Consider the following 72,089-nt stretch of genomic DNA (forward strand, 5'->3'; position numbering starts at 1 on the left):
CAAAAACGATTGAAACTCTGAATTTTGTTTTTAGAAACGTGTTAAGCGATATTTAGATAAAGGAACCAAGAAACATGGGGTAAAAACAGTGGGAGAGGCCACACTTTTATATCAATCCAGGAATATTTCCATCCGTATAGCGTCCGTTAGCGTGGCTCAATCGCTCCTGGAGGGAACGTTTGCGTGTTGTAATTGACTGTACGGAGATGGACTATGGAACACGCTCTTGTAGAGTCGGTTCAAAAGAAATGAGTTTGAAGCCTTTTTTTAAGCTCCACGCAGTGTGATATGGACACACATCACGTAAAGGAAGAGCTTTGTACATTTTGCGATATATGATTTTTTTTTGTTGTGGGGTTGAGTGGGTTAAGGGGTTCCTGCTGGCTCTACAAAAAACAGCTTGCGTACTATTAGGGATAATTTTCAAATGAACAAAAGGACAAAGGATAATTTATGGGTGGAGAAGGGATCTGTGTAAAGAAAAATGTAGAATTAGGAAAGTAAGACTGTTGTTGCGTGTGCTCTTTCTTCCTTTCTGATCATTAAGTTAAATGGCGTTGATGAGTTAACTTCTCCCTCTGAAGTAAGCATTCTCGCTTATCTTTTGTGGAAATTGTTTTAAGAATGAATAATTTAGTAAACATATATGAATTTACATATAATTATAATATATTCCCTATAATTGTTTTATTTTAAATGTAGAGGTTTATCCTCTTTATATATCAGCAAAAATTCAAGTTCTGCTTCCTAAATCATTTCACGGGAACCACTGTTTTAGAGGGAGATGTTAACACTCTCTGCGACCTATTAATTCATGAAAAAATAAAAAGTACAACCGTTTTTCCTTTTCTAATAGCCAAACTTTTTTTTTCCTTACAGATATCCCTTCTTTAGTGATAGTAACATATTTGTCACACAGTAACCAGTTAATTTAGCATTTTTTTTTTTTTGAAGAAAATAAGGGTAGTATTGGTTCTAAATATGAGACCAATAATCTGTCCCGTCCCTATTCTCGGTCCTTGAAAAAGTCCCACATCTTAAAATGCCCCAGAAGACATTATTTTTGGAAAGTAACAAATAAACGAATATAAATGACTGAATAAACTGGGAAAAACGCATTAATAGAAACAATTTTGTTAAATAATTATGAATACTTATCCTTTTAAGTTAAAATAGATATTTACAATGCGCCATCCCATTTTGATATTTTCTGGAGTTTTTGCTATTTTTTTATTTCGATAAAACGAAATATTTCATGGAATCCGTCCCAATGATAATTTCGGAGGAAAGGAGAAAACCAATACCTTTATAGCATACTCGTAAATAACTATGTGTGTTAGCATATATATCTTTAAGTAAATTATTGTTTTATAATTAATTGGTCAAAGGTATCCAAGGGCTTAGAGCTGTAGATGTAATCCTAGCTAGCAACAATCCTTTTAACTATTAATATTAATGCTCAATATGAAGAAAAGGTTATGAATTATTACATATATACATATATACCTATATATTTTTTGGCTAGTAACCTTTCTTATGAAATTTACTAAAAAAAGTAGGCATTAAATACAGAATAAAAACTTATTTATTTAATATATCCTAATATGTATAGTAGTGATGTGACGGTTCTCTAATAAATCCCGATACAATTTCAATATAAATTATCGATCCTGATTCTTTAATATTTTAAATAATAGTTAAAAAATACAACTTTCGTATACATTCCTAAGAATTAAAGTTGATAAAATCAATTAATACTGTAAAAGAAGGAAAAGTTTGTGATTTGAGATACGGTATGGGATATTCTTATGTTTTTACTTCTTTGATAGGTATATTATTGTAAATAAGAATAGATTCTCGTGAATTTATTCAATATTAATAATAATATTGTAATTAGACAAGCAAAATTTTTATAAAGGCTGAAGAATATTATCATTACTCTCCTCATGAAATGAATCATCATTATAATCCCCACTATTCAATTTTCAATCATTTTTTACCCTTTAGTTTTTAATTAAAGTTATTTTATTTAATTTTGAATATTATCATTTCAAAAACTTGTTGTTTAGTTTTGCGCTTAAATCCTTGACCGAAATATAAAACAATCAAAATGATGCTCTTGATCACATTCAACGTCAGAATTTCTAGCTAACATAGGTCTTCCACTGTTAGTTTTAAAATATTATAATTAGTGAAAATATTCTCTTGGATTTTTTTGTTGAAGATATAATTTTTTTAATTTATGAAAATATTGAATTAAAAAACGTACACACAAAGAAAAATAAGCACTATACTGAATTTTTAAGAATTCGATGCTTTGTAACTACTACGGTATTCTGGAACGAAGCAAATATACTTATGAATACACCTTTGACCAATGAGAGTATTCAACAAAAATCTTACGTTTTAACTATATACCTAGATATTTAGAATTAAATAATTGTAAATCGTAGTAAATTAATCAATTATCCAATTGATCCAATTTTCCAAGGCTAAATAATTAAAACAAAATATAAATTTAAACATAAATCAATGAAGCACATTAGTGTCTTAGATATGAGTTGTTTGTTTGTGATGTGCATCAATGACATTTAAGGACTCAAAGCAATGAAAGAATTTTCTAAGAATATTAAAAGACGCAATAGTGTAGACATTGGAGGGAGTTTCAATGGAAAAAATGCAATTAAAGTATTTGTTCTTCACTGTACATTTCATTCCAGTATTACTTGTCTTGATTAAACATATCTTCAGTTATTATCGAAGTATACAACGATTCCATACAAGATATAGAGGGAGGGATGTGTTTTTGAACCAATGGGTGATGAAGTAACAGATTTGGACATTAAAGGGCATATGCACAATGACTGATAATTTGATGACTAATGTTTATCACAAGAACTGTTTTCACAAAAAAGTCCTAAATTATTTTATTTCTTCCTTCTTCACCCAATGAAGTTGTTTGTATGTAGGAGGTTTTGAGCATTTCTCATTCTCTCTTACTGTGATATTATTGATAAAATAAATTACCTTCCTTTATTTAATCTAAATAATATTTTCATTAAATAAAGGAAGGCTTTCCAAGGCAAATTCTCCCAGGGTGAGTAATCCCACAGCTAACTTTCAAAAGACAATTTGGCAAAGAGACATCCCTTTAAAAATACTCATTTCCCTAAAATAACAATACCTGAACCAAGGTTAATAGAAATACAAGGTTATACCATAGCGTACTTATGACTGATGTTTGACTTCCACCACGCTTTTAATAGTGACGTCATAGTATATAAGTAGTTGCGTGTTTTGTTTACATTTTCCATCGATTAAAAAGGAAACATCTACATACATTCTTGATTTTATAATTTGACAAAGTCTTCATTTTATTAAAAGACATTCAAACCCATTGATGATCTTCCAAGTCGTAGTGAAGAATATGAAGCTAAGTTTCAGTTTCTACAGAGGATCACTTTGCCATAGTGGACACAAGAAGAAAACTTCCCTCACAATAGCATTAGAGTTTTGTTAAAGAATAACTCTTTTACTTCGAAAAAAATGTTGGCCATCCAATTTCCGAGGAATTGCTTGACAATGTTTTTAAACTTAGATAGAACACAGGCACTCACATTTCGAAAGTTTATTGTTTAAAATTAAATAATGAGCCTAAAGAAATATATATAATTTCCGTCTCTATTTTATAACTAATGAAATGAGCAGTTTTTTGCACGTTACTTTGCTATTTTTCTTTTTATGCTACTTTTGTTTACAATATTAATATACATTAGTCTAATTAATGTACGAGTGCAAATACATTTTTTTATAACTTCCTATTCTTCCTTATGATACTTTTCCATAATTATGCTGATGAGTTGATCCATCACATTTCGGTTCGGTATCAAAAAAATTCCCATGAAACTTAATTTTTTTGCAAATTCCAAAAAAGATTCCCATGGTTGAGACAGCCCCCCTCTTGACAATGTTTTAAGCCATAGACTTGGAGGAACTTGGATGTTGGAAGTATTACACCCCAGAGTGAGAAATTTTTGATGTAACGATTTGACCATATATTCAGTAACATAAATAAATCCTTCATCTTCACAGATTTTAGTAAGATGTAAATCATTAGATGGTTGTTCTATTGTATTTTGATCATTATTTATATCTTCCTCAATCTCATTTTTAATGATTTGAGGATAAATTGTATCATCAAAGTCTTGATAAAATTCTATGTTATCTTCTGAATCTGCTTCGCTCAAAATAGAACCTAAAGGAGATGCAGGATTAGTATATAGGTGTACATTAATGCATTGGTGGTACTACAACCTGTAATCTGTTGAAACATAAAAGCAAAACATTGGTCTCCTTGAGATCTGACGGGAGCATTCTCAACAACCATTTTTTCTGAGCCACTTATTACGAGTATCCGAAATTGATCCATAGCCTCTACTGCATTAGGATGAGAGTGGGTTCGTCCAATATATCTTATTCTTGAAAAAAAGTTATGGCCTTTTGGTAGGGCTTCAAAGTAGATGACTTAGGCAACACCACTTCACCATTTTTATTTCTCTTAATTTGCTTCATTGTTCCAATCACATTTATCATGCTTTGGATTTTAATGATATATATTCCGATTGAAGGATTTTCACTTTTTCGTGTAAATCTTCACTCTGATTCCTTAGTTACTCGAGTTCTAGAATGAATTGATCTTTTCTGGTATTAGAATCCCTACTAATTTGTATAATCTGGGATACACATACTATATTAAATTCGTTAACCTTTTCTAACACAAGTGTTTGAGTTGATTTTACGTTGGTTTGAGATGATTTGTCTAATGTTTCCAAATATATTTCATTAGAATCTTCTTCAAAATGGTCCACTATCTTAATTCATTTCGTTTTCCTTGGAGCTTGCTCAAATCCTTCTCCAGGTATGAGGCCTCTGGGAAGGATAGCATCTTTTTTCAACTTTCTTTTTATAATTCACCTTTTAAATCACTTTTATAAGCATTTCCTCAAAATGAGTATCACAAATTCTAGAGTATTTTGCTAAGGGTTCCTTTCAACAACAAACACTTTCCCATTTTTTCCTGCTTGAGGGATTCTTTGGAAAATGATGATAAATGATGTTGTCAGGAGAATCACAAAATGGCAACTGCACAGTTTCATTGTGTTAATACATTATACTTTTTCGGAATGGCGAATAGGTATTATGATCGTAATAATAATAATCAACTAGTAATAATATATATATATATTGTAAAATGTAAATAAGATATAATATCATACTCAAAGGATACCAAACTTCTCTCTCTTGGCCCACAACATAGTCCCAGCTCTTAATTTTGGCCTTTTGTGAATATGTATTTCACAACCCTTTCTATTCTTTATGACGTCAAAATCTCTCTCTCTTTCCCCGCAGTCCGTGCGATACATCAAATTAAAAATTATAGCAAGCCCGATTAAATGATAATCTAACCTTGTATTTCTATTTACCTTGATCTGCACCAAACCCACTTTTGTTCACCCTTAGAGTGTGTTTCAAGTTTTTTTTCTCAGTTTTCGAGCATTTTTGTATCATAATTTTTTTTATTACAATATTTATAAAATTATAAGACTCAATTAACAAATTCACATGGTCGTTTTTTATATCTAGAGGGGTATATTACTTTTCCATAACTTAGAAAAGTAATAAATACTTTAATGCCAGTAATAAATAGTAATATATAAGAATCGGAAGTGCTAATGAAAGATTATTTTCCCGATGCCAATGTATGACCTAAAAACCGTGCAAGACTATGAGCAGTGTTATTTATTGTCTACCCTGATTTCATCATTATTTAGTTCTTAAAAAGAGTATCATGGATGATTTGTTGGGAAATTATGATTAGCGTTTTAAATCGTTAGCTTTTTTGTTATTTTATCAAAACTTCAACTGACAATGAATATGGTAATCCTAACCATTTGAAGAATGTTTGGGAGAAGAACAGCTTATCTATCATAATGTATAATTAGATAAGTTACAAACAACTCTTTACAGGGGTGTCTGCAGTGGGGTGGTCTGGAAGAGCTGTAGCTTCCCTTCCCCCCAAATTAAGGAATTTGGGCTTTTTACTAGATTTATATTTGTGAGGAAGAAAAATTTTCTGCGAAAAAAAGGTAAACATTTATTTTTCAAAATATTTAATATTATAAGTTTTTTTGAACATTTGTAGATTTTAGAAACTTTTTTCCAAACCATTTTCATGGGGTCACGTAAGGCCTTCAAAAAAGTTTAACTCCTTTTCTTTGTTTGTCCCGTTTGACATCCAATAATTCACTATTTGACATAATTTTAAGAAAAAAAACCCGTTTTCATTGCGATAAAACTTGGGTGTGTAGGCCCTCAAAATGACCAACATCTACAATACTGACGTCACGTTAAAACGCTCTATTTATGAGAAAGATATTTGAAGTTCACTTTCTTGACTGATATCAACTGACTTTTTGATATATTTAAAATATATTCAGCCAAATGTTTTATTTTTTACTAAATGCAACTGCATTTTTGTACAAAGGCTGAAACCCAGATTTATTATTGTTATTAAAGTCGTAGGCCATGAAAATGACAATTAAAACATTCAACCTCTACAGGTTTCGCCTTTCAACCCTTTTTATATAAAAAAAATAGTTTTTAAGGTATAGCTACAATTCAGTACCATATTTCCACATGAAAGAAGTACATTGGGGAAAATCAAAATAAATAACAAATTGATACAAACATTCAGCATTTGAAAAATGATTTAATTATTACTTTATCTTGATAACAATTAATAAAAAAATGTTTATAACCATTAAAAATAGAGTAAAATTAAGGACCTAACTTAGAAGCAAATATCTTTTTTTTTTCAAGTGCTTTATACACTAGATGAAGCTATAGAATAGACCTTACATTTGGATTTTAAAAAAATGCCATAAAAAAGGTTGATTTTGATTGATTTTTGGACCATTTAATTTTTTATATTTATTAAGGAATTTTCATAAAATAAGCTCGTTAGGTTGCGTTGAATATAGGTTATAATTATATTCAAGAAAAAAAAAATATTGGAACTCTTCCTGAGTTTTTAAGTAATATAATATAAAGTATCAAAAAGAAATTTAGATGTAAGAGGCTTAAACATGTATATTGATGCTTCATATTCAAAATAACTGATTAAATCATAGATATAAACGATAGCATATTTTATTAAATTTACACTGCATAATATATATAATACTTGAATATATATACAATTGTATTTTGATGATAAATTCAATATACTTTACCCAATGAGATTGATCATTTTGTATTAATTATATATATATTACATATATGTCCATGCATCGCCCATTTTCTAATCAATCATAGTTAATGAACGAAATTGAGGTTCTGCAAATTTGCATTTAGTTTTGTAGAATATATCAGAAAAAAGTCATACGAACGACATATATTAATTAATTAGTTGAGAATTAATTGATTGAATAACCCAAAACAAATCCTTATTGCAAATAATAATTTATCATGTTGTTGAATATATTTAATTTTAAGAATATTGGGGTGTTTATTTATCACTTGTTTGGTTAAGAGGGGCACTTTGATTATGTTTATCATTTAGTTCCTGCCCCCCTTTAGTGCTGGGGTTGTACATTAACATTTTCTATGTATTTCACTGTCTATTGTAATTTATGTTAGTGATGACCTATTTAACTCAAATTAATTCTTATCCCTTCTGCTAAATAAAAAATAGTCAGCTAGTTGTAGATAATTACAGATGGGATTTGTGTAAGGGCGTTAGGAGATTGCTGGAGCGGGAAATATAGTTATTATTGAATTAATAACTTTGTAAATATCTGCTGCCTGTTTTATGATTTTGGGGAAGAAAATGAATTACTGCGATAAAGAGTAGATCCTTTTCCATTGAAAATAGCATTTTTACAGGGGAAAATAAGGAATTTCTATTCATATATATTTATTTTAAAATCAATTTACACCAATAATAGATTATAATTGTTCTTTAAGAGCAGTGTTTCTCTACCTGTAGGTTACAACCCAACTGGAGTTGCCTAATCTCTTCAAAAAAGTTGTTGTAAAATATCATTGTGTTGTATTCTTGTGTTAATATTAATATTATCTAATTATTATAATCAAATAATCAAAATTTGTTTTGTAAAATCTCAGATTGCCCCTGATGAATCGAGAGATAAGTATTAGGAAATAAAATATATTTAGTAATTTTTAAATTATGGATCTACTTTTATTGGTTGAAGCCGGAAATTGAATTATGTCAGCCAAATCAATGAACCCTAACAAAATAAAACTTTATTTTGACTCTAAACATCCAGACATTGCAGGCACGTATGTCCAGTATTTAAGGAACAAAGCTGATGGTGTAAAAAACGAACAGCTTGATTTTGGCGGCAAATACCAACAGCAAAATATGGCAGCCATTGAAGCTTTATATTTCTGGGGTTTTATAATCATCAAGGCTAAGAAACTTCACATCATTGCACAGGAGTTACTGCTGCCAGCAACTAAAGACGTTGTTCGAGTTATGCTTGAAACTGGCTATTCTAACAAATGAAGTATAATATCCGTATCTAATATCACTATTTAGCTCCAAAAATGCAGTAATGGAGGATCAGCTAATTTTGTTTCCTTGGGGTCACTGCAACATGGTGCATAACATCAAGGGTCACAGCACAAGAAAGGTTGGGAACCACTGTTTTAGAGGGAGATGTTAACACTCTCTGCGACCTATTAATTCATGAAAAAAATAAAAAGTACAACCATTTTTTTTCTTTACAGGTATCCCTTCTTTAGTGGTAGTAACATATTTGTCACACAGTAACCAGTTAATTTAGGATTTTTTTTTTTGAAGAAAATAAGGGTAGTATTGGTTCTAAATATGAGACCAAAAATCTGTCCCGTCCCTATTCTCGGTCCTTGAAAAAGTCCCACATCTTAAAGTGTCCCCAGAAGACATTATTTTTGGAAAGTAACATTCAAATGAATATAAATGACTGAATAAACTGGGAAAACAACATTCATAGAAACGATTTTGATGGATATTTACAATGCTCCATCTAATTTGGATATTTTCTGGAGTTTTTGCTAATTTTTTTATTTCGACAAAACTAATTGTTATTGGGATAACAAAAAAAAAAGTAGTTTTCCTTGATATTAAGAAGAGAAAAAGATAAATTTCCCCTCTTTCTTTTTTCCTTTCCTTTCCTTCCGTATTATCATGTTTCTTCTGGACGTTAGATAGAGACACTTAGGGATTAAATCCGGTTAATACATTTATTTTCCTATAATCCTTTTTGTTTGTATAAGTATGGATATGTTTTTTAAATTATATAATGTAGAACTTTATATAAGTTACTTCATGTTATAAGTTTATTTATGAGTTCGAACAAAATATGTATTAACACGTTGAAACTTAAATCTGTTATTAAAAATGTTTTTTTGGAATATATTGAAAAAAAATGATGGTAGATAAGTATACTTACCTGGTTATGAGGTAAACCATGATCAATAAGGCGGTTCCTCAGGTGTGAGGGCCTTCCATTGCACTTAGGTGGCTTAAACTCCTCCATTATCCTAAATGTGGATAATTGGATATCATATTTTCTGTTAGTGGAGATCTGCGTGCACCCTAATCCCCTAATAATAAATTTGTAGTAATTAATTATAATTAGTTATATCAGGGTTCAATAGATTCATTAATTTGTAGTTGGTATGTAACCAGTCTGGTTAGTATCAAGCCCGCTTAACTATTTAATCAAGGCCCTGTTCATATGAGCGGGTTGTCTAAACACGTCAGTATTCTAACTAGTTCAAAGATTAAATATCTACCTAAATATTTTTTTTTTGCTAATGGCGCTCATGAGTAGTTTATGGATGTTTAAATGAATACACTCTTATTTTAAAGTATTTAAATAATTCTAAATGGATAAATTTTTGATAAATAACAAAGGATATAAAAAACACAAACAGAAGAAGAGAAGTCTGTGAAGGAAATGTAATATGAACAGTCCATGCCTTGAAGGAATATTAAAGTGACATGGCACATATGTCTCCTTGGTTAAAGGTGCTACTTCCCAATGAAGTAGATAAAATATTTTGTTCTGAGAGTAGGAAATGTGATACTGTTTTCCAAAATTATAAGATGGAAAACCATGAGTCTCATGGTGCAAGTAAAACAAGATAACAAACAGATAAGTTGCTAGCTAAAACATCTGCTTTAGGTTCCTTCTAAAGTAGAATAATCTCCTGAATATCATAATGAAACTGTTTTTAATTGGATGACATTATTGTTTAAAACAGCCCTTATAGGGCATACAACGAGTTTAAGTGCCTTTTTGATATTGATATAGCCAAAGGGTTTGATTTTGTGTCTAAGCTATTAGATTCATAAGCGGTATTAGTCTAAAAATGATCTATATTTGTGGTATTCTCGGGCTGGTAAAAAGATGACTAACCCCGCTAACTAGTGTCTAATTTAACTTTAATAATATCGATCCCTGTTTATCATAGATCTTGGTAGCTGTCACTTGATCCAGAGACACATCCAATTAAATGGATATACTGAATTTCTTTTAGTGATTTGTTTGCTATTTTATCACTTTAAAATGTCTCAAATAAAAATGAGCAATGAAGTGAAAGCACTACAAAGAACAGCTGACTCAAATATGTTTTTGCATGATCATTACACCAGGAAGTTCACTTAATTCATTCACTGAAAATTATGAGGATGGTTTGAAAAGTTTCTGACCAAACAAAGATACAAGGACATTTTTTTTGTTCAACATAGTCTCCTGCTAACCTAGACATTTCTTCCAACGATGTTTCCATCTCTGCAAACCATCCAAACAATCTTTATTTGACGAAAATATTTGTATTCCACTGTTTGGACTGTAATTTTGTTTGGGGCGTATAATAGTGCATCCAAGTTTCATCAACAGTAATTATTGTGTCTAAACTTCATCAACTGTGCAATACACGATTTTGTCCTTTTTTCATAAAAACGCTCATATCAACTCACTCAAACGACTGTTACATAAAAGCCGAATGTCCAAAATGCCTGAAACTTTGGTGAATAACTGTCAACGGATGGAAGATAGATGTAAGTAGCTTTCATCTATAAGTGCTGCCATATTCACTTTACGATTGGAAACTTTTCACACCAGCCTCGTATGTTTTCAAAAATGTAACATAAATGAAAATATTTTTGTGTTCATTCTTCCATACTAATTTTATTTGCATCGTACGGAAATCAAAGAAAAATCACCGATTAGGACAATTATAATAATTGGTAAAGATTACTGTTCATCATCAATGATGTAAAAATGAGAGGGAAAGTTCAGGACATTCATTTTATTATTGCAAATACATTACTCAAGTAAGGACTGTGATTAATTCATTGATCTAGAATGTGAACGGGGTGAAAGCAAAAAAAATCCTATTAGCTGGTGGCCACCAATCCAAGGCCAAGGATGGATTTAAGATTGAAGTAATAATATCGAAGGTGATCTTTATAACGTGTGCAAGGTCTTCCAGATCATCTATGCCTGCCCTAGAGGTCTGGAAGAATTAGTGAAGATACACATTAGAACTTTTGACGAAAGATGAGCAAAGGTTGGTTTGGAATTGTGACGGAATAATAATGTGTATAAGTATCTTTTGTTTAGAACTGTCTCAAGATCCTTTCTGGACATGCAAGTTCTTTTTTCTGTTTTTCCTCGTTTTTTTTCTCTATTATCTTATTCTTTGATGAGTAGTAGTAATGATTTAATTATTGTAAGTGATATGTAAATAATAATTTAATGGAGTTTTAAGATAGGTAGTGGTTGCGTATATATATGTATATGTGGATGGTTATTGTAATGAAAGGAATGATATTGTTTAAAAAAAAATCAATGAGAACACTTTTGTTAATATTAGCTTCCTATTAATGATTTAGGAAGAGGAGAAATCTTCTTTATTGCATGGAGAATATTATATAATTATATTAATGCAGTATTTAAGTGTTTTAAATTTTTATTATGCATTTTTAATCAAATTTACGACACAGATGGGTAAAGGAATAATTATAATAATAACTTTTCCATTAAAGCAGCTGTTTCGGTCTTTTGGCCATCATTAGGTACCCAATTTCAGAATTTTAAAAGAACAATTTGATCAATTTTTCCATTAGTGATCCTAGAAACGTTTTTACATTCCTTGTATCACTCAACCTTTTATCCAAAAAGAAACAGAAAAAAGGCCTGAAATCTTCTGGTAGTTGACCAAATAGATCAAACATCTCCCAGACTATCAATGTCTGATTGTTTCTTCACAATTTTTAATATGGATTATTTTTTGTGAATGATGGCCAAAAATTCTTCATAGAAATACAACAAGGGGTTAGCAAGAAATTGTATTCCTGTCATTTTGGAAACAGTGCATAAGTATATAAAAACTTAATACTTATTTATCAAAAAATATAAATTATGAAATACCCATAAGTTATAAAGCAAGACGAGGTAATCCACAGCGGACAACAAAACAGTTAGGGTATTTTTTATTAGCAAAGTAACGCTTACAGTAGCAGTTTAATAAGAATATTCTGAGCATGAATAATTTTTTTACAGACATGAAACACTGTTTACCCCAGTTAGATAAAACAGAACAAAAATTCTTTAATTCTAAAGTTGACCCAGACTGGCGAGAAGCGTGGGACCTAAAGAAAAAAGTGAATACTTGGTGACGGGATCTAACAGAAGGGAAATCTTGAGAATACATGACCGTTCAATCATACAAAACCAGCACAGACCTCGAGTAACTGTGTGATATTTGTATTATATGTATACTTATATCATATGAATATTTATGTAATATAATAGTGGCATAACTCATAATAATGACGTCATGACATTTACAAGGTGTAAGTATTTATAAAAAAAGTCACTCTGTTATGACTTATGATACACCAACTAGATGGGATAGGTCAGATAAAGTTGGAGGGCATGATCAATACAGGATAATGTTATATGTTTCTTGACGCTTAACTAAAAGGAACAAGGTTTTATTGGAATAAACTTGAGGATCCATTATAGAAATCTGGAGATTATAATAAGCAAATAAATTTTTAATCACTAAGTGATCGAACAAATAGCGTTACAACGATGATACCACAAGGGTCACCTTAAATTGAAGAAAAATAGTTTTATGAACCTGATACTGTAATATACTTAAGCCAGGGTGAATGGATGTGATATTTTTTGTAAAAGATGCTCCTCTTGTAGAATTTGTTTTTCTAATTACCCCTGCCAACAAATTTAAACAGGGGTTATGTTTTTGCTTCAATTTGTTCGTGACTTACCAGGATTACGGCAAAAGTTACGGATTGATTTTGATAAAATTTGGTAAAAAGAGTATATTTGGTCATAGTAAGAGACCATTAAAAATTCAAGGTAATAGAAAATGTAAAAACATGTATAATCGACCATAACCTTAGAACAAATTGAGGTACGTAACTCAATTTGATTTTAGGGGGAGGTTTTGCGCACTACCGAGTGTACATTCCAGTTATATATTTTATTATTTCTAAGTAAGTTGATTATTTAAATAATGGCGATTAATAAATAAGTATAAATCTTCTACCATACAATTATCTTGAAATATAATAGTTTGCTCAAGAGTACTATCCAATTTTGAGAAAATGTAATTTAAAAAACTACCTTTTTGGAAAGAAACAATACCTCATTTTTTAATTTGTTATTAAGACGAACCAAATTTTTTATAAAAAAAGTATTAGCTATGTTTTTACGGAGGATAGTTATTTGATCTGTCTGTACGTTCATAAAAAAATATTGGGAGATCTTATGTCAGAATGGGAGGAGTTGCAGTATATAATATTTATTAAATTATTTTTTGTCAACGGGTCTATCCGTAAATCCATTTCAGGCAAGTTATATTTCTTCCACGAATTATTTCCAAATGAGAACATCAAAGATAAATAGTTTGATCCTGTAGGGAAAAGAAAATGTAGGAAGAGAGTTGTTGAAATAGGGTAAATATGGGATATAATATCAATAAAGAACGACTGCAGAGGGTCATTTTATAAATGATCAGTTCAGTAGCAAAAAATCACTACATAAGTTGCTATTTAATTTCCATATTTTATTCGTTATCTTGGAACTTTAAAAATTTAATTGCGTAACTTCCAGTAATTTCTACATAAAAAATAAGTTGGAAATTTTTATTGTTTTTATTTTTTGTGTTTCTATATTAACCGGTCACATGTGCACTCTAAGATATGAAAACATCACACTCTTCATATATATATATTAAAAATAAGATAAAATTGTTTGTCAATATTTTGGACCCTTAAATATGTAATTTTATTCACAAAAGACATAATATTCATCCATTTAAATGTAGCCCTCAAATTTCCTTAAGGAGTTCAATAAGTAAAATATAGTTGCACAATCCAGGCGTCCCAATTTTTTAAAATAATTTCATTCTTTGACTTTTTTGTAGATGACAAGGTCTGTCGAAAATTTGTCCATAAGATCTAATCCACTTATTCAAAACTAAAACGAAATGAGTTTTACATATAAGGTAAGTGATATTTATGCTATTCAAAGTATTACTGAATCAGACCATTAAAAAATAAAGATATATAATGAAGTGCATTTAAATAGCTATTAATGAAGCAATGTTTGTCTGTTTGTCTATCGATATCTCATTTTTGACTGTGCGCTTAATATCATATAAATGCGTCACAATTTTCTCAAATAAATGATTCTAGGACACTTTGCCGAAAGCCACATTGCAGAATGCCAATTTAGGGACGTCTGCAGGGCGTGGGGGAGGTTGGAGGGGATGGATCCCCACAAATTCGGGAATGTTTGCTTTTTATTAGAAATTATTTGGGCCAGGATGAATTTTTTTTACTTAAAATAGAAGTGTATAATTATTTTTTGAAAGATTTATGTGAAAAAAAGGTCAATCGGGGAAATTATGTAGTAGAGCAAAAAAATAAAATTTTTAATAACTTTATTCATTAAGATTTAACATTTGAAATATTTTTCCAAAAATTTATTTTTTTGTTAACAGATGTAGAATTTGGAGTTTTTTTTGGAAAAAATTTAATATTGGAGATTTTTTGTGAATATCTGATAATTTTTGATATTTATTTTTGCAAAAAATTTAAAATTTAAATTAATATTTTTGGATTTTTTATTCAGAAAACTCGAAAAACGAAGCCCCCTCTTCCCCAAAAAAAAAAAAAAAGAAAGAAATCCAACGGACTCCCCTGCACTTTACGTAACGGGCAGTTTACCAAAAGATTGACCACTTCACTTTATTGTGACTTTGCCAAAAAAAAGTAATAATTATATTTTATGATGATATATGTTACAATACTATCCGTACATCCTACTGCAATTTTAAAAGATAAATATTTTATTATTTGCCGCGAATTACAGTGATTAAGTGTTCATTAATGACTCTCAAGATGTGTTTTTCATTGAATGATAAACTTACACTTTACTAGGAGTACAAGTCCTATGAAAAATATTCACCCAAGAAATACAAATATCGATAGCGGACAACAAAATTCATTGTTAACAAAATATATATATTTTAACAAAGTAACGTCGTCATGTATAGAGTGGTATTCATGATTTTTGTTGAAAAGGTTCTAATAGTGGTTCGAGCCAATTGTTGAAACATCTTCATAATAAAATTAATCACACAAATACAAAATTTATAAACACTTAATCATTGCAATTCTTGGCTAATTATTAACAGTTTATCTTATAAAATCGGAGTATCAGAATTTCATAGTCTTGCTGCATGAATCATCATCAAATATTATTTCGACATACTGGTTATTTGGCAATGCGTCCATTGGGTAAAATGACACACTAACAAATAACAATGTAGCAACGAGCGTGGGTAGTTTAAGCTCAGCGCTTCATATCGGAAAAAAGAAAAGAAAATGGATCTATATTACTGTAGTTTGTCTGTAATGATATTTTTAAGTAATATGATATCGTAGAATTCGATACAAAACTGTGGTAAATGTTGAGTCAGTCTCCTAAGAAGTTATAAAAATCTCAGAAGAAATTTGATCGAAAAATCTCCTAGGGACAGGAGTGTCAAGAAACACAGAACATTTGATGAGTTTTAATTATAAACATATCGGAGACTCAATGAAATATTTGCATTTTTTCAAATTGATAATCGACCCATCATTTAAGAATCCAGTCGATACAACACTAATTCAAAGTTCCAATATCTTACCCCATTTCACCCCATACATTGTTGGACACGCTCCATGCGTCAAATTTATGTCTATTTCACCATCAGAAAAAAGGTTAAACCAAAACACAGAGGATCCCTTCCTAGGATAGGCAACTTTTCCTATGTCAGTGAAGGCAGTTCCTCCGCCATCCACATTGCTCAGCTAGAAAGAGGGAAACAATTGTATATTATTAGCATAAAATGTAAACCACGTGAGATATATTACATAGAGCATCAATGTGGCTATTCTGTTACCAACGTAATCATTGTTGGAATTCAGGAACTAGGGATAAGAGCATTGAATATGTATCATTTGAAAATAGTTATCAATTATATGCTTACAGCTTGGTGCGTATTAAAAGTGTCCATATGTGGAAGATACACTCCCCCTGGGGAATATAATCCAATCTGTAATAGGAATCTAGTTAATAACATAATTAATTATAAATGAATAATTTATAAACAAAAAATTGATAACTTGAATATGTAAAATATTAATTAAGAAATGTAGTAATTTGATCGAATAATTAATTTTCTGATCAAAATATAACAAAAATTCTAAATCATTTCAATTCTACATATCTCTATTTATGAAAATGACGTTTATTTTGGGTATTTTAAAAAAAAAATATCAAAAATTAACATGGTAACCCTGACAATTTGAGGAATGTATTGAAAGAGACTATCAGCTACAATCAGCTGTGATGAAAGAGGAGGGGTGAAGGAAATAAACAAGGACATTGTCAAGAATTACTCTGATGCCAATCTTCAAATTTACTTTGAGTCCGACAAAGACTGGGCAACAAATCCTCGAGGTTACTTTGCGACTTTTATGAGTCCACACTAATGTTCGATCAGGTTTTGAATATAATTGAATCTATATAGGAAAGGAAGTTCATTACTCAGGAATTAGATAACGACAACTGCTAAGGAAAAGAAAATGCATTCCTCAGACTACCAATTCCAGAACAACGGGCCAGCTAAAAAATACAGACAAATTTACATCACTCGTTATCTCACTAGGATAAAATTGATTTTTAGTCTTTCCTTCCTGTTTATAAAAGAAAAATATTGTGAGATAGAATAAAGGTAAATTCTGTGAGGGATAAAGTTTTTTTCTAATATTTATATCTCTATTGGTTCTAATAATAAGAAAGCTCCCATAAGTAAATAAAAACGTTTATGAACTGCTGTTGATGACATCAATTGATATTTCTAATGAGCAAAGATACCGTTCTCTTTTCAAATTGAAACCGATATAATCTTGTTTCTTAGTCTGAGAATGATTAAATAATAATGGTAAATGGCTTCATGGTTTCAAATAGGTTTGATGGGCATATGGTCTGAGATCGAGTATCAAATGATGTATTCACATTACGATTAATACAAGGATGCACTGTAATGCTTTTGAATGGGTGTCTTATACTCTCAGTGAATATATAAAGTGAGAAGTTTTACTTGAGGGCGCCCTCATTTGTATGATTCCATGGGATTTTTTAAATGTTTTTTTTTTTTTTTGGTTTTTTTAATATTTTGGCACGTCAGATGCATAAAGTCTAAGCTCAAAAGCTAATTTCATAGCAACAGCAAATGATGCAACGAAGTAATTTGTATTTTTCAACCGAAATTCGACTTCTTCTTAGTGCTTAAAATTCGAGATCTTGTGAGGGTTTGATTGGATAGAAGGAGCCCTTGTGACATTTTTGTACAAGAAGCAGTCCCTATATTGTCAGATTTTCAAATTCGTATCAAAAAAAATAATGGTATAACAGTGCCCTCTTTAAATATATGTTTATACTTATTTGCGGACATCTCCAACTTGTCCAAACCTCAAATAGGTTAAATATTATATTGCAACTTTAAATTACTCACAATATATGAAAATTTTATTTGTCAATAACTTTTCAACAAAAAATATATGGCAATGTGGAAATTATTTATATTCCAAGTGTTTAGTAATATATATACTACCTGATAATTCTCTGATTCCACCGTAAGAAAATCCTTGATTGATGCTGAAATACTCAGTTGTGTAACTGTTGCAAAATATTTCGATATTTTCTGTAGATTTGGATATTCTTCATCGTCTAACCATGCACTGGATTGAGTTCTATCGTAGCTGTTCTAAATATAAAAATGTCAGTATTATATAGTTTTCAGCTTATTACTTATTTTGCAGTTACTTACTATGGTCCCTTCATGTTCGTCCGTTACATGTGCTCTGTCTATCTGTGAACAAAATTTATTGTCTGTCAGCTTTATGTATTATATACATATACAACCCTGCCCCAAAGCTTTACCACAAGTGGTGAAACGAGGACCACGTGATCAATATTTGTACAAAGTAGTGATCTTAGCGACTCTTTTTTTCTCACTAGGGACGAGGAGTACTTGAATATCCCTCTACAGCTAACTATCCAATCTACATGAATTCACTCTTTTCATAGGAGCATGAGTCTTATTTACTGATATTCACTTGTTAATAAAGTAGGAAAGAACTCCCTAGATGATAATATTATTTTATAAAAAATATCATGTACGTATTTTTCCTCAAATAGAGAGCGCTTTCAAAATTATTCTGATCATGCGCCATTTTTTAACACGCTACAGACTGTCAGACCACAAACTTGAGGATACTATATATATAGTTTGCCCATGCTCAATTGATTTAACTGGGTGAGTTCTGCATGGTAAGAAAAAATTGCAGACGCCATGAGGAGAAACGACAGAAAAAGATAAAGTGGTGTCATAAGACCGTAATCGCCGTAGTTCAGAGGGTCTGGGTACCCTCAATTGTTTTTTACAAAGTAATATTTATCTACTTATTAATGGTCAGTACAATCAACCCTAATAAATAACTTTGATTTCAGCAATATGTCATCTATGTTACTATAATAAGCGACATCTTGAGTGGGGAAAAATATACCGAGAAAACAAAGAATCTATACAAGCTAACAGGCACGTTTTGTCACTATGTTTTAAAACTTTACTCTGCCCTTACTTTCTGTATACTCAGTTCCTTAAGCTTGTCAATCCAAGAGAATGGAACAACATCATGGATTTGAACTAATATTGGGCTCTCACTAAGAACCTCAATTTTGGCTGGTTGTAATAATAAAAATGGGTTGGAGAAGTGTTTGATATAGCATCTTTGAGATCTCAAATATGATGTTTTTTTGGCCCATTTCTAAAAGGATGAAGGAATTTAGAGAAATAATATCTTTGGGAAAAGTTTTTATTATAAAAATCAGGATATTTACTGGTACTTCACCCCGGCAAATCGGGAAAAAATCTCTGGTCCAAAGAGAGCTTTGATTTGAAAATTTATTGAAATGTTCTTTTTCCAAATTCCTCATTTCTTTGGAGGTTATATTCCTATTTCCATTGAACTTTTGAACAAAAAATTCTTCATTGGGATACATCAATTGCCAACTTTGGCCAGCCCATGGTTTTTGAAAGTGTTTATCATGCTATGAGAGTAATTAATTTCGATTGAAGTATGTGAAAGCAATCCTATTTTAACGCCTTACTTTGTCCTGGATTTCTAAAAGAAGCATTTTGATTTCCTCAATAAATTTTTTTTGCAAATTATCTTCAACACTTAGCCTATAAAGAGCAGCAATTCAATGGAAGTGAAGGGTGAACAAATTAAAATTATAAAACCTTATAGTACCCTCCAGCCATGTTATGGTCAAAGCATATTCAATACCAAGACCAATAATTGTTCTATCTGATCCGTAATACAAGATCTTAACGATTTCATAGAGCTCTTCAGCTGAAAGTCTTGCATTTGTCTGTCGAGTTCCGAGTCTGCCCATTGCCATATCATAAGGATCTAGCTCATAAACCCGCTGAATCCTTATCAATGCAAATGTAACTCCAACCAAATCATCTTGTGATATATCATTGATTCGGGGAGAAATTATAAAATCCTTTGTTGCTTGAGGAGGACCAGGATCCTAAAAATAGATAAACATGCAATAAAGGATTTTTTATGCAACACTACATAGATATTTCTAGAGAGGGAACATCTGTTATTTTTATTTCGAATCATGAATCATAAAAATGAAAAAAAAAAAAAAATGTAGGGAGGAACTCACATCTTTCATTTCATTAAGCTCTTTTGCAATGCTGGGTAAAAGTATGAAAAGTCGATAAAAGAGAGAAAATATATGCAGTGGATTAGCAACTAGTTTCTCAATTCCAAAAGCTTCTTCTTCGTTTTTCTCCTGACTCTGAGTTCCAATCAAACTCTCGAGCGTATTCTTTTTTAAATACCTGCATATATTAATGGTTCATCAATGATGAAAGGATGATAAATTATTATAAATAAATAGGATCAAATTCACATAGAGAAGGAAAAGGGTGAAACACGCACTTATTCAATAAATTAAGATAGATGGGGTTGTCCTGTGATGCTACACTAAGGGTTTGGAGAAATAATTTTTCCTCTTTCACAATTTTGGAAATAAAAATTGGATTCGTGAAGAGGTCCAATGGTTGTATCCGTCGTATCAACAGAAACATATGCACAATAATGAAGAACCTCATGTTTAAGAATCGATGAACATTCAACTGATGATGTTAATAAACCTTTATTATTTTTCATGTAAATTTATTCAAGTGTTTCTATAAAAGCAATGCCTATGTAAATACTGTATCAGATTGGAGCTATAAGGATAAATATGCTATAATTGGCTAGTAATGCACGATTTATAAAGCAAATAAGCTACTTTGTAGGGGTTTGTATCAACACAGCTTTATTTAAATGAATTGCTAGCAAGATAGTAGAACAAGGGCTCTCAACAGGTCGCCCGCAGATCAAATCCGGCCTGTGGATGCATTTTCTACGACCTACATGCTCTTTTTCCTCCAAAGCAAAGTTCATCTTTTGTACATTGTTAATCTAAGGAATAACAATGTAGGTACATTAACGAAATTTCATAGGCGTTTCACATTTAGCATTGAGCGTGTATACAGGGTGTACTGTATATTGTGCTGCCCGATGTATATCAAATGAACATTTTTTTATATAAGAAATATCAATGTAGTCATAATAATTAATGAAATATCGAAGGCATTTTTTGTATCGACCTTGAGTAGTTAAGGATAAACCAAGTAACACTCCAGAGACGTAAGTACTTGTGTCACATTGTCATAACGTCATATTTTTTTTTTCTCAAGCTGTTATTATTATTTTTTATTCTTGAGGAGAGAACATATATATGTATTTATCAACTTCCATTGAATGTTTTCATGAAAAACGTTAAGTAACATTAAGGATTTCTTGGGATCTTCTATATTTTTAAGCAAAGTTTGTCTATTCGATGATGTATAATAACTTTATATACAAAAATATGTATTAAAACGAACGATAAATAAAATTACAATATCTTTCCATCTGTAAAAAAATTGCCTTTTAGTCTGGAGTAGGCCTAATTAAAGAGGTAAACTGAGCTATATTAGTGAGTATGGAGGAATTACCTTTTATGAAACTATTTTTTTGTGAGAATATCCATGCCATAGTTTACATGTTATTAAAGTGTCATTTTCCTTCTTGGTTCATCATGTTTCCCTTGTATTGGAGAAGGAACCAAATTTGATGAATGGATTACTTTATATAAATTAATTAAGAAATTCATGTCTTACCTATAGTAAAATTGATTTAATTTCCCATTTCCGATTGATTTAATGTATTAAAAATAGTGTTTCTGATTTATTCTGAATATGAATATATGTTTATTGGTTATTTTTGAAGAATTTATTATCAAGGAGGTTTCGTTTTCTCCTGTACATATACAAATCTATTAACAAAAAAATAATTTCTCTGTAAAAAATTAAATTATTAAATTTTTTGGAAAACAAATTTCAAAAATTAAAATTTCAAATATTCAATTTAAAAAAAAAATGTAATCTTTCTAGTAAACATAATAAATTCCTTAATTGTGAGTAGGCTACATCCCATCTTGCTCACCTCCTGCAGACGCCTCTGGAAATACCTAATAAAGGGATTTGTGGGCTCTAAAAAAAACAACACATACACTATTATCAATAATAAAAATGAGAATATATTTAAAATTTCCTAAAGTATATAAATAAATACTTAAATTTAGCAGCATTTAATATTTAATAATATGATCTTGAAATTTGAAAAATAAATCAATCTGGGAAATGAGACACCCTAATTCATATATCACATACTCAGAAATAGATATCCAAGTGTTTAATGTTGTAGATGTAATCCTAGTAACAATCATTTTAACTATGACTACTAATACTCAATATGAAGAAAATGATATGGAATACACTGGGGAAAATGAATTTCCCGTTTTCTTACTAATCGTACTTTCAAAGCTCGAATTTGTATTTTGTATTTCACGAAGAATGACGAGATGAAAATTCATACTTTGACTCGTAGATTAAAAGCTCGAAAATCGATGTGTAAAGACTCGAAACTTCAAAGTCAAAAGATTAATTTTTCAATGAAAGATGAGAGCCGACTCGTATTGAATCGCCATTTCCCTTTTTATTATATTATTACATTTTAGTAAATTAGTTATTAATTATGCCTGAATCATAGTTGGGGACAACTCCTCCTTAGAGTTCGAATTGCACTTACGTCACATAAGTGAATTCGAGTTGAGACTCAAGTGATAACCCTCGCAATTTGATTAGGATATGTCATTATATTGCAATTTTAGCCTCAACTCCAATTTGAAACATTTAAAGACTTGCAACTCGACTAGGACTCGATTAGTTCAAAGACTTGATACTTGACTCATACTCGAAAAAAAAAATGTTTCGTTAACAGCTCTGAGTTTGTATTTTTTTTCAAAGCTTATAAAACCTAAATTACCATTGCTAATGGATCGTAATTATTGCATTATTTGGGGATTCTATCCTCTTGCCCACCATGAAGAACTGTAGACCCTTGGTTCAAACCAATACGAACCAAATTAGTCACATAATTGGGTATATATCGGACGCCTTGTCCTAAATCTTAAGGTAGGTTCCGAATGAAAGACAAAATACCTTAAATACAACAATCTTTGATTAATGACTCTTATTAAATATGAGCCAGTGACGTCATCATGAATGTATCTGTTATCTTGCAGCTAATATAAGGTGTACTAAAAATAAATACCTCAATTTTAATCGATTTTTTTTTCATTAAAGTCTATCTCTATGGTAATCAAAATAGTGATTACATAACCGTCGGAATTGACAATTTCTATTATTTTATCCGATGTTCGATAATTAAAATATAAGACATTATTCCAATAGGGACGGAATCGGTTTTAATACAACATTTCACAAAATTATATTCTACATAATTCTTTACTATGGGACGTAGATGTTTTCATTGTATCTCGCAACCTTTCATCTTCTAAAAATAAAACCGAAAAGAAGCTCAAAATAAGTTGATAGGTATCCAATTCTTTCCAACTATGACAGAACTCTTTTTAATCTACATGCAATCAACGTTCAGAACACTAATAAGCACGGCCTGCTTTTTAAATAAAAACAGATTTCCCTATTTTCGGCTGTTTTAATTAATTTTCATGAACATTGTAAGCTCAAAATAGGCAGTATATCGAAATTTGATTTTTACATTAATTTATATCAAAATAGGATCATTGTGTAGAATTCGTGCCGTTTCATCCTCAGTCATTGATAAGATTATCAATTCATTACAGATAATACATAATTAATAATTATACTTATAAAATATAAATATGAGTTGGTAAAAAGAAAAGTTCAAACGACTTGTATCGAATAAAAATACAATATAGGATATTAATATTATATATAATTCATTTTAAAAATTGTAGATAAATAATATGCCAGTCATAGTCTAGCAGTTGGTATTACTGACTTATTTGGTCAACTACCAGATGATTTTGGGCCTTTTTTCTGTTTCTTTTTGGAGTTATAATAGTTTGGTATGTTGAAAACATAGATGGCACTTCACATATTTTTATTTTTTTAAATGTTTATTTAATAATATAGTAATTTATTACCATAATTATATAAATTTAGAAATGTCAATATGTTAATAAAGTATTTTTAAAAAGATTATTTTATGAAGTATAATTTTATTTTAATCCAATTTATAAATTTAATTATAATTTTATCTAGTCTTTTAAAATGTTTATGATGGATTTGGGAGATCATTCTGACTATGAAATTCATGAATCAAATAATTTTGCTTCTTAAATTGAATAAGATTCCTGAGTATGCTCCGAACTTTGGTCCCAGGAATCCTCTCAAGTTCACGTTTTCCCAAATGATAAAATTTTAAGCCTGCATAATATAATATTTTGAAGTAGATTTAATTTGTGTAAATATATGGTTCGAGACAGGAGATGCATCAAACGGATGATCATTATTAGATTGAAAGGCCTAATTATTTTTTAGGCCCTTTATTTTTTACGATGAATTTACTAATACTAATATATAAAATAAATAAATAACATGTTTCCTATTATTTGGGTCAACTATCTTTTTTCTCTCGTCTAATGGCGCGACGTCAAAGTATTTCCCTTGCTATTGGTCAGTATTATCACTCTAGGTAGTGTATCTCGATGGTTTTCCCACAAAATTTTAAACCAATGGCACTTTGGCCCCTATGGTTTTGGCGACACTTGCTCCTACATAAAAAAAAAGATCTAAAGATAAATTTCATTTTTCCTCTTCTTCCAAATTATCAGGTTTCTCTTGGACGTTAAATGGAGACACAGTGGCAGGAAAAAATGACAACGGAAAAATGTCAAGGAAAAAATGGAAGCGGAAAAAATGGCAAGATAAAAATAAAGAAAAGTGTCTAAATGGAAAAAATGGCAAGATTCTTTTAAACCGATATCATATTTATCACCAATATTATATATGTATAATAAGAGAAAAGAACATTAAACAAACACGACAGCGGTTCCAATGGAAGGAGCGCTAATCACTTAATTCTCTGTTATTAATTACAATATCATTAGACATGATAGACTATTCATATTGGACAAGATTCCCCACCCAAGGAAGGAGTCGATTCTTCTCTTTTGAGGCTTAGATTTGGTTTCTTCTTCAGATAAAGTTTCAATCTGCCATCACTCCCGTAGAAATTGAAATTCAAGCATCTCCTGTTGAGGAGAAACTATTTTTCTACTAATTCTTAGAGAACATGAAAGTATTTCTGTCTTTAATTAATGAAGATCGATCTAAGCATATAGAAAAGCACTTCTAGATTAAAAATGGGTCACTGCATTTATCCAATTGTTTGTGTGCATTATGTGTGATATGTTTCAACATTAAAATAATAACTAATATATCAAATTCATGCTGTCATAATCATAAGTAAACATATTTATTTTATCACAAATTGATAGATGTAACTTTTTATGATTTTTTTTATTGATTTTTTCCCATGGAATAAGATCTAAATTACTGGAAAGTTACGCATTTTTTAAACATCCATAAGCCGAAAATAACGATTGAAATTACTAATTTGATTAAATATATTTTATCCATAAAACTAACTTTTTAAGTGCCTTTGGAAAAATATTATTGTATTTATGATCAAAACAAGTAGAATAATACTCCCCATGATCAAAAGGAATAAAAAAGATTGTATTTCTCTGTCATTGAAAGGTAAACTTGAGTTAAATAGAGAACAGTTTCACAAGTGGCAAACTTTTAAAATACAATTTAGTTAAGAGAAATATAAGGCACCTGAAATCTTTGAGTGACTGAAATCTTCCCATAGAGTTGGCTCTAACTATAAGTACCTAAATTAACCAAATTAGTTAATTACATAATTATCGAATAGATTTTTTAGAGTCGTTTCTGTCGTCATAAAATATGTATTTACATTTATTCAATAAATAAATTAATTGATGGAATTAACCATTGACAAAGGAATTTACATTAATATTTGTTTTACAAGTTAATGAAGTTGGAGCTGAATTTTCATTCTAAATTGAAACGAATGAATATATAAAGTTATAATATTCATATTCTTTGATAAATATTACCGAAAACCATTATTATTTATGACAAACGTAGTTACATATTCAAATGTCATTGTACCATACTAGAAAAATACACTTAAAAATTCGTTGAAAGAGCCTATAAGTCACTTTTTATTCTTCTCATACTTTTATTTACTTGATGTAGTGTACTGCAAACACTACCAACAAACGGAAGTAACGGACCGGAGCAAAGGCAATAATAAGACCTTTAGATTGGGGGTACAATCATACACTTAATATGTATATTTTGTAAGGGATTAATACTAAAAGGATGTACATAGACATAACTAATAAAATGTATAAATACGTAAACTCTACTTAATAAAAAGGTACATTACTACCTATTTAAAACAAATCCCTACGTCATGAGATAAAAGTAAATAAAATGCAATAAATAACACTTGATACATTGGAAGTATGCATCCACAGTCCTAGATAAGCAACTTCGAGAATTTGAGTCCTTTAGATAATTACGTAATACAGCCTATTTTGTTCTCTTTGGACAAGAAAGAAGGTTTATGAAGAGACGAAGACCATCGTTTCATTGCGATTTCAGATTGCTTCAACTGTACTGAGCTTTACAGTTTTCTTTGCACTCTCCAACGACTCGACCTTTGACTACCTGCCCGAATCCTTTCAGTGGTTTGTCGCTCCACAGCCAACCACCTCTTCTTCTGACACATCCTGGATCATAAGGAAGTGGAAATCGCTGCTCTCGTATAGTATTTTGCAAATGCTTGTCCGTCAATCCAAGAGTCTTGTCCAATATGAATAGTCCATTATGTCTAATGATATTGTAATTAATAACGGAGAATTAAGTGATTACTAACCGCTGTCGTGTTTGTTTATTTTTCTTTTCTATTATTAGTGATCAGTTTAAAATAATCTTGCCATTTTTTCCATTTAGGCATTTTTCTTTTTTTTATCTTGCCATTTTTTCCGCTCTCATTTTTTCCTTGACATTTTTTCCTAAACTCGGAGACACTGAGGGATTAAATCCGATTAATACGTTTAGTTGTCTATAATCCTTTTTGTTTGAATAGGGATGAAACTGTTTTTTAAATTATATCATGTTGACATTTACACAAATTATTTCATTTTACGAGTTAATTTATGAGGACCATAAAAAGTAGTATTAACACGTTGAATCTTAAATCTGTCATTAGATGTAAAAAGTAGTGTTTTTAAAAAAAAAATATATTGAAAAGGATGTTGATGGATAAGCATACTTACCTAGCTAGGAGGTAAACCGTGATCAATAAGGCGATTCCTCAGGGGCGAGGGCCTTCCATTGCACTTAGGTGGGCTTGGCCTCCTCCATTATTCCAAATGTGGATAACTGGATAGTATCATTTCTGGAAGTGGAGATCTGCGTGTGCGCTAATCTCCTAATAATATAAATATTATTTATCAATATTGGGGTATCATAGATAATGTTACGGGATTCATAGCTAGCTGTTTAACTCTTGACTGATTGTAAAATAATTTTACAATCAGTGATTTGTTTGTTATTATTTCAATTTTATAATGCCACAAATAGTAATGACTATTGAAGTAGACTGCAGTCAACTATGTCTGATTTCTTGTTGGTCTTGCACGATACAAACTGCAAGGAAGTTTAGTTAATTATCATGGAGTAGTGAGAATTATGGTATCGTACACAAATAAAAGAAATATCATCGAATAGGACAAGTATAATTTTGATTTATTAATCATTGGGCTCTAAAGATAACTGTTCATCAATATGAAAAACTCTTATTAATATCCTCTGCCTATAAATGTGTTTGGGAGTGGAGAAACTGTATTACTGTTATAGGGAGTAAAAACGTCTATATTTTGAATAGCATTATTGTATAGAGATTATTATACATACGAGGTGGTCTGAAAGGTTATCGACGCATTCGTAAATAAATGCTAGTCACATTCATCTGTTGACAGTTACTCACCAAAGTTTCAGCCATTTTGGACTCACAGTTTTTTTTCCAGTTGTTTGAGCGACTTGATTTGAGTGGTTATCTGAAAATGGACAAAAGCCGTCATTAAATATTTGTTGTCTTAAATGGCTGAAACTGCTAGTACCATTTATTTAGCATCTATTGACAGGTACTAAACAGTGTTAGTATTTATATTCGTGATATATATTTTAATAACTCTACTCTTTTCAAAATTATATAATTTTGTGTTGTCATTAGTTGATTTGATATATTCTTGTCTTTATATGATATATTTTTCTTAACTATCAACTCAAAATATAGTTGCTAAAGAGGATTTACAAAAAAATAAACGTTACATTTATTAACTAGTGATAAAAAACTTCTTGTAGAAACTACTATTAAAAAAAAAAAGTAAGAGACAGCTTGTGCCAAATGTAAAAAATTAAGTATTATAAATGAGCTATTCTCATCAAATTTAAATATCTTAAAAATAATACACAAAATATTTGAGTAAATGGAGAGACTAATTTTAAGTTTAGTCATGCTCTTCATATACTTAGTTCGATCTTTATTATTAAAAACCGAAATACTTCCATGTTTCTTAAGAATTAGGAGAAAATAAGAGATCCGAAGTACTTTATCCATAACAAGAGATGCTCGATTTCTGATATATACGGTATATATGTATGCGTTTTGTTCAACATATATTTAAAAAAGAAAAAGGAAGTACTTTATATATACATATATATAAAGAATGTTATTTTAGATTTGGTTTAGCAACTATCTAAAGTACTCCTTCCTCAACATGTCATATTAAATTTAATTTGAGGAGAGAACATCTTAGTATTGAGTAACTACATGGTACTGTGCTCATGTAAAACAGATAGTAAGGCTGGAGTTTTTTTGAGGAGTTATCTTCTATATTATGAAACCAAAGTATATCTGTTCGTTGACGCCTCAAAACACTGGTCAATGTCAAGCACTACGGCTAATATATATATTAACTGTAGTGAAAAGAAATCCATCATTTGTTCAATAGATGACTTTTGTAATGTGTAATTCACATTGTATATGTGCAATCCGTTTATACTAGATGGTGTTAAAAATATAAAATTCTGAAGAAAAAATGATTTAATTTTGTGATTGTTCAACTAAGTGTTCTTTGAGTACGCGTTAAAGATGTACACAAGCAAAGAGAAAATATGACGTATCTTACAGTTTTCTTCGAACAAGGTGAAAACACAAGCCAGGCGGCTGGAAATGTCAATAATATTTATATTCCTGATACTGAAGTCAAAGATGAACTACGCTCTGGAACTCCAACTGTCGAAAATGTGAATGAAATAATGGAAATCGTGAAACCGTCTGTTGAGTCTTCTATGTCAATCACACTCGGACCAATTGAGCCACAAAAAAACCCTGATCCTAAAATTTTTTGTACATTCATTTTATTATCAATTTAATTTTTCAAATTTTTTTCATGAATTTAATTTTCTGTGAAAAGCAATTGAGTTTTGAATTTTATATGTGAATACCTGTGGATTTTTGAAGTTTTGAAAACCAAACCCCCAACCCCCCTTTCAAAAAAAAAAAAAATCTTGCTGACGCCCTGGTATCTTTGTTAGGTTGGAAACATTTCAGAACACCCTTCTATATTAATACTTTATTAAAAATAACAACAATATTTATGGAGTACATCAACATTTAACACCGTTTTGCAATGAATACATTCTATATAGCCTACAGGTACAATACGGACAAGGAACTCCTTTCTTCCTATGTTGACATCTTGTCAACACAATAATTATTCTATATTTCCTTAATGAACCCTTATTATATATATACATATTTATAAACTCAAATCAACAAACATTCCCGTATAAAAATTTATATTTATGAAGAACCAAAGGCACTTATCTATAGTAACCAATAGTAATAACCATTTACTAATGACATAATTGCTTTCACACAATTACAATAAATAATTTGTCAAAAAACTGAAATGGTGAAATAAACACGGAAATACCTATGTACAACATTCTACATAATAGATCATGATTGTTATACTACATACAGTGGGACTTTGTGTGTCTGTGTGTTTGTTGATAGGAAGGAAATAACACTAATTAAAAATAATTAACGACTACGAATTATGTAGACACAGAGTCATGGAACTAAGAAAAATGACGTTGGGATGATTCTGAGTAATAACAACTTAGCAAGGGAAAAACATAAAGTGCAGAAAGACCTTCTTTATCCGAAATATATAGAGAAGTCCAATTGTGGGTTGGAGTTCTAATTTGCACTGTTGTTTAGTCAAGTTGGAGTTGTAAATCTGGAGCATTTATGGTATGTAAAAAAGAAACCGACAATCAACATGGTTCCCCTGGCATTATGAAAAAGGTTGCGGAGGAGATCAGCTATAATCCGCTGTTACAAGAGAGGGTGGGGATAAGAAAACAAACTAGGACTTCGGCATGAATGACTTCGATTTGGATCCCCAATTCTACAAGGACTTATAATTTATGTCCTTCTTAAATAAATGTGAAAAAAGATAGCAAATGATAACTGAAAAGACTTAAGTGTCATCAGCAAATGGGTTGTAATAAATGTTCATGTCTAAACTTCTTAGTCAAAATAATTTATACATTGATAATAATAATATTTGATTTGTAGGATTCCTTCGATAAGAATCCATTTTTGATGGTGTATTTAGACTAGTGAGGGGAACTCCACACAATTGCTGTTGGTAAATGGCTTTTTTGTTCTTCAACATATAAACAACAAACATTCATGGAAATGTTTCCATAAGTGCCAGCCTGCAAGATTAACAAAAGAAAAGTAAGCACTTGTAAAATACTAAATCAGAGGCTTAAAAGTTCCATAAAAATATTTTAAACTGTCCTAAATTATTATTTGATTTGACAAGAGCTCTATTAAATATATAAACGGGAAGTTTGGAGTCACTTCATTCGAAATGGAAGTCCAATGGAGTTGGAGTTCTCAAATTATAAATAATTGGAGTTGGAAGAGCTTAATAATGGTTCAAAAGATAAACAGATTCCATCTACTATTTTAATATATTTTATTTTCTCCAACAAGGATATACAATTAAGACTTCGCAATAAATCCTCATGGTTACTTTACGTCTTTTATAAGCACACAGGAATGTTCAACCAAGGTTTGAATATAATTGAATCTAGTATGAAAAGAAGTTCACAAATAAGAAATTAAATAATAATGACAACTGCTGTAGAAAAAAAATGCATTCTTCTGATTCCGAATTAAAAAAAACAAAAACAACAACGGACTGGCAAAAAAATTCACACAATTTATATCACTAGTATCCATCACTAAATGTAAAAATACTACTATATGTAATTGAAGAGTAGTTATAATCTGAATATACGTTTTTTGTTTTCTAAAGGTGCGCTCATTATTCTTTCACTCTTGAGGAGAGAACATATACGTATAAACGATAAAGCGTAACCGTGAATAAGTTTGCTCATGAATGTCGGAGAGTAATTCAGAGGAGTTATAGCTAATTGTAAGTCCTTGTTGCATTTGCAGTAAAATTGAGGATTGATTTCTGGTTAATTCCTTCCTAGGTATATAATTGATATATACAGAGGGGGTGGGGTTATTTTTTCTTCATTTCATATCTGCTTGCAGCTAATTGAATGAAAGGTCTAAGCTGTTCTCCTTCCGAACATTCTACAAATTGTTAGGGCGACCACGTTGGTTTTCGTTTTTTGAACCATACGACAGTTTGAATAATGCTTGGGAGGACAGCAGCTTTGCTGTCATGACACATACCATTTATTTAGAATAAGCTATGACGGGGACGGAGGAAGGAATGAAAACAAAACAAGGACATGAGAAGGAATTACACCCTTGTTAATACACAAATCTACTCTTACTCCAACAGAGACTTATACTTATAACGCCTCGACATCGTCTCAGTGTTACTCTCAGTCATTCAGGATTATAGGTTAAAAAAATATGAGAATGGAAGATGGTGCTCTTTTTTCTAATGTCACCTGAACAGGTTTTTTATTTTCCAAAGCTTTTATGATTATTCTTTTATTCATGAAGATAGATCGTATAAGTATAAAATAATCAGTAGTGCGTCATAGATGGAGAGGGTACGTGGACAAAAGTCCACGTAATATAAATTAAAGGCCTACTCCAAATGGTGTTGTGATATATCACATTCAGACATTTCCCTCCTGAAACATAAACCAACAGCACCATTTCTATATAAACCACCAGTAAGGGACCCTCCCAATCCCCCTTATACAAGCTGTGTGGGTGCTTTCAGCCACCACCATGTCCCAAAATGGGATGAAACACACCGCCACTATTTAAACAACCACTAAGAGTGCCTCACAACCCATATGTACCACCAAATTTTTGAGCTGCTTTTGGGTACGGCAAAATGGGATGAAACCAAACGCCACTATCTGAATTTACCACTCTTCCATTTACACAACGAATGGGCTCCCAAAATTAGAGACTGTTTCGGGTTTCATCTGATTTTGAAGCCCGGCAGTACCCGAAATAGCCCCAAATTTCGAAGTTTAAATGGGGGTTTGTGAGGGTTTCTGACTGTTAGTTTATGTAGGGGTGGTGGGGTAAATATCATGGGCTGGAAATATTTAGTGTGAAATGTCGTACAAACAGTTTTTCATAAATTTGAAATGTAATATTTTAGGGTCGACGTTTTGTAACCTACTACCATGGAGAGTAATCCTGAGGATTTCTTGTGGAGTTATAACTATAAGTATAAGTCCTCGTTGGACATGGGGTAGAATTGAGGATCGACATATTTGCAATTTTTGACTATATCATTGAAGTGGTAGGCTTAGTTTCTAAAGTCCCCCAAAATTTGTATAAATATATATATTTATACAAGTTGCAATGTCTGCACAAGTTTCAATTTCTTTGTCTGAAACTGCAGTATTTTATTACAAAATTGGTGATTCTAATTACCAACACTATTAATTGATACTATCATTCAATTTTATCTATTAAAATTACATGGTTATTATTTATTTATGAGTATTATAATTGTGGGCATTTCCATGCCGGAAAATTCCAGCCATGTATTACCACAATCGGAATACCTCACCCCAAAATGGTTTGTCCAATGGCAAGACCACCAAGCATGTTAAAAACCACCAACGCCACTTCCAAAAGCATTCACAACCCCTTTGAATACTTCAAAATAGGACCCGAGCCCATTAGTTGTTTAAGACTACGACACACAATGCAGGTTAAAAACCAACACCTCCACTTAAAAAAGCATTAAGATTCTTTCCAAATACTTCAAAATGAACCCTGGGCCCATGGGTTGATTAATTATACAGTAAAAATACCAAAGAGGTCAAACAAATTACCACCGCTTCTTCATAAAACATACTTCAAAATGAACACCAAACAAGTTTTGGCCCAAGATATTCGAATTTTGTTAGTAAATAATAATATATTCCACACTGGTAATATGGGTAGTTATATTTCATTGTTATGCATAAAAATAAGTACACATGCCAAATTTCAGATGGATATAAGAACAATTTTTAGCTGCCAACACGGGATTGAAGTATTAATGTCGTTTTTTCTTTTATTATACCTCATTTTGTAACATGTATTGGATGGTAATTCAAGAAATTCAAGTTTATTGGTCATTAAAATTGTCATTTATGTAATTAGTATCTAGGTTAGAATAATTTCAAAAGAAGTGACCAGCGTTTCTCAATCTTTTGCTATTGACATATTGAGTATTCCCTACCTAGTTGGTAGTTAATAAAAATATTTTTTGTTCATCTCGCCTGGAGTATCTCGACGTACCTTCATTTGAGCATCACAAGTATAAACAACTAAACTTGGCATAATCGCTTTTTATAACCTCAACAATAAATAAATACGAAAAAGTTTTTTGGAAATGAGGCAATTCTGATTTTAGATGTTCATTCTTTGTTTTATTGCTTTTAAAAACATTTTTTTATTGTTTAATAATAAATACATATCCAAGTATACCCAGGTTATGACGAATTCATGTGAAAAGAAGTGTCAAAGTGTCAGAGAAATGTACCAATAATAAAGAATTGAGTATTGATCAAAAATATGTGTATCAAATTCATCAAGTTATATTGGAAGGCCCTGTTTTAGATGATCTATTTTTTTTTAAATCCAGGAAATATAAATAATTAAAATTAACAGTTCTTACAATGAAGTTAATATAACTTGATGCAGCCTTCTACAACTGAGAAAAATTAACTACTGATAAAGGACTTTGTCAGCAAATGCCTGACGACGTACAAAAGTTTTTTTGGGATTGCTCTCTTGCCCAGGATCTCCCCTTAATAAAGACAAACTTCAAGGTCCTAAAGGAGAGCATCACTCTTCCCGAAGAAAGATTGCCTTATGTACAGACCTTGTCTGTAAGAGCCTGCCCATCCACAAGTTTGCCGACAAACTGTATGAGATACTCAAACAGACCCCTGCATTTGATAATATGAGTAATATTAGTTTAGTATTCTCTGGTGAGAATGTGTCTGGGTTGAAGAAGAATCCCAACATCACAGTTAGTTTCAACTGCCCCCTCATGACATCCATGGACTGTGAAAGAACCTTTAGCATTTACAAAGACCTTCTCACCCATAAGAGGAAGAGACTCTCGGAGAACCACAAAAGCGATCAGATGATTATTCAGTGAAATAAGGGCTTTCCTGGAATACAAAATTATAACCAAAATCAATCCCTTTTTACTGGATTTATTTGCATCTTAGACGTTTTTCTGCATTTTTATAATCATTTTCTGTTTACTTTTATCTCAATTTCTGTGTATTATTTGGAAAAGTAATTAACATGCAAATTTCTACTTAACTGTATAATTAATTAAATATGTTTCCATAAGCAGAGTTAATGGGCACTCATTTGTCGTGGTGAATTATTAATATTTATTATTAGTATCATTTGCATAATAATATTTAATGAAACAGACATTAAAAAGAGTACTGCATGTTTTATCTCTTGCTTTGTGCAAAATTGAGGATATGGAATGCTTTAAATTCCACATTATGTTACATAATATATTAGTTATATTGTACACACATGAAACCTTTCTATATATTCTAAAAAGGTTTCTAATTCCTTTCTTTATTTAAATATATCTTTCCACTAACCTATAGCATTTTTATATATTGAAATATTAAAGTAAACACAATAGGGGCTTGGCCCGTTTACCCCTTTTTTGGCGATTTTGTTAATTTTTTAATTTAAAAAAAAATCAATTTTTGTCGAAATAAAGTTGGTACTAAAAAAATCCTTAACTAAAGGTTCACTCTAAGCATAGATAAGTAGTGATGAAATTGTGTGTATTTTGGCGATGTTGAGAAACAAACTAACATAGACACTAGAGTGTTCGGTATTTTTTAAAGTTGACCAAATTCAAAATTATCATAAATCATGACATGTGTGTAGAAAACATATGATCAAGAGAAAAGACACAAAAATTTAATTGTTACAAATCACTCAAGATTAAAATTGAATGAAAACTTTCAAAAGTCTGATTTCATGAATTAATTTATTGAGTATTCAAAGATTTAAAAACTATGTATGTTTATGCCCATTTGTATCTTGTTCTTGAAAAACTGTAATTATATAAATAGCTGAATAAATAGAAAAACTATAATTAGTTAGCTATTTTTGTATGCGTGGATAGTTATAGCATGAGTTTTAACTTACAAAACGTACAACATAATAAAGTAAAAAAATAAAAAATATTAACAAATGAAAAAAAAATATTAAATAAGTTTTTGTTTTCTTATGCCTTAACTGTAATAAGATTTTTTTCTTTTTTTTAATTTGACCTCATTTTGAAGTACTCCGGAACGCTGGAACTTTGACGAGATGGAGGATAACTTTTTTTGAAAAAAATAATTTAGGAGGTGTTTACCAACACCTAAACACACTCATGATTCATGATAATTTTGAATTGTGTCAACTTAAAAAAATAGAGACCACTCTAATGGACAATAAAGCGTTTTGATTTTCAACTTTTTTCGAATTTAGATTACAGCTAGTGCGGAAAAGTTGTGATAGGGTATAAAAATTACCTATGCAAAACTGCATTGTCTTATGAGGTCATCTTTAGACATTTTTAACCTATTAATAGTGTATATATATATATACTTTTCTAAAATAGTCCTATGGAACAAAAAAAGGAAAAAAAAGTGAATACAATTTGATAATCCGCATATAGTGCGCATCTATTTTTGTACATTTTCAGAAAGAAAAGATCAAAATTTTCTTATATTATTATCTCTTTTACCTCCATAGGGTGGCTTTAAAAAAAATATTTATGTTTTTTATATATTAGATGATGTCTAACATAATTAATAAATGAAAAATAATAATTAATGCTGTATTTTATCCTTATTGACAAAATAAATAACTTTTGTATCCTTTCAAACTTTGAATTAGATGTGTTACCTAAAGATGGCCCAATAGGACAATGCAATTTTGTATAGGTAACTTTAATACGGGATGACCAACAAATTATGGTAATTATTTGATCTATATATGAACTCATGAAAGATAGAGAGTAAAGCCGAGGACTTGTCTCTTTTGGACTAAGAGTAGAATTGAGGATCGACATCTGAGTAATTCCTAAAAAGAGTATTTTATGATGTGGGATTTGTTTCTATTCTCTTTCTCTCACAGGTGCATGTAGCTAATGGAATAAAACGTTATGACACCTCTGCTGTTCTCCCACAAAACAATCTTCAAAATCTTACTAGACATGTTTAGAATTTACAACTCCATCTATACACTGGAGTAAACAAAGACGACAATTATTTATTGAATGGGTTGAACCCTCCTTTAGAAAATATCCCTTTTTTACGCAGTTAATGAAATAAACGTTAGCCCAAATATTAAGCTGATTTTATTGTCTGATACACTGTCGACATAAACTCAAAATTACGCTTTTTAATTTGGGAGAATGTTCCTAAACATTTTATCCATTTTTTGCTTGTAAATATCAATTTAAACGCTAAATACTTAGTTGAGTTCAAGATAAGAAGTTAAAACGTATCATTTTTTTAAATTAATCATAACTATAATTGTTTGGGTCACCAACAAGATATAATTTGTGTTATAACATTATAACTTCATTTTTGATGAGGTCGAGTGTGATATATAGAATAACAGCTAATATTACATTAGAAACAAAGTATATTCCTGAAATTGAAAAAAAGAAAAAGAACGACTTTAAAGCTGAGAAATAAATCGAATTATCAAACCTTGACTAAAAACTACAAAATTTACTAATAATTCCAAGAAAATACATTTTTACAACCACTGAAAATTGAATTTATTCTGAAATATATTTCTAAAGCATTCTTAAAAGTTCCAGTAAAGTCTATTTTAAACAAATTTGTACCTCAAATATGGGGTCCATATAATCTAAGTTCACTAACAAAGGGTTAATCATTTATACTTTTTCTATTGGACAGATCCAATGCATTGATTTTCATTTTTAATCCTCAATAAGAACCTACAAATGTATATTTTAAATGGAAAAGTTCATATTAATAATAATATTATTATGGAAATAACATTATTGAAAATCAATCAGACATTATATATTGAAATATTAGTAAATGTTTGTTATCTTAGAAGTAGGTTATATGCAATCCAAATAAAACTTGAAAGATAAACAATAAATTTGACTAATATTTATGGTTATAGTTAGAAAAAAAACCATGAATGAATAGTCAATTTTCAAACTTTTTACTAAAGAAAAGTTTTTTTTTTCTTATAAAAATAAATATATGTACATCACTCAATCAATATTTTGCCAGATAGTTAAATAATCCCCAAATAAGATTATTAGATATTTATGTTTATTTGAGTATATATTTTTTTTTACTAATTGAAAACCAATATTGCACGATTATATAATGTTATTTATAGAGGTGCAGAAAATATGACCTTATGGTCAGTTTTAATTTTAGAAACCGAAAAATATAATTACAGTTACTCACAAAAGTATTAACCATTTTGGACGCACAGTTGTTATTTGACAGTCGTTTGAGAGAGTTGATGTGAACTGTATTTTTTTCCCATCAATAATCAGTTTAAAATTAAAACACTCCATTATTTTTATCCATTTTTTTGGAAATAAAAAAAAGTAGTTTGACTCTTAGGATAATAACTTACAAACTAATGACAGATTGTTAAGAAATTTAATCAGCTGTCTTTTGAAGATTGATATTACCTAAAAATGAGTGGAATAAAAATAAATATAGGGCCATCTATGTGTGAAATCCTGGAATACTTTTCAGCCCATGTGTTACATGCCAATAGTTCATAGACATATTTGCATTCATTAGAGTCTTTGTATAATTTATGGGATTAGTTTAAAACATTTATTTGATGTAATAGAGTTATATTGGGCCCAATATGGCCTTTCAAATAAAATCAATAATAATTAATATTTAATACAAATAATTTGTTGTGTGTTATGAAATATTCATACATAATATATTACCAACATAAATAAACATTAGTGTTGGTTTCTAGTAAGGTGATCAATAATTATTTATCTAATAGTGTAAGTAATTTTAGGAAATATTTATTTGCAGAATAGGCAATTATTTCAAAAAAATTTTATATACAGGGTACGATTTTAAATGTGGAACAGTTTAGAGCTCATTATCTTGACAACCCTGGGATCTATATTATTAAAATGGTGCTCATCAGATTCATCTGACCAAAATACAAAATCTTTGAGATATCTTAGAATACGAACGACTTGCGGTTATAATTGTGTACCTCCGAAGGAGATTATTGAGTTTACAAAGCTGCCCAAGGCAACTGTAGCACGTCTGATAGTCCAATAAACATGCACAAAACCGTGCTGACTCCTTGTGGGCCTCCCTTCTCGAGGCAGTAGTAGTACAAGGAGTTCACCATCAATACCTCCGCCAGGTTAGAGGCTGTGGTTGACGCTGGATGTGGTTAGTTTGAGTGATTGAACTTTACAAAGGACTCTAACATGTAAAAACAAAAGATTTGTTGATTGCTGAATTAATTTTGGTAAATGAATTGTAACAGACATTGCCCATAAATTTATCAGGATCTAAAATCCTCACCCTGTATTTCATCTCAACAAAGTATTAATTAATTTAGGTTGCCATGTATACATAGTTATTAATCAAAGTGTATAAGATATTTAAAAAAAGCCGTCTTTTTTATTTTCCAAAGCTGTAAAAGGAGCATCTACGCATAAAGTAATCACTAATGCGTGTGCTCATATAAGACGGAGAGTAACAATGCAGGTTTGCTCAGGAGTTATAAGTGTAGGTCGTAGTTGAACTCGGAGTAGAAATAAGGATCGATATCGGAGTTATTTTAGCCTATATGCTTACAGCTGATCTAATACAATGTTACAACAGCTAAACTGCATCACTCCTACACATTTATCAAATTTTCAGGTCTATTTATGTTAATTTTCCTATTATTTTTAATGAATATTAAAAAAAAAGGTTCCATTAATGTTTATCTCTAGGGCAATTATAACAGTGACGGTCAGACTCGACGATTTACATTATTTTTTATCCATATTTTCTACAATAGGTCTTCCAGAGCATGTTGGGTCTTTGACATAAAATTACTGGAACGGAATCTAGGAACCCCAATAAGTTTTTTTAGTACATCATCTTATCTTTTCTACGATATCTATCGTAAACAGATCGCACTTATACAGCGCGAAATACACATTACTAAATCCATATATTTCTTTATCTTATACATAAGAGTATTATTACAAAAACGAACAAAAAAAGAAGTTATTTTTCGAATATAAAATTTAAACTCATTTATATAAATATTAATAAATTTAATGTCATTTTTATTCATTTTGAAAAGTTTCTTCTTACTTTTTTCTCTTTATTTTTGGGATAATGACTTTTTTATACAGTTAAGTTTTATATATTTATAAAAAGTCATTTTTATAAAAAAAGGTTATCGCATTAATAATCCAAAAATTACAGTATCATAGTCTCTGACGCTAATATTTCGAAATTGATCATTCAAGTCTTGTACAGTTTTTCAAATAATATTTCTGGGAAGCTCGTGTACTTAAAGAAAAAAAATCAACCTGTGCAAAGTTGAGTTTGTTTCAAGTTTGATTAGTACTCCAATCTAACACTAATTAAATACATTGAGTTGAAAAATCTTATATTTATTACAGTTCCAACTCAAGTAAAATTATGTACATAAATCCTTAATTATCATTTTCATCGATAACTTCATAAAATCTGCTTGGTTTTTAATTCAAAGTTTCACAAACTTTTACATGAATTCATTTATAATATATTCAAAATTAAATATTTCATATACAGTGGAGAACATAAGTGTTATTTGATGGGCTTCCGATCAAGCAAAGGCATTAACGCAGAGCGTCCAGTTTTTTGGACGCTAGAAAAATAATAATTTCAATATAAATACTGTTTGTTGTTTCCATTTTTTTAAAAACAATGAATATCTGAAACTATTTACAATCATTGAGTATCAGTAGGTTATAAGCATTTTCCCATTACTTTTTGAATTATTTTGCAATATATTTGAGTATTATAATATTGTGATGGTTGGGCTGGGGAGGTTGTAGCCTTTTCTAGTAGAAAATTTAATATTTGAAAAAAAAAAAAAAATATTAACAATATTTGAAATTTATTGTAATTTCTCGAAAAATTAAATTTTGTGTGAATAGCTATAGTTTTTTGTCTTTATAAAATTTAAAATGTAATTTTTGAAATTTTTCTTTAAAAAATTTAATAATTGAAATTTAATTTTTGAAATTTTTTCTAAAAATTTAATTTTTTGTGAACCTCTGTGGAGGTAAGAATTTTTTTTCCAAAAAATAAATTTTTTGGGAATAGCAATAGATTTTTGAAATTTTTTGGAAAAAATTTATTTTTTGTGACTAGCTGATGACTTTTGAATTTTCTTTTCCAATATTTGAAATTTTATGTTTTTGTGAATAGCTGTGGAGTTTTAAAATTTTTTCGAAAAAAATTAACATTTGAAATTTAATTTTCCAATTTTTTTGTCAAAAAATATTTTATTTTGGATTTTTATACGAAAATGTTTTAAATCAGCGACGTTTTTGGTCTTATTATACGTACTAATATATTCTATAATTCCAGATCGATTTATAGGTTCATCTATTTTAAACCTATCCTCTACTCGACCAAGCTTGGCCTTCCAACGAATATAGCTCCACCATCATCAAGAGTTCTCGAGACGCCAGCTGCTACAAAATTGACCCATAGCTCTGTTTTATATTCAGATATAAAATTATATACAGTAATACCTTGACAATAGCATACCAATTTAATTAGTTCCTTGACGGAGCTCATAAGTCAAAACAATTTATCCCAAACGATATAAGTAAAAAAAAATTAACTAGAAGTGGCTCAGCGCGTTCTGTAGCCAACTTCTAGATCAGTTCATATTGTTGTAGCACTCGTAGTTCAAGATATTATTGTATCTTTGTTTTTACCACTTGCCATAGCTGATGTTAATTACTGCAGACTGAAAATTTTTATCTACTACAGCTTTTTTTTGCCGAACTGCCAATCGAAATCCATTTTTCATCTCTACATATTTATTTCTCTATAGGAAGTACATATTTATATAAACATAATTTTGTTTTTTCATGCCTGAGTTGAGATGATTTATCAAATGCATACATATTTAGGCATTCAATATATATACAATTTTACATAGTTATTGAATCAGTTTCCATGAAATAATCTACATATCCTGATTGATTGATCTCATTAGTCAAATCTATGTCTTGCACGTTGCCTATGTATCTTATATATTTTGCAGTCCGTGCCTTTACAATATCGTGTGGTGAGGGATAAATTATCTTCCTAACTCAAATTATTACATATAAGAAATAAATCTTGGGAATACTGTTTTTATTTTATGAGTAACTAGCAATGGGTTCCCGGTGTTGCTCGGACAAGGAGGGAGCGAAACATCACATTGATAATGGTCAAAATATTTGAAAAATTATTCAGAAAATAATTCTTTATACATAATTATTCTATTATACTAATAATTATAATATTCATGTTTCGTTGTTGTCGAGAAAGTTCCAAATAATTCTAATTCTCTTGCTATGATAATAACAATGGAGGGGGAAATTGACTATCTTTTATACTGCATATAAAATATCCATCCAGTTTAGTAAGTTAATCCACAAAGTCTCATCATGGCACCCTACCCCCCAAATTATTTTACTATTGCCTCTTGTAACCTAAGTATTTTTATTATGATTAAAAAAAAAGTGTTATAAACTTTAAATAACATACCAATATATACGCATAAAAGATTGTCTACATGAGAAGTCCATTTTTTATGTTTATCAAAAAATTGCCAAACAAAATTCTCTCAAAAAACTAGAAAAAAACTTTTTTTGGACTGATTTTGCAAAAAAAAAAAAAAATTAATAGCATTTATTGGAATTGTTAACGAAACAAAAACCTACCATTATTTTTTTGTACCTTCAAAAACAAAAAGTTATTGAAATAATGTTCTCAAAAAAATATACCGCCATGACTGATTCAGTTTTGCCAATATTGAAATTGAAAATGCTCTGGTTTAGAGTAAGTGTTAAAAACTTTATGTACAAAATGCATCACATTGTGGCATTTCTTCTTAAAAATTGGAAGATTACGTTTGATGAAAAATAAAAAAATAAAAATGTTCAGAAAATGACAGATATTTTAGTTAAACATTCATATTTTATGTTTCAAATTTATATGCAAATGAATTTCCAGACAAATTTCTACAAACTTTATTTTGTTTACGAAATTACGAAAAACGAAATTGCAATTTTCACCAGTTTCTTTTTTTGGCCATAACTTTTTTTTACAAATTTAGGAAACGTAGTTATTCTTATTTTTTTTTTTAAACGCCAATCAATTATTGATTTATAATGTAACGACCTAGCTAGTCTCATTGAGCTCCAAAAATGTTTTTTGAGTTTTGATTAGAACATATATATTACCCTTCAAAAACCGACACCCCAGGGTCAAAGGAGGTTCATATTCAAAATTTCAGCCTTCTAGGTGAAACGGTGTGGGCACCTATACTTGACATACAGGGTATGTGAACAAAATCAGACACTTCAAAAAACAACAACTACACGCTGATTTTATAATATTTATTGATAAAATAAAAACGAATATCTTTCCTAGGATATAGAGCAGCTATCTGTTCAATGTAGCCGCCGTCTGTGGCCAAAACCCGCTCCATGTGGCTACGAAACCGAGAACAGGTATTTTGGATCTCACTGAATTTCTCCTTGATGCAGGTGATGAGAGACTGCTTAGTGTTGTGGGAGGAGCGGTTGGTCATGTTCTCCACGTAGGACCAGACAAAGTAGTCCAACGGGCTCAAACCCGGTGATGAGGGAGGCCAAGAGGAGAAGGGTACGAACGCAAAAGCATTGCTTTTCAGCCATTCTTGCGTCCGCTTAGCTTTGTGGGCCGGAGCCAAGTCCTACTGCCACATCCACGGCCTGTCATTGACAACAGACTTGCCATAGCTCTCAGGGAACGCTGGGGGTCCTTGTCGATGATGACCCTGACGTTGTTGATGAACGTGACGTCCCGGACAATCTTGGTGCTCTTCTTCTCCTTCTTTTTCCTGTCAACAACGTCCATCGGGTTCGATGACTCCTCCAGCTGTTTCCTGAGACTTCTGACCGTTCTAACTGGCATTGACAGAAGGCCAGAGATGTCAGCATTGCTTAATTTCATGTGATCACTAAGCATAATCTGAATAGCAGTGCACCTACAATCTCTCTAATTGAACGTAATGACTTTTCTAGGCAATTAAAATGATGCTATCACTACAAGTGGTAAACAATAAAAGAAACCTTTAACCTGGGAAAATTTTCAATACCAAAAATAGACGGATCAGACATCAGCTGATGGGTAATGTCGTCTTTAAAATACGGCAGATTTTGTCAACGCACCCTATACACAGACACACACAAACTTTATTTTATATATAGAAGGTGTTTTCCGAAATTGTATCCTATAAATCTGAATATACTGTCTGAATTTCTTTGTTATTTTTTTCTTCAAGACTTTTATATTTGATTTGAATAACAATTACTTAAGGATGACTATTATATATGTACATAAATTATAGTTGTATAGATATATACTATACCGTCATAAGTCCTTGTACACTTTTTACTTTATTAGAAAGAAAGAGAAAACTTGGCTTAATATTAATGATACAAAAAAAATTGCAAAAAAGGAGATAAAGGATATTTCAATTTCTATTATTTTTCAAAAATATATGTTGCATACAGTGGTTCTAATGATCCAGAAGTTACGTGCAATCACGATAAGATAATTTGTCCCTCAAACCATTTATGATAATACATATAACTATTTTATTCTATAACGCCTACTAATATAACCCACTAAAGGCGATAGTTATTTAGGACAAATATAAAACATTTGAGAGAATTGTTTATCTATTTAGGACTCAAATAAATGAATTGTATTTATAAAAATCTAAAAATACCCGTGGGGCCCCAATAAGAGCTGAATAGTTTATTAAAATATCCCTAGTATCATTAACATTTAGATGTTATAAGATATGTTTTATCATTTGGAGACATATTTATAAATAAGTTATTGGATTTAAAGAATGATTTAAAAAAAAAACATATATTGATAAGTTCATTTTTGTAATTATATAAACAAAATTTCAAGAAAAAAATTTAATAATCATTTGTATAATTGCTATTATTTGTAATATTTATAGAAGTACGAGCGGGGTCTGAAAAGTTTCAACCTCAACGTAGCGTAGATGGCAGCACTCGTTAATGAATGTTAGTCACATTTAAAGGACTCAAGGGAAAGAACGAAAACTAAATTGCCTTAAAATTTTCAGCTCCCATAAGATCTAAATGAAAGGTTTTGAATGGATTTTATTTAATATTTTGTTGGCCAAATTTAATTGTTTTTTATAACTAGCCTATAATTTTTTTCCATAATAGTAATGTCAATTGTATAGTCTTGTGTATTATAAAAATGGATCAGTCACAGATGAAAATTATCTAGTCTTCTCGTTCATGAAAATGCTTACATTTCTAAAAGACATAAGTACAAGAAAGTTTGTATTTCAATGCCATCAAAAATGCTGATTAGAATCCAAACCAAAGGGTAAAAAAATTGTGAAAACAATTTTATGAGAGAATATCACTGAATACAGTGCATTCATGAATTACTCCTCCTTGTAACGGATTATTAACCCCTAAAGACAATCAAGACTGGACTGTCAAATTTTTAGTCTATCATGTAATTTTTGTTGCGCTGTAGGCCATTTTAATTTCCAAAATTATTTTTTATTGAAAGTCAAAGGAGCTATTCTAAAGTCTCTAGTACCGTACCAAATAAGGTCATAAATTGTACTTTTTATAATAATTTTTAGTATTTCGGTTATCTGTAAAAGTATTATGTACCTTATATTCAATAATTTAATTGGTCTCAGAATAAGTGCTCAATGATTTGCAGGCTTTCAAAGTTTGATCAAAGATATAGAGAATTAATAGAGCAAAATTGAACTAGTTAAAGATTTTGTTTGATAAAACGTAAGTCATTGATCATATTTTTGTATATTAAAATTACCTGTATAGCAAGCAACAAAAACGGACTAAGAAGCCTTAGACTTTGGGAAAGTCATTTTTTAATTTATCTCAGCAGAAAAATTATGTTCCAAAATGAGATAGTCTAATGTGCACATTATATCCTTTAAGGGCATGAAAAATGTATTTGTAATAAAAATACATAGGTCCTACTTTAAAAACCCATACATACAAATTGATTTCCCTATTAAGTCAAAGATATTTACATTTATTCACATACGAATAAAAAAAAATAACCAGAGTACATATTTCCAATATCTTTATGTACATATTTTGCTTATAATACTAGGAATTCATTCAAAGTACAGGGTGAAATAACATAGCTTTCTTTTTTATAATGTCTGTCAACCAGGCTGGAAAAGTAGTTGTGGGGAGGGTGTGGTTATATTTTAAAGTTTTCTTGGAAATTTAAGTAAGTTAGTTTTCATGAGTTGGAATAGAAGGAACATACGTTTACTGCCGAAAAAAAATAATTTAAAAAAATGGTTTGACGGAATAAATGATAGAATTAAACTAATTACAATTTAGCTCTTGAGTTTTTATTCGTGCAATTTATGAACATTAGCTAATTGATTCCATTTAATAATTTACAAAAAAACATTCATTCAAATAATTTTTATAATTTGAAATATTTGAACACAAACATCTCAACGGATGATAATTCTAGAGAGATGAAATTGATGTCATCAGAAGAAATATCAGTATAAAGTAGTTGTTCCTCTAAAACCTCTTAAAGAAAAGTTATTTATAGAGAAACATTTATTTTCATTATTTTCAATCCAAAATGACATTTGTGAAAAATCCGGGCAAAGTTATGCTCTTTACATATATTATTTTACATGGACAGCACAGGACAGATTTCATGCCTCAATTTAAGGATCGATACAACCGGGTTAGACCGTTGTATTTCATCACATTAAGAATCTGATAATTTATATGTAGAAGAAACTAATTATTCAATAAATACAATTGTTGCAAAAAAAGTTCATAACAAATTGTAATCTCCATAAACCTGTTCAGTTGCAATATGACAACAGGTCAAATCTCAAGCAGATGTTCTGTCATAACAAATCGAGATTTGTGTTTATCTCATAAAAAGTAATTAGTACTCAAAAGGATTCATTAATATATTTCCAAGTAATTAATCTTTGTTTATGCTTATTAAATACGTATTGACATAATTACAAGTAAGAGCTAAGATTTGTGAATTGATGAATTATTTTTGGGAAATACATTGTAATATATATTATCCTTAAATTTAAGATCCATATCCTGTACATATCATTGGCGTAAATAGGCTTCAAAAACTACTGACAATTTAGCTTCGTATAGAGAGTAATGTAAAAAGTCTTTGTATTTAAGTTCTAAGTCTATGATCACTAGTGTAAGTGCTTTAATATTTCTTAAATCGAGTTTTCATATTTATATAAATATTATTTCAAATTTATAGGAATTTATTAGTCAATTTGGGCCTATATAAGTATTTATAATTAATTAAAACTAACGATTGCAACGAATATACCTTTTTTCAGAAAATAAATAGAAATATACTTTTCTAAAATAAAGTCATTCAACTAAATATTGACAAAGTCAAGGAAAAGGTGGTACTAAAAAAAAGTCATTAAATTTATAAATGAACCAATTATTATTTAATTAACATCAGTTGGTGAACATCCTTTTCAAATGTAGTTAGTGAACCGGGTAAAAAAGAAATCCCAAAAATAAAACGTATATAATTACCTTGCAAGATGAACAGCTGAACGATTAGTATATTTATACTATTCCTTCCATTTTGCAGTCGTAAATATCAATTAAAATGGTCAAACTACTTGTATGAATATAATACATTAATAATAAATTAATCCTTCTTCTAAAATAATCTTTATAACATGAGTTTAGGTTTTTTTTTACAAGAATACATTTGTAATTTTTATAGTGAAAACATAAAATATTTATTACTTTAGGCGCATTTTGGGGAACTATATTATTACCATTCGGTTTTGATGAGATAGTGGGTATTATATAAAATAATAGGTACTAAATTATGATATTTTAGCTGCCGTTTCAGTCCTCACATTGAACACAGAAGAATCATTAGGAAATGCAAAGAAAATACTTTTAATCAAAATGGTTCATTAAATTAACTAAATCTCAATAAAAAAATGCTAAATATATTTATAAATCTTAAATATGGGATTTTCAAGTAAAATTAATGGTTACATATAATCTGATTTAATTTTTGAGGAGCATACTGAACCTTTTTTGTTTGTTTTTTCCTACTGCGTACGATCAAATACCAATTATACAGGGTCGTTCATGTGGTTGACCACAGAGAGAGCAAATGTCTCCTACGTCTTTAAAACCAAGTTTCCGGTCAGAATCATGACCCTTGGGGTCAGTAAGAGCAATTATTTGAGCCAAAAGACAGGGTGGGGGACGATAGGTACTATGAGCTCCTGTCTGACCAAGTGATACTTTGGATAAAAACTGAGCCCAATAGTATCAAGTTCCTGTGTCAACAATACTCGCCCTACTCTCATAAGGCTTCCAAGAGCCAAAACTTGTTTAAAGAAGAGAAGGTGTCATTTTGACCCCCCCCAATCTGGTACTCTAACACCCTTTATATTAATCCCATAGATTATTTTCATCATCAGGTACAAGAACAAAGTCTCTCTCGTGGACGTGGTTAAGGCATGCAAATCCTTTAGGCATCGTATCCAACGAATGATTGGAAAAAATAGAAACACATTAAATCAATTTTGTTGTTAGAATTTTTAAACAAAACTTCAAACCTCTACTTGCTTCTCTTATTGTTCAGGATGCATTTAAAAGTAGTTTGGATTTACGTGAATGACCTTGTAGTTCAAATATCAAAATATTAATCATTTAATTCTCATTATTTAATTTTTTATTCTGACTCAAATTGAATTTTTTCTCCATTAAAGGTACTTTGAAGATTACTATTCATTCTTTAAAAAATTAAATGAATTTGAAGAGAATTTGTTAAGAAAATGGTCTTTAGTCTTTGACTTTTAGCTCAATTCAATTCTCAGGTCTTCAAAATACGAGCTCCAGTTCAAGTCCTCACATCCTTTAAAATTTAAAAGAAATGGTAAATACTTTTGCAGAAAACCTTGTCATCGTTAAATCTTAAGTTTATTTAAATCGTAAGTTCAGCCTTGATTCCCCTAAAATAAATATACTAATCCCTGTTTAATTTTGCTATATTAACTCTTAAAATACCAAACAATTTGCTGTACATGAATTGGACCCATATTTACTCTTGGTAATCTTTTCATGTCTCCATTGCAAAATAAGGGTTTTATTACGAGGTTAGCAAAGTCTAATTTATAATAAAATCTATTACATAAATATGGGTTAACCCATTAATATCAGAAAGAACAAAAACATTCCAGTTTAATAGAATATTTATATTTTTCCTGTTAGTAACTAATTACTAATTAGAGGAGGAAAATTGATATCAGCATATTTGGACGAAAGTTTGAAATTGTTAACCTTAGTTCTTTGTAAATATGAGAACTTTTATTACTCTACGTATTCTGTAATAGGTTTTAAGTTTTATGAATAAGTTACTAAGCTTTTAATGGGCCCATTGGACCAATTGGTATTATTTGTATGTTTGTCGAATATAATATTAGGCCGAGGAAATAAAAAACAAACAAACTGGGGTTTGATTCAATATCTAGAAGCACAAACAATGCCACCGAGTTAAGATTGTCTGGAACGATTCAGGAAAGTAAAACAAATAATCAAAAAATGGGCAAAACGAACCCCTTTGGTATTTATAGGATTTGAACAATAACCAAATCCTGGGAAATAATCCTAGGTAAAATAAGAATGTTGCTAAACGCTATAATGTATTTTGAGTTGTAAATTATGACCTCAATTAATTTTGATTCTTGCAACTTTAAGTATCAAATTCAACTTTTCTTCTTTATCTGAAATGTGAGAGGGCAGCAATTAGGATTATGATTATTTTAAAATGTATATTAGTGCATACGTATTTTACAGTCACCCAATACAGTTCTTATAATTTTATTTTTGATTAATTACCTTGAATTTGAGATACCTTGTAAATATATGTTCATGGATTCATACAGATTCAAGGTCAAAAATTGCTTTACAATAATCAAAACTATGCTTTATGTTCGGGTAATTTGTTGTTTTTGGCTGCGACATATAACGTCTTTTTCTTATGTTGTTCTTATTTTCTCATTCATATAGGAAGGTTGAGTGATTTTTTAATTTTTTTTGTTGACATTTCAGTTCAGCCATCTTTTGTGTTAATAATAAACATTTCGTCATCTTGTCATCTCCTAGATGCTCCAGTTGAAGTAACGAGGATTATGGACATTGTGAAGTACTCCAGGAACTTGGATTTCAAGATTGCCGAAATGAAGAGTGATAGAGAAGACCTCTCCGGGAAAGTAGGAAGTGGAGGGAACAATTTAAAGAGGGATTCGGAATTCCTATCCAGCTTGCAGAAGAAGATTAAGGAAGACACAGCCAAATTGACGAATCACCTCGCCAACGGCTTCTCCGTGGCTGCTAGGACTATCTAAAGGGCCATGAAGGTCGAATTATTATTTTTTGTTATTATTGAAAATAAAAAATAATTGAAATACATTTTTTTTGTAAATTTATTATTTCTTGAAAAAGGTTTACTTTGAAGTATATTGACAGTATTAAAGAAAATACTCAGTTTTTAATTTAAATAACTTTATAGAGCTACTTCAAAATATTTTTCAAATCTGTTCAAACTTTTCTCAAATGTTATTGTGAAAGATTCCTTTTTTTAACCAAAATCAATTTACTTTTCTTTAAAAAAATAAATTACTGTCGCCAAATTTATTTTGCCTCTTTAATAATTAAAGTATAATAATTACAGCTTAAAAAAACAAACAAACACACTCTATAGGCTGCTAACAATAAAAGATTCGCACAATAAAAAATGTCTTCAACCCTACTTATAGACCCTTTCTTGACAAGTTAAATAATTTAATATGTACTCATTTTTAAAACAAACATACTGTTATCAACAATTCCTTTAATTTAAGTATCTCATTGCATTCAAACTAAAATAAATCAGCGACAATGCTATTGTAGGATCTCTTGGTGAAATATAAAAATAACTTCATTTCATAAATCCTTGAAAAAGCAATCTATAAAAACTGCTTAAGATATTTTAAGCTATAAAAATATTACCTAGCCTTGAAAGGACTATCAATAGCAGGGGTTCACTCCCGAGTTCCAGGAATCCTTTTTCCCTGGATGTATCAGGATTTTAAACCGAAAAGGCAAATGCCTCGTAAAGTATAATATTTTCACATGAAATTTCAAATGGAAAGGCTTTTATTATTCTTGAAGTTATTTCATAATATTTTTTCTAACACCAATTTGAAAATCAGAATGATCTATATTTTAAATATTTTTCTGTACTTCTATAAAATAAAAACGTAAAAATCACAAAAAAGTGGTTATTTTTTTATTATCCATCTATTTATTGAAGACACTCTTTTTCAAACAATTAAGTCAATGCCCTTTACATTCTACGGCTTGAAGGATATACTCTCTCTGCTTGGGATTTTTAGTTGTTATGTTTGCATGGTCAATCATCATTTATAATCCTCTCTCTCTCTGCAATACCCGAATATTATATATATAATTTTTTGCTTTCATGTAGTTCATAGATGAAATTCTGGACAAATAAAATTATTTAATTTAGTTTTTCAGTTATACTATAGAATATAGGTTTGCCTCTTCTAAAGTTGTCAGTTTTTTTAGTCAAATATAATTTCAGGACTATATTCCTCTTTTGATCATCATCTAAAACATTGCTCAATAGAGGAAATGGAACCAACTCTTGGGTTAAATACCACATGGGATTATAAAGCTTCTTCATAAAGACCTCTGCTAGATCATTCTCAATTCTTCTGAATAGTTTAAGTACTGCGGTCTCTGGACCTACATGTTTCTCTTTACCTTCATTATTCTGGGCTATTTTGATACTAAGATAATTAAATATAAAAGTAAATATATAAAAGAATTATTCAATAATGGTTTTATTTTAGTTTAATGTCTTTTTTGGCATTCAATGCTGTGTTTAATCTATACTTTTTGTCCAAAAACTACGCAAAATAATCGAAAAAGGCATTTGGGAAAAAACTTTGAGGCCGATAAGGCAGGATATAGGTCATACTTAGATCGAAAATAATGGGGAAAATGCGGAAACGTATCAAAATTCATAGTATATTTTTGAATAGGTCTACTGGACTGCAAATATTTTCGTCAAATGAAGAGGCAGTTACCTTCGTGAACAAATAACGCCGAGTACTATTTGGACAGGTTATAGAGATGGGAGCATCGCTGTTAGAAGTTTTTAGAATTACAAGGAGACTATGTTGAATTTTAATAGAAAAAAAAAATCTGAAAAAATGTCTTGTATCTTTGTTAGGTCGGAAACTTTTCAGATCACCATTGTATATACTACTGATAATGACGATATGTTAATTAATTAAATGATCGGTGTCCCAGGGTTTTTTTTTAATAAAAATGTTAATATAGTTCTCTAATTTATGACATAAGTAAGTACACAATATCCCAAATTGTCATAATTATTGCCAGAGTGGGTTGACTAAAGTTTTCACGACTTATGCATTGGATTGTAAGAATACGAGTGATGGTCAAGGTGTCTTTGAGTACTAGGATAAGACTCTGTATTTCAAACTTATACAACCCCCAACTCCTCTAAAAATAAGCTTCTTCATCACTTACTATCGAAGTTTTTGTTGCAGGTTCGATGCGGGTTCAAAATTCTAAAAGTGGAACTAGCTGTCTCTAAAAAACCAACCTGCGCACGATAAGTCATAATGATAAAATGAAGTAAGTGACAATTGAAAATATATGTTTCTGTAAAACTAGATTAAAATATCTGCTTTCTTCTTCAAATATCAAAGAAATACTTAAACTTCATGGCGAGGGAGGAGGGAGAGAAGGAAATAAACAAGGCAATTGGAAACAATTACTCGGATGTCGATCTTGAATTCTACTCAGAGTCCAACAAGGACTTACAATTTTAACTCTGCAACAAATCCTAAAGATTACTCTTTGTCTTTTATGTGCACACATTAATGTTTAATCAAGTTTTGAATATAACTGAATGTAGTAGAAAATGAAGTTCACTTCTTAGGAGTTAAATAATAATGACAACAGCTGAGGAAAATGAAGTTCAATCTTCAGATGACCAATTAAAAAAAAAGCCGAGAATATGAAAAACTACACTGGATTTTCATCATGAAGTATAGTAGTCAATTAAAATTGTCAGTCTGGAGCAATGAACGTCAGCTATGGCAAAGGGTAGAAACCAAAGAAACTATATTAAAAAACTAGAAGCAACGCGTCTGACGAATTAAATAAGCGATCAGCAGAGATGAAGGATAAATTATTTACGTCCAAGTAGTTTTGTGTTAGTTCTTATTCATTCGGTCCAGTCGAGTCTTAGGATCATCATACCTTGAGACCGGTCCTTCAGACCGTTGGTTCTTTGGGCTGTCAGTACTACAACTAATTTAAAAAAAAAAGTTGAATGACTTCATTAAGGACCAAGCTTTATAAATTATAGGACTAATATGCATTCTGAACTGCACCGGACCGAGACAGAACTGGACTCGACTTCATTCTTCAGTCCTAAATAAAGATTGATACAACACTACATACAAGTAGATATTTTTTAAGAAGCCAAAATTCCTTATAGGCTCCTGCAGACTCCCCTGATTATTGTATATTATTTTATCTCTGGTTATAAAGGTGTATTTCAATGTTGACTGGTTAACTTTTATTACAGTATCAGAGTCAATCAAATTTGAATATATATTTCTCTTTCTCTTAGTTGGAATAGAAGAATAAAACAAACAAATGTGACGTCATATTACATGGCTTTAGCTAGCAGAAATCTTTGTTTAATCATTAGTACATCTTGTCACCTCTATGTATTTATGTTTCTATGGTCAATACTTTGACAAATATTTTATTCCAGAAACACTATTTTTTCAAATATTAGCAAAATAAATGAACAAAGAATAATTAATTAGTGTATTTTGAGCGTGAAATTTAAACGTAATTCATTTAGATTGTTAATTTAAAAAAAGAATCCTTCATTTCATTTACCTATATTAATATCCAAATTTATTTTAAACAAAATTCAATCTTATTTTCCTAACAAATGTATGCATTTGCTTTTATTGGACCTTTATGACCTTTTGACACATCCTACATAATATTTGACTTTTTTGATCCTTTTATTTTGGAATCTTTCGTATCTATGTAATTGGCCATTTTTGAATGCTTCATAGATTTCTAAAAAAAATAATATTGTTATAGGGAAAAATTGTCTACCAATCACGAAAAAAAAACAACAAAAAAAGTAAACAGAATTACCAATATTTGGTATTTTGGTACTTTATTTGATTTAATCTTGCTTCTAAGCCCAATGGACATATTTTCCTGAAATGTATAGATTAAAAAAGGTTTTGCGATCAAATTTCACTTATTGAACTATATATAGATCCCTTTAATCTTATTCCTAAAATCTTATTTGTATAATAATCATTTATAGCCTTTAAAATTAAGAGTAGTACTATGGAAAAAAAAAGGTTACGTTAGATCTTTTGTTATGTCTTTATTAGAATTCTTAATACCAATAGTAATGTATTGGACAACGAGCAAGATCCATGTCAAAAAAGCGTTCACGAATCAAAACTGACTCAGAAGTATAAAGTGTAACCATCAATGTATACTTTACTAGTTTGAGCCTGCCCGTTCTACGGACGCATGGGAGATGATACACCTGCCCCACCTACACCTGAAAATTATTGAACAGATTGAATTCTCATAAGAGTTCATCCAAGACGAATTAACAGCCTAATCAATCTCCCCTTCCCTTCTAATATTTAATAGTAGAGTGAAGAACAAAAAATCTTGCTGGCAAGAAAAAAATGGAGGAGGAGGAGGAAGATTCAAAAGTTTATTTTTGTGTATATCACGTCGTTATCTTTATTGTAACACGCAACCTCTCCTCCGAAAAGAAACACAAAAAAAAGGCCCGAAATCATTTGGTAGTTAGACACATAAGTGTTGCGTCTTGACGAGGGAGAGACGCAAGCTTATTTATAATAGGAGAGATCCAGGATGACCAAGAGACATGAGGAGAAGAATTCACGTGGAGGAATAATGTAACACTAGATCATGTGTATTCTAACTATACTCTAATATATTTACAAAAGACGATACTATTTATAACACGTAAAACTCAGTACTTATAATACATAGACGAATATACAAGAAGATAAAAACCAGAAAGGACATATTAAATACATAACAATAAGTCAATCATACCAATTGCTATATATCTTTTATATACTCCCAGACCATCACCGTCATATATTATTTATTCACCATTTTTAATATATATTTTGCAGTATATAAATCTACATTGTATTTTATTCGTTAGTATTGCTAAGTAATATTTTAATAAAAGCTACGCTTTTAATATGTATTGCTATATGATAGCCAAAATTTATTCATATAAATAATAGATGACCAATATATATATTATATAGTATAATATATCAATCACGAGGGATCAACAAGAAATTGTATTCCTGGTCTTTAGGAAGTGGAACATAAGTATAGAATAGCTTAATACTTTAATATATTTATAAAAAAGAATAAATTATGAAATAGTCATGCCGTATCAAACGAGAGGAGGCAATCGACAGCTGACAACAAAATACATTTGGCATTTTTGTGCAAACGAGGTTACGTCGTGATATACGATGAGTGACAGAGAGTCACACTAAGGAGTTACCTATAAGTGTGAGTCCTTGTTAGAATCGGAGTAGAATTGAAAACGGAGTAATTTTTGCGTATGTCCTTACTTGATACTGAGTTTGACTTGTGTTGATTTACTTCATCTTATAGCTGCTTGCAGCTAGTCTAATGCCACGTCATGACAGCTTAGCTGCTCTCCTCCAAAAATTATTTAAATAGTCAGAGCTGTTTTATTAAATTAGCTGCAGAAACAGCCACGATATGAAGAAAATAACACAAATTCCACTCCATATCTAGCAAAAGCAATGACAAAAGTTAATCGGATGTCAATCTTCAATCTACTAAGTCCGACTTATACTTATAAGTACCCAACAAATCCTCATTTTTACTCTCCGCCATTCATGAGTACACGCACTTGTGATTACTTTATATTTAGATGTTCTCTTCTCAAGAATGAGATAATAATGTTAACAGCTTTGGAAAATAAAATAAAAACTATTCACATCGCCAACTACAAAAGTTTCAAAAGCAAGTAAATATTTTGAGTTAACAACTCTATTTCTAGACCCTAAGTTCGAGGACCTTCGAAAGGGGCTAAACTTCGAAAGAATCCCAAAGGGGGCCACGGAGTCCCATAAGAATAACAACTCACATATAGTGTTTTTGTTGGGATATACTCTCTGACCAAAAGTAGTCAAAATTGTTAATGATGATATTGGGAGAGCATATACACTTCACAATGAAGGCCCCAGGGTTACCATGTTAATTTTCGGTTTCTTTTTTTACGTAAGCAAAAATGCTTGCAATTTAAAATCCTACACATATGTATGCTACCATTTGAAGTGAAATATAATTGTTTTGGTATAGTCCGTATTTCTCAGTATCGGGTTAAGACCAATTTTTGAAGGTATTGGTATAACTTCGGTCTCAATCAACCAATGTCTTGGATTTATTTCTAAGAATTAAACCAATGTAACTAGATTTAAACTTTACATTAATAACGTAAATTATTTTCTCTTGATCTGTGAAAGTATTGATATTATCTTGGGCATGACTATGGTGATCTTGACCACTAGAATGGCTCAATGTTTCTCATATAAGTAATCTACTCTAATGTTAGATAAATTGTTGGCCTTTTATTTCAAATTGTATAGCAATGGCTCATAACTTTAAATCAGGACTCTGGAGTCGGTGAATAAAATGCCTAACACCACACACAATTTTGTGTTAATATAACCTATATTTATAATTACTATTCAATCATATTTGAGTATAAAGACTATAAACATAGATTTAATTTTATAGCTATACATAGTTATTGGTTCTACACAGCAAATAATTGTGCCAGGTATAAAGAAAATATTTTGAATATTGTAAAATATTTAATATGATGAACAACAAAGGAAAGGATCAAAAATTATATTATTTATGTCTATTGCTAGTTCATTCATAAGTTTATAAACATAATTTATGCACTCGTGACCGAGGAACAATATCATATTTACTACAATGTTAAACTTTACACGGATGACATTGAGTATTCACGAGACTAAGTAATGTACTACCATAACTAGTGGCTACGCTCTACGTAAAATAATAATTTAGACTTGATATATGTTCGAAAAATTGTGATTTAGAGTAAAGAGCACGTACAGAAAATGTTTAATTTTTTTGTAGCAAAATTATAAATTATTTTCAACTTTGAAATTTTATAAATTTATTGTACTTAAAACCTATAATTTATAATAATTTAGAAGAAACTTTAAAAATCTCAATCTAAGCCTTAGTTTAGAAATAAGCTTTATTTAAATTACGTAGATTATAGTAATTTTAATAGTCAGTCAGAGTTGGTAACAATTGTCCGACTCCGACTCCGACTACACCAAACAAGGCTTTGACTCTGATTCGCAGCCCTCCCTAAAATAGTCATAAACAAAAACAGACTGTTTCTAAACATAAATTAGATATAATTTAACCGATGGTATTTGTTTCTATGCAATGCGAAGAAGCAAAATTGTCCTTATCTTATCCTAAGGGGATTCAAGTTGTTGTCTTTCTGAAAGATTTATCCAATCAGAAACTATACTTAAATTAAAGACATAATACAAATATACAGGGGTTTGCAAATAAATTGGGAATTTTTCAAATTGCTATATCTCGACTCCCACTTTTAATTTGGCCCTAAAAATTACTTTGCTGTAACTTTTTGAATTCTCTCTTGTATAAGATACTTTGTTTACAGAGAAGGAACAGGCTTCAAGAGCTTATCGCTGTCCAAAGCTTTTGAACTAATTGAATCAAAGTATTATCACAAAGGGGTTCAAAATTCATTGTGCACGTCTAAGAGAAAGAGTTTGTGGTGAACGCAAAAATTTATCAACAAAATGCAAGAGTCATCCAACTATAGTCCCGCCATTTTGGAAGTCCAAAAATCCGACTAGAGTCAGGGTTTTGGAGCTATGGCCAATAAGGGTTCCATCATGCCACTAACATTTCATCGAGGCTGGACTTAAGATCAACACCTGAAGATCCTGAAGGACGTCTCGCTACCCTGGATTGGAGGAGAAGTTTGGCCTGAACAATGTGATACTTGTGCAGGATTCTGCCCCGTGTTATGCCTCTAAGGCAACTAAGATGCTCCTATCTAAGAGGCTCTGGCTTTTCGTGAAGACTGAAATATGGTCTTACAATAACTCAGATTTGAACTTTCTCGATTACCATCTGTTGGACATCCTTCAAGAACAAGTCAACAAACGCTCTTAAAGGCAAAGATGACCAATAACTAAAGGATGATTCCAGCTAATCATGTAATCAATGCTACAGCATGATTCAGGGCAAGAATCACTAAGGTTAGTGCAGCTGGACGAGATCAAATCAAATGAATCAAAACACAAAATGCACTTACACAATTTTTTGCATTTTTCAATATATAAATACTTCTTTTCTGAATAAATAATAGCATATTAGATGAATTTTCTTCTTTTTTTCATAAGTAATTTTGATATTTTTCGTCTATTTTCTTACCTAATGCAGGGATGCACACCGTATATCGTGCTCTAGAAGTGACGGATTTTGTTTAAAGAATATATTACAGAGTTCAGAAAATCCTTCTTTTAATAGATAAAGCTTTCTTACTTATAGCACAAAAAAGTATACTTCATAAGAAAATGAAGTTTGACTTAATATAGAAGCCTATCCAGAGTGGGTCTGTTGGGGTTCTGGTATAATTCATTTTCGTGGAAAGATTTCTATTTAAAAGTACCAACATTTGAGAGAGGTCTAAGCATACCATGTATGGGTCCCTTGATACCTCTAACTACACATACAGTAAATTCTATGAGATAAATCTATGTCCGAGTAGTGCCCTTCGTAAATAATAACCAATCTAGCTTTTGCTTCTTATACAAATGTACTACATCTGTATTGCAATGATCAACGTATTTAAGTAGTCATATAAGAAGGAAAATGACTTCAGTCTTATGTATTTCTAGTTGATTGCTGCCCTTTTTAGGGGACTAACTAAGCAATGCAACTACCAATTGATCAAATACATTATCCAAACAGGAAATGGATACTTATTATCACAACCCAAGGCATCATTAAACTCTGATCGGGACTTTTTCCTTAATACAATTATGTTTATACTACTAAGAATACTTGAGTTTGTGTCCTTTTGTTTAATGGTAATTGAGACAAGAATTTTGATCTAGCTATTCAAGATATTAAGGAACTTGTAATCAGGATTCCTTGTCTGTGGCCCTTCAACACAAAAGAAACTATAAAGATTTTTCTCAGAATTGAGTTTGAATTACATTTGTATCCTTCAAAAATAATAATTGTTAATTTCTATCGACAAATTCTTTGGACTAGTCCTATGGAAGTATTACACATAGGAAAGGAGCTCACAAAGTTGTGTTGCAGTCTGTAGCTTGTTATTTAAACTACATGTTCTAAAAAATGGCACATGTTAAGAAGAACTTTCACAGTGCTCTCTATGTGAGTAAAAAACACATATTTTATTTGAAATAATATCATTATTTAGGGAGTTGTATTATTTTGTCGCAAGATGATGCCACTCTCTGCCGCTTTGTTTACAAACTAATATAATTAAACAACAACTCAAGTCTCAATGCATTGAAAGAAGCAAAAGTTCATTATAATAATGAAATAACTAGAAATGAATTGTTTTTTGTTTTTTTCAAAAGGTCATATTGGAGTAAAATTTAGTTTGATACATCTAATGAAGGTATGTACTAGGGACAAACCTTTTTGGGTGTCTCAAATCTTATCAAAAATGTGAATACAAGACCTATAATTGATCAAAATTGGGTTATTTGAATATACATATATGATATACGAAAAATAAAGTTAAACATTTCTCATTTTCCGGTATTTTTTTGAAATTGTTTTTGTTTTAACCCAGTGCATCTCTTCAATTCGAGGATTTGCTTTATTTAAAAAAACCAAAAAACAAATTATAGTCTTTTTTCTAATAGTCCATTTATTTTACCTTAAATACTTTTTGTTTTCTTTGGAATAGAAGCATTTACAAATGAGAAGGACACTACAGCACTAACAAAAACAAATTTCCATGGCCAACATGTCTTTATGAACTCTATGAAGAAGCACTGTCCTTGATCTATGTCCTCTAGCAATTTTTTCTTACTCATTCCCTTGCACGTGCACCCAGGAAATAATAAGAAAATAAAGTATGACCAAAAAAAAAAAAGGAGTTAATTTAGTGTTTTAATCTAATGTATTAATAACGTCTGAACATTTATGAGATAAATCCCCCCTACTCTCATACACACATTTTGAAAATCACACTACCTTTTGAACTTATTTTTAACCCAATAACGTACAACGTTGTCACAATGTTCTTATTTTTTTAAATTACATTTTTTATCATTTTCCAGAAAAAAAACCCATTTTGAAATTTAGAAAATTGATCAATATTGAAGATTTTGTGAGTTTTTGGCTATGAATTCTGAATTTTTATATTATTAAAAGGTACAAATTGACTGCATTTGCTGTTTTTTGTAAATAAATGATCAGATTTGTCATTTTTTCATAAACAAGTGGTTTTCGCACTTTTTAGGTAAGTTTTCAATTTTTTATATAGTAATCAATTGATTATGTATTTACAATTGTATTCATAAAGTTTTTGAGCAATCAAATGGTAAAATTGCTCAAACAGAAGATGCCAAAACTCAAATATTAAATATGATACGTTTGTCATTAAATACGCTTCAGAGTTGAGAATACATTTTTTCACATCTATCTTCAGTGTGTCTCTGCGAATTGTGAATGAATTTTCCCAAACTCAACCTTACTAAGATTCTGAAAAAATACAATTAGTAAGACAATATGACTTAACACAAAAATTAAATCTGAAAGTGGCCACCCTTGGCCTTCAACTTGACTTAATAAATGACTGATGCAATTGGAAAAATATGTATCATCATTGGATTATTAAACAGAAAGTTCGATTAATGTTTAAAAAAAATATTTTGGTTGTTCTTATAAATTGAAAAGGCTTGTAATTTTTTAAAATATTAAGAAAATCGGACGACAAATTAATTAGAATATATAAAATGATATCCCCCCCCCCTTATATCAAGCTAAATTTTATTCATAGAGTTTATAGAACCTTATAAAATATGACATTATCACGTGCGCTATCATTTTCTAGTTGGTAATTCGTTGAGTATTTTTTTTTAAATTTTCCATAGCTATTATAATTATTTTTTAACTATTCAAGAAATAACATCTAAATATAAATTTGCCTTTTTTTTTTTTGGTTTCTTTTTGTAGAAAAGGTTGCGTGATACAATAAAGGTAACAGTGTGACTTGTTTGTGAGCTCATGAAAGACTTAGAATTAATATTGAAAATTTGTTGGGTTCTTATATGCAGGGATGTGAATATTGGCTAAATTGCTGTGAGCTTAAATTGAAAAAATGAGTATAGGTTGGTAAGAGTAAATTATAAATGCTATTATTAATTATTCCTCTCTATTTGAAAAAATGTTATGTGGAAGGGGCACTATAGTTTAAAATGATCTCTGTTAGCAGATATGTCGTCTCTCAAAGTTACCATTAGGGATGTGAAAATTGTTCAAATCCACGAGAACATACATTTAAAAAAGTATAAGTTGGTCAGTAATCTTAGTTAGCAGATAGGTCATCTATCAAAGTTACCAACATATACTTTTTTTTTTTATTTACACTCACGAGGATTTTTAAATCCCTTGGTGCATCATTGTCGGGCAAAACACTGTATATGACTTTAATCAAATTTTACAGAAGAACCAAAAACGTAGGGGTAATAATTATAATTTAGTCTTTCTTTTTAATGAATTGAAGGTCAAATTTTACATATTTCTATTATTGGATGGGTCCGTGGGTTTCTCAGATAATCTCCTATAAAGTAGTGGTTACAATTTTAGTTTTTACACTCATAATATTAAGTGAAATATTAAGAGTAGCGACTGGAATACATTCATATATTCAATGATTATTATTTAATTTTTTTTTTTTGCAAAATATTTATAAAAATCCTAAAATACCACAAATATATTTTATTTATCCTAAAAACTGATTTTTTGGCATATTTATTGGTTAACTTTATGTCATAGAATATTTTTATTTCAAAGACATCAGCCCAACTAATATAAAAGCTGAGATACATTCTACTCTAAGTCCTACAAAAATAAAGTTTTGGGCGGCTAAGTTTCTGAGGAAGTTATAAGTGCCACTCCTTGTTGAACTCGAAGTAGAATTATGATTGACATCGGAGTAATTCTTATTCATGTCCTTGCTAGTGGGATTTATGTTTATTTCCTTGCTCACATAGCTGTTTGCAGCTAATCTAATAAAAAATTCTTAAACTGTCAGGGTTGCCACTTTCATTTCTGGGTTTCTTTTATTTTTACATACCGATAGTCATATTTTATACAACTCTAATTACGTATATCAAAATCACTAAATACAAGATTAAAGTAAAGGTCCTTGGAGTATTAGGCACATACTTACATATGTAGGCCCCGGATATGGAGTTGCTCTTCACGAATTTCCTGTAATAAATTTCTCATTAACTTTTATTTTACTCACAATATTTGATGCTCTTCTAAAAAACAAAAAAAAACAAAATAGTGTGTTCTTCCTCATTATTTCGATTTCATTGAATTTATTTACTGTACCTATGGTGTTAAGCATATATATATCTTGAAGTGATAACTAGCTTTGAAATATAATAGCATGAAGGTTGTTGTTGTAAATACCGGTGCTATAGTGTTTCCAAATTACTGATGTATTTATAAAAGTACTATACTAAATTAGTATTGAAACCAGTAGTTGCAGTTTCATTTTGTCATACAAATATTGGCCCACCGATGATGCACACTCTTCCTCCTAACAAACCATTTATAACAAAAAGTTATTAAATTTTTGAACTAAGACATGGGCAGAAAAGTCCCGGCTTAACGAAGAAAACATGTTTTTTTTTGTTTATAATTGGCATTTTTTTAATTATTATTTCTTATTTATTCACCTTATGGAGTCTACGTAACACTTTTAAGACATTCTTAGCCTGAATAGTATTTTTTCCCTTCAAAAAGCAGTGGAAAATTAATTCTTTTTTATAACTAAAAACATTATTGTTTACCTCAAGATATATTTTTTTGTAATTCATTATCATATTATAAAAAACGCCATAAGAGGGGGAAATACCACACTATACAGGGAGTCAGAATAATTCAAAAAACCAAGTTATGCAAAATCGCCGTGTTTGAAACCGTGTTACGCAGGGACATGAGAACTGACTTGATCCACATTTTTGTCTTCTAACTTTATCATGGTGTTCCATCACAAACACAAAATTACCCATTGTATTTTTTTGTCAGCTGTCTGTTCTATTGTCTCACTTAATGTATTCAATGTAAGACAGGAATACAGTTTTTGTTGACCTCTTTTCGTATATATATGGGTCATTCCATAACAATTTTTCACAAGGAAACGGATTCGACTAAAATTTGGTATAGGGTTTTATAATATTAATAAAGATATGATGTTATAGATCATATTATTATTTGCCTACTTCATACCTTTGAAGGTTACAAATTTAAAAAAACAAAGCCCATATAGGTACCTTGAAAAATTGAAGGTCAAAAAATTAGGTCACGATTTACTTTTTTTTTAAATAACATAAGTTTTGTTAAACTTAGAAATAGATTTTCAATCATGGGCTATACTTACTTTGGTTTAAGGGATCTCGCTAATCAAAAATTAATAAATGATATTTTTTTATGCTTAAATGTCAGAGCTCAAAGTTGGATTGAGTTATATTTCTGAGTTAGTTCATTGTTAATAATACCACAGAATAAACTTGAGTCAAATTCGTTTCCTCATGAAGATTTCACCTGTTATGACTCATATATTGCCAATTTTATTATTTTTACGAATAAATTTTGGTCATCATATGGTGGATAGCTAACCCTTTTGCGAAATGTTACTAAATAATATTATTATACAGTATCTAACAAAATACAATGTAGGAATTTAATATTATGAAAAACAATATATACAATTCATTTTAAAAATAGTGGAAAAATAATATAATGATGATCTCAAGTATCTAAGATATAAATAACAATTGGTATGATTTACTTAACTAACTCAAGAATATAGAGTGTACTCTGATGTGAACTTCGATTTTTCTACATCTTATGTATTAATTAGTGTTCTGAGCCTTGATTGGTTGAATTATAGTTAACTATTTCAAAGCTTTGAATCATCCCCAATCCATAGTTAGAAATAAGTGGGAAACTACCAACAGATTATGGGGGTTTTTCTGTTTCCTTGCAGTAGGAGGTTGTGCAAGGAGATGTAAAACGATCGGGAAACTAGTTGAATTGAAGTCCTCTTCGGAGTTCGGCATAGTTACATAGTTTTCGAGAAGCCTGTTTTCAGGAAACAAAGACTGATTACAAATTATTTTACATACAACATTTTTTTCAAATGAAAAATAATAAAAAATGAGTAACTTTTTAAATTGAATGAGCATATTTAAATGTAACTGTATGATTTTCTCAGAACTAGTACTCTTTAAATATTCTGATTTCTGTAAAAACATCTTATTTGTATGCAAAAACATTTAACTGGCAGCCGATATTAGAAAGAGTCTTAACTCAGTCATATAATACAAGAAAAAAATAAGTGAAGGCTCAAGCACACCCTCTACAAATGAAGTAGAAAAACTGAGCAATGACTACAATGACATAAGACCATTTGTAGACCATTTTTCATATTTAAAAAAAAAAAAATACAGAAGTATTTATTCGATTTGAATAATTAAATGTATAGCTTTATTAAAAATCAGGCCTGTTAAATTCATAAATCAGAGTCTTTATAAAATTATTTCCTTTCAATATCAAGTCATAGTACTAATTTCTCAGTTTTTCTTCCCCATTTGTTGGGGCCGTAGTTGAGCCCTTGATGACAGGTTTCTAATATTATATGACTCAATACTACTATATGTCACACTCATGCCTTCTCCTCGTGCTCTACAAAATCCCCATTTCTATGACGAGTGTAACCAGCGTTTTTTTTATTTGCCAATGCTGTTAACATTATTCTTTAATTATTGAGGAAGGGATATCTGCAAGGGTATTTACAAATAAAAGAAACAGAAAATTATCGCGAACAAAACATAGCCAAAATATTTAAGTGGTTCTACTCAGTTTTGGAAGGACTTGGAGTGCAGCCACAACTTTTTTTGTAGTCTTTAGACATTAAAGCGGTTTGATTTTCAACTTTTTTCCAATTTGGATAACTACCAATGTGGAAAAGTTGTCATTTGATGTGAAAATTAACTATACAAATTTGCAATCTCCTACAAGGTCATTTTTAAGCCGCACATCTCAATCAAATAATGAAAAAAGACAAAAACTCTTTACTTAGTGAAAATAAATACGAAGAAAACAGTGTTTTGCATAAAAATACTTTCATAACAAGTGTGAATATAATTTTATTCAAAAATAGCACAATAGAACAAAAAAAGAAAAAAAAATCAGAAAAATTTATTTATATGCGCATGTTGTACATCAATTTTTTATATTTTTAGAAAGAAAAGATCAAAATTATTTTATGTTATTCTCTCTCTTTGCTCCATAAAGGAAGCTTTTGAAGAAATCTTTATCAATATTTTTGTATGTTATAATAATGTTTATGATATTAAATTAATGCAAAATAATGATTAATTTTGTATTTTAATCTTTATTGGCGAAATAAATAACTTTAACCTCCTTTCAAACATTGAATAAGATCTGCTACCTAAAGATGAAATCGTAGGAAAATGACATTTTGCATAGGGTATTTTATTAACATATCACAACTTTTTCGAACTAGTCATAATGGAAATTATGAGAAAAGGTGAAAAAAACACGACTATAGTCATACATAAAATATGAACCTTGATACTATTTTATTTCAAAAATATGGATCACTCTAATAATAAACGTACAAGTTACGACATAGGATGGCAAAAATGTCAATCGATTTACATATATTATTATTGCCTATGAAATACGAAATCTATGGATTTAAAAAAAAATTTCAATTCTCTATAGTTTTGACAAAAGGAATAATTTACTTTTCAATGACACAACTATTAATCCTGATTAAAAAATAAATAAACAAGTGTACACATAGCTAAGCGAAAGAGTTCAATTTATGAGTAAAATATGCCTTATATTCAATATTCAGGGCATGGATATTCGTGAACCTATCATTAAAGCAAAAAAAAAAAAAAAAGCCTTTAATTTTGCCTTGAAATATACAAACATAGATATGTTATATATATTTGAAAATACTTTTAATATATGAGTAGGGTAGAATATAACTAATGACATGCCATTCATTCAGTAATATATAATTGTACCCTACTGTTGTGAGGAGAAAGGTTGCGTGATATTTGTAGAAAAAGATATTCAAATATATGTATTTCCTTCATATTTGAAATATTAAGAGTGTATTCATAATGTACGCCACTGTACTTATATATAGTAATATACAGTGAATTTCAGATAAATTTCCCTTATCACTATTTAAAAACTTAATCTTGACTCAAATGAGAAACTGTAGATCCATTATTATCAGGCAAAATGATAGGTCAATATGTGTTGACAAAGTCCCTCCTGTTTTCAGAAGCAAACCCCGGCTGCTGTTATGGCATTGGGTGTTATAAGCAGTGAAGGCTATTTTATGGATTATTATTTATGTAGTCAACCAAGATGTTTACATAGATGTACTAGAAACAGTTGTTGTACCCTGAATTAAGACTGTGGTTGCTGGTAGGCCTGACACATTCCAGCAAGACACTGCATCAACACACAAAGTCCGGAGAACAAATGAACGGTTGAAGAAGAATGTAAATCCCTTTTGGCCACTTGAGGTATGGACTCCAAACTCCCAAGATTTAAATACATTTGATAACTATCTTTAGAGAAGGTTGGACGCCAGTGGCTGCAGGACTCACCGTAACAATATTACCTCCCTAAAGCGTTCCATTACATCACCAACCAGATATCCTTATCCATCAGAGGTACCTAGGTTATGCTCCAAATTTAAGGGTTGTGTGGAAAAAGTCCTACACCAAAATTATGGATACATTGAATAAAAGGGTGTTATCCACATCTCCATAGTAAAGTTTGCTAACTAACTTTTTTTTTAAATTGTAACAATACATTTATAAGTGTAATTCTCTGAGGACAATTGATCTTAAAGAGTCTGTATATTAATAGAGAAAAACTCCCCTGTATGTATGAATGAAAAACCGTCACTTTTACACTGTATATAGTGGTCCTTGGTGTATATGATATACATATTTTGATCACAGACATAACAATGTAGTCATATTAATTAAATCTCGCTGGGCCTTTTGCACGTAGCATGTAGTACGAACCCTTATGTATCTGGACGACTTGTTCTGGACTTACTGGACGAATGGATCGCCGAATGGGCGGATTCAACCCAATCGTAGCAATCTGAGTGATGGTTCGACGTCCTTGAGAGGAAGGCTTACCACGTTCATTATTCAAGTGTCAATGCATTCAAGAACACCATAATAATTAATGGGGATAAATGGATCCAGAAGAAATCTGTGGGGCGTGTCGTAGATTTCGCCCTCGCCTCAAATTTGAGTTGGAATTTAATTATTTTTTATTCCATACTTTAGTGTTAAATTTAATTATTATTTCTATTAATTAATATAGACTTATTGATAAAATTTTAATAATTGGAATTTTTTTAAGGGCAGGACCAGTAGAACCAGAGAACCACTAGAACAATTTTGGTATAATAAAATTGATTGTTTGAGAATATATTGAAGTGTTAAGAATACAATAATGATGTATGTAGAACTGACTCAGCATAAAAACTATCAATTATGTCCCATCTTATTATGTCAATATATATTTTATATTGAAAGAAACAAATTATGAAACATAAATACATAAATAATGTGTATTATATGTGTAGATTCGACTTCAAAGGCTGTTGCACAGTACCAACATCGAATATTTAACACTCTCGACATAATTCTGATTTTGGTTATTCCCTGGTTTACTCTATATTCAGAGCATGTGAAAGATAAACTCCTGTCTACTCAACTTCAGTTTATATTGCGAAATAAAAATAGTTGTATGTCAAAGGATCGTCTCTGTACACCTTCATCGGATTGGAGAGTTTGTTTGAAGAATATTGAAGCGATCTGGAAAATGTTAAACTTGAGTTGACTACAGAGGCTTTCGGCTTCTGAACATGAAATTAAAGAATATTCTTGCAAGGTTCACTGAGCAAAAATTTAACGAAGAACTGTTTATGGAACCACTCTGTTTCAGACCACTGTTAAGTATGGGAACTTTTGGAGGGAGATTATTCGCTCATGGAATTCTTCTATTGGATTAGTCCTCCCTCTTTTGGCTGCGGATGAACCATTGAACTATAATCCCAGGTTCTATACAAAGAAGCTCCTAAGTGACAACCTTCAGATTAGCATCTGTTGTACAACTCCATAAAGAGTCCGTGCTCAAAGACGTTTCGACAGGTTAAAAGAATGATTCAGATCATAAAAAGATTTAATTATTAGTTTTCTTGTCCTCCAACTCCCTTTTACATTGTTTTGGAGACCGCGCCGTTAAAGTGAGTCTTTGATTCTATCAGTGTAAGCCTCAGAAAGGAAACTCCAGCAAGCTTAACCAAGAGGAGGCTCCAACGTCTTGAATCCCTTTCCAATGAAGATGTTTCATCTGCCTTCAAGATTTTGCTAAATACCTTTTTTGATGATTTTGCGTAGTTTTTGAACCAAAAATGCGAACATAATAGTCAAAAATCCCTAGCAGAGAGAGTATCTCCTTCAAGCCTTAGAATATTATAAGTAAGGATTTTTGATTGTTTGAAACAAAAAATGTCTTTTATAAATAAATGCATAGTAAAAATAATAACTTTTTTTGTATTTTTTACCTTTTTATTTATGGTAGTCTATAAAAATACATAAAATAATACCAAATGAATATCATTCTGGTTTTCAAACATTGGTATTAGAAAAATTCTTCAAAAAGGAGAATTTGAGAAAAGTGTATAATCTTTCAAAAATATTAATATCTTTTCTGCAAAAAATTGCTGAATGTAAGAGAAAATAACATTTAAGAATGGGAGTATATAATTTTTGTACTGTGGTCTGTGCACCCTGATGTTTCTCCTTAACTTCATTGTACTGGACAATCTACATAATTTAGTAATAAAATATTTAAAAAGTATTATAAAGAAATGGTTATATTTTAGTTAAATGACTTTTTTATCATTCAATGGTGTGTTTTATCTATACTTTTTGTCCAAAAACTACGCAAAATCATCAAAAAAGGCATTTTGGAAAAACTTTACGGCCGATGAGGACGGATATAGGACATACTTATATCCCTAAAAAAAGGATTTTTGAGCTTCTCACATCTTAAAGCATGGGGAAAAAATGCAGAAACATATAAGGATTAAAAAAAAGTACACTTTTGAATAAGTTTACTATGGGACCCTTGGAGGCATCGTTTCAAACATCGATCTCAAAGACTGACCAGTTGAGGATGTCATCCCCTCCTTATGAAAACTGCAAACAAAAAATTGAATTCATCATTTCAAAAGCCCTATTCATTCTCTACTCTGCACGTTCAAATAAGATCATGATTCCTATAGGTCTCGATAAGTTGGTCGGAAAATAACTTCATCTTCCGGAAAAGTTTGGGAAAATGGGATAACCTCAATGATCAACTTACTGCATATTCTTTGCTTCTACTTAGAGTCCGACTTTTTAGCTAGTTTGTATGTATTATCTATACAAACAATCAAGTTTTCATTATATTATAGTATTGTTTCTTAAATAACCAATATTGAGTCGTGTAATTTTAAAGTATTTTTTGCGTTATTTTCGAGAGTTTGTCATTTAATAAGTGTTGAAATAAATTATCATTGATAAAAAAGAAAATGTATTTAATTTTAAACGCAAAAAAAAAAAAAAAAAAAAAAAAAAAAAAAAAGAATTGAATACATATTATACTCCATACTGTTTAAGTCAAATATTTTTATTAGAAAAATAAATAAATAACAATTTGTAATAAGAGAACATAAGAATGGAGTTGTGTATTTTTTATCGGCAAAATATAATATATTATTTTATAATTAAAAAAAACAAAACATGTTTTCCATTCCTTGATAAGAATTTTAAGATGTAATATATAGAATTATTATTTTTTAGAAATTTCTTTTTAAATTATATATTTTTGCAAATAAGCAAATATATGAGTATAAATATAATTAATATACAATGCGTTCTATTGAAATGACATTTCCCCATATAACAGCCTTTATTGCATCTCTCAACTTTTTCTACAAAAATAAATATATATATAAAATGTCCGTTGTTAACTGAGTGGTATATACAAATGTGAAAATCCAGTGAGGAACGGGTATGTTAGAAAAAACAACTCGAAAATAAACATGGCAACCCTAACAATTTGAAGACTGTTTTGGAGGAGAGAAATAATAATGCTCATGACGTTTCCTTAGATCATCTACAATCAGCTGTGACAAGGGAAGAAGGAAAAAAAGGATATACACAATAAAATTTGCTAGAATTACTCAGATGTCGATCCCCAATTCTACTTTGAGTCTAACAAGGACTTACGAACCCTTAGAGTTACGCTCCGCCTTTTATGGCCTGACACAAACGTTCAATCAGTTCTTGAATGTAATTGAATCTATTTAGGCAAGGATGTTCACTACTCAGGAAACTGTTAAGGAAAATAAAATTCGTTTTTTTATACTAGCAATTACAAATTAACGGATCAGCTATAAAACACACCGGATTTACATGCAGAAGGCAGGAGAGGCTTTTTCTAGGAGGCTATCTGAACAGATGCTTTTATTTTCATATGCTCCTACAATACTACTATTATCATAGATGAAAATAATATTATCCAATGGTATTTAAAAGAGAAATTCCGAAATCCGAAAATTAATGTGGACAACCTGATAATTTGAATAATGATTGGGAGAAAAGCTGTATAGCTATCATCATGCTTAGATAAGCTACGAGCAGCCATGCGATGAAGGAAATAAATATAAGCCCCCACCACTCTTGATGTGTTCAGGAATTGCTTCAATGTGGATCCTCAATTCTATTTGAAGTCCAACAAAGACTTACACTTGTAACATTTGTGTTTCTATCCGTCTTTCACTTACACTTGATTATTTTATACTTATTGTTCTTTCTTTAACAATAAAATAATAAGTATAACAGCTTTGGAAATTAAAAAAAAACAGAACACATATTTTCAGGTAGTAACTACACAAAGGTTCTTTTATTACAATATTATTTCTATTTATGATTATTATTTAATTTTCGAGGAGGAAACATTTAAGTATACAATAACAACATGTGTGTCAGCCCATGAATGACAGGGAGTAACAATGAGGACCAAGGAAGGAGAAGGATATCTAATTGACAAACGTTAATTCAATGTTATTTCTTCTTAATACTTAGATCCCATTTTCCCATTTGTTGCTGGGGGAGAATTATAATAGTGCGCTTGAATATTATATATTTTTATCAAATGTATTGTTATCAATTTAAAAAAAAAAGTGTTATGAACCTCAAATAACATACCAACATATATGCATGGAAAAAATTT

General features: G+C 30.2%; 2 protein-coding genes and 2 non-coding genes across 4 annotated transcripts; 2 read left to right on the forward strand and 2 right to left on the reverse strand.

The window, feature by feature from the left end:
* The first annotated feature begins 9,507 nt into the window (after nucleotides 1-9,507).
* LOC121117035 (U1 spliceosomal RNA) lies at nucleotides 9,508-9,671 on the forward strand. The gene has a single exon (XR_005864027.1). It is a non-coding gene; the product is annotated as a U1 spliceosomal RNA (small nuclear RNA).
* A 4,695-nt stretch (nucleotides 9,672-14,366) lies between these two features.
* On the reverse strand, nucleotides 14,367-18,405 carry LOC121116529 (prolyl 4-hydroxylase subunit alpha-1-like). The gene is made up of 5 exons (XM_071887999.1): nucleotides 18,271-18,405; nucleotides 16,642-16,707; nucleotides 16,526-16,582; nucleotides 16,300-16,462; nucleotides 14,367-14,582 (listed from the first exon to the last, which is right to left on the reverse strand). The coding sequence occupies exons 2-5, from the start codon at nucleotides 16,666-16,668 to the stop codon at nucleotides 14,497-14,499; spliced, it is 333 nt and encodes a 110-aa protein (XP_071744100.1). The 5' UTR covers nucleotides 16,669-16,707; nucleotides 18,271-18,405; the 3' UTR covers nucleotides 14,367-14,496.
* LOC121116623 (prolyl 4-hydroxylase subunit alpha-2-like) lies at nucleotides 18,287-20,957 on the reverse strand. The gene is made up of 7 exons (XM_071887998.1): nucleotides 20,678-20,957; nucleotides 20,400-20,577; nucleotides 19,963-20,258; nucleotides 19,830-19,905; nucleotides 19,560-19,769; nucleotides 18,487-19,486; nucleotides 18,287-18,423 (listed from the first exon to the last, which is right to left on the reverse strand). The coding sequence occupies exons 1-6, from the start codon at nucleotides 20,848-20,850 to the stop codon at nucleotides 19,286-19,288; spliced, it is 1,134 nt and encodes a 377-aa protein (XP_071744099.1). The 5' UTR covers nucleotides 20,851-20,957; the 3' UTR covers nucleotides 18,287-18,423; nucleotides 18,487-19,285.
* Nucleotides 20,958-27,543: 6,586 nt separating this feature from the next.
* On the forward strand, nucleotides 27,544-27,708 carry LOC121117034 (U1 spliceosomal RNA). Its single transcript, XR_005864026.1, has one exon. It is a non-coding gene; the product is annotated as a U1 spliceosomal RNA (small nuclear RNA).
* The last annotated feature ends 44,381 nt before the right edge of the window (nucleotides 27,709-72,089 follow it).

Source organism: Lepeophtheirus salmonis, chromosome 4 (assembly GCF_016086655.4).
Source record: "Lepeophtheirus salmonis chromosome 4, UVic_Lsal_1.4, whole genome shotgun sequence".
Classification (NCBI taxonomy): Eukaryota; Metazoa; Arthropoda; class Copepoda; order Siphonostomatoida; family Caligidae; genus Lepeophtheirus; species Lepeophtheirus salmonis.

What these genes read in the sequence shown, in the direction of transcription:
- LOC121116529 (XM_071887999.1), bottom strand. Translation starts at nt 16,668, where the DNA reads ATGGACACTTTTAATACGCACCAAGCT. An exon ending in CTTTTAATACGCACCAAGCT is followed by an intron (nt 16,583 to 16,641) that starts GTAAGCATATAA and finishes TCTTATCCCTAG; the next exon opens with TTCCTGAATTCCAACAATGA. An exon ending in TAGCCACATTGATGCTCTAT is followed by an intron (nt 16,463 to 16,525) that starts GTAATATATCTC and finishes CCCTCTTTCTAG; the next exon opens with CTGAGCAATGTGGATGGCGG.
- LOC121116623 (XM_071887998.1), bottom strand. Translation starts at nt 20,850, where the DNA reads ATGAGGTTCTTCATTATTGTGCATATGTTTCTGTTGATACGACGGATA. An exon ending in TGGCTGGAGGGTACTATAAG is followed by an intron (nt 19,906 to 19,962) that starts GTTTTATAATTT and finishes TGCTCTTTATAG; the next exon opens with GCTAAGTGTTGAAGATAATT. An exon ending in TTTTAGAAATCCAGGACAAA is followed by an intron (nt 19,770 to 19,829) that starts GTAAGGCGTTAA and finishes TTACTCTCATAG; the next exon opens with CATGATAAACACTTTCAAAA.